The sequence below is a fragment of the Ahaetulla prasina genome, chromosome 1, assembly GCF_028640845.1.
Source record: "Ahaetulla prasina isolate Xishuangbanna chromosome 1, ASM2864084v1, whole genome shotgun sequence".
NCBI lineage: Eukaryota > Metazoa > Chordata > Lepidosauria > Squamata > Colubridae > Ahaetulla > Ahaetulla prasina.
Window position 1 is genome coordinate 79,155,066 of NC_080539.1, and position 72,089 is coordinate 79,227,154.

At 42.3% G+C, this 72,089-nt stretch overlaps 1 protein-coding gene across 6 annotated transcripts; it reads right to left on the reverse strand.

Moving 5' to 3' along the window:
- Positions 1–20,287: 20,287 nt before the first annotated feature.
- Positions 20,288–28,498, reverse strand: ZBTB18 (zinc finger and BTB domain containing 18). Of its 6 annotated transcripts, none has more exons than XM_058165535.1 (3): positions 27,993–28,497; positions 25,626–25,682; positions 20,289–23,940 (listed from the first exon to the last, which is right to left on the reverse strand). In XM_058165535.1, exons 2-3 carry the CDS (start codon positions 25,636–25,638, stop codon positions 22,358–22,360), a joined length of 1,596 nt encoding a protein of 531 aa, XP_058021518.1. In that variant the 5' UTR covers positions 25,639–25,682; positions 27,993–28,497; the 3' UTR covers positions 20,289–22,357. The 6 variants fall into 6 exon arrangements, with proteins under 6 accessions (XP_058021523.1, XP_058021518.1, XP_058021513.1 ...); XM_058165530.1 differs by having other exon boundaries at positions 25,626–25,708; XM_058165537.1 differs by lacking the exon at positions 27,993–28,497 and adding an exon at positions 26,921–27,654.
- Between the last annotated feature and the right edge of the window lie 43,591 nt (positions 28,499–72,089).

Here is a 72,089-nt window from a genome sequence, read left to right on the forward strand (position 1 = left end):
TGGGGAACTACAACTTTCAACAACCGCAGCCAGTAATGAGAGGTGCTGGGAGTTATGGCTCTCCAGATGTTGCTGAACTTCAAATATTCAGTCCTTGCCTTGATTCATTCCATATTTGTTCAAATGAATATTATGCCACTTGAGGAATAGTCTCTTAAATAAATGACAAAGAACCTATTATGTCTAAGAACGTGGAACATTCTCTGTGAGGTCAATGATCTGTCACAGTGGTACAAAAACACTATTGAGAACATATTGGAATCCCCTGATCTGTCTTCTAAACAGCAAGCATAAGTCGTGGCAAGTCTGTACTACTCATTACTTCAAGCTGAGAAACCATAGCAGCCTGTTCTCCTGTTAACACAGATTTATTTCCAACAGCACATGTACTAACATACTTTAGGACTTTAGGGGAAAAAAATACCCCAATCAGTTATCTTTGTTAGATGTGGCCAGTATTTTCATTTTAGATAAATGAGGGCAAGATATTGGCCATCTGAGAAGTCCAAGACTAAACTGGACTTTGAATCTAAGCATCTCTGACCCCGGTTTAGAAAACAAATACATGTGCTTCTGAGTAAAGAGATTATTGTGTAAACAAGTTAAACTTTTTACGCAGAATTCCCAGTACTTCTAGTTAATTCTCACCACACTATTCCACATCCCATCTCCATCTGGCTGATTAACACCCTTTAGGAATCTGCAGATTTATTCCCCAGCTCCTATCTTATATTAAATAAGATATTTATAGATCTGAAATTATGCCTGCAAGATATTTTCATCCTTACACATACCCTTAAATGTTTCTCAAAAAGTAACAGAACTCTATGCCACATAGCTTTTAAATATTCAGATCCTTTAGCACAAATATAATCAAAGTATTTCAAATGTAAAATACTTGAATTACCAGTCAGACAGAAAGTACCATGATCTAGTTAAAATTGCTAAACCTATTCAAATAGCCATGCAGAAGTTCACTTTGGAATATGCTGGAGAGTCTGAGTTTGTCAAAATTAATTTGCTATTTTGGGCAGAATGGGGAGCAATCCTCATTTGTGTCAATTGGGTTTAATGAAGTACATATGTATTTTTCTTATTAAAATTAGTGGTATTTATAACAGATTAACATTGGCTGAATTGTGCCCTCCCATCCTTTTATCTAATTCACCAGCTACCTAATCTAATCACCACAACGACCCATTCCAAAGTTTTTGGACTACTCATGAATATGAGATTCATACATTGAGTCTATCATGTATGGAAATATTTGCTTGCAAAAAATTTTTTTTTCAAATATTGCTTAAGAGCCAGAAATTGTATACTGCTACATTGTAAAAATCGCTTAAAATGAATCTTCTATCTCCTTGTTGACTCTTTGGGAGTTTTTCATGGATGAAAAACTTGAACAAAAATTTGCTTCTGATTGTTGTGGACAAAGGTCAAAGCATATTTAGTTACAGTCTTTACTAAACAACAATTCTACCTTCCCATGCACATGAGCTTCAAGTACAAAGGTGGTTTCCACCATTTATTATGTGCAGGATGTTGTGGACCATTATTACAATGTAAAATACAAAACCTATAGTCTAATATGGTCTAAATAGAAGCACTCATTTTAATATTTTGTTAAAAATTAATAGCTGTAATCATTGTAATCTACATTCTAATGGAGAAGAACAGAAGATATTTAAAACAAGGAACGCCCGCTTTAAAAGTCATCAGTGTTTTCCTTAGAACATTGCAGCAAATCTTACTGTGAAAAGTGTTCAAGTAATCAGATAGGTCCTTATACTTTAGCATCTGGTTCAAACTATACAGTCAGTTTTAATCTTACAAATATTTATTGGAATAAGTGATAATTTAAGTATCAGAACTGATGTTACATAAATAGATGATAAATACAATTGAAATATGCTTACCCTTTTGTGATGGGAGCATTCTGATTAAGGCACACAGTAAAGAAGCTGTATTTGATATCCTCAAGAAACCTTTGCCACATCCAGCCATTTCTAATAAAAAATTATTAAACTGTCAAAAAACATTACAATTACAGCAATAGAGATAAGGTTAGAAACTATATAGGAAGAGCAGGGATGTCAAACTGGCGGCCCGTGGGCCAGATGCGTCACACGCAGGCCACACCCACCCCTGCAAAAAAAAAATCACAATATGTCACATGACATGATCGAGTTTGACACCTGTGGGATAGAGGAACACATACAGTTTCTTGAAACCATGTAGCTCAAAACGTACAACCTTCCACTAAGTTATACTATATAATGCAACAGATTTTTTTTAAAAAAATTATATTGGTAGTCTTCGACTTCCAACCATTCATTTAATGGTCATTCAAAGTTATAAGGGCACTTATAACCAGTTCTCATACTTAGGACTATTGCAGCATAGTCATGTGATCAAACTTTGGGTGCTTGGCAACTGTCATGTATTTACAAAGTTGGCAGCATCCAGGGGTCCTGGGATTGTCATTTGAGCCCTTCTTAGGGAGTGTTTGACAAGTGGTAGTAAGCAAAGTCAATGGAGGAAGCCAGATTTGCTTAGCGATCCACATGATTTACTTAACAACTGTAGTGATTCACTTAACCGTGGCAAAAGTCATAAAATGAAGCGTGACTCAAGTAACAACAGCCTTGCTTAGCAATGGACATGTTGGGCTCAATTGTGGTCACAAGTCAAGGACTCCCTGTACATGGGACATAAACCAAATTAATATAATTAATTGTAACTGCATTTAACTATAAACAGGCTTAGTTTTTGTCTTGGTCCATTTGCATTCTGGAGGTAGCAAGAGCATGAACACCCCATAGCATTCCAGTTAGGGGAAGAAAAGCAGCTATCCCCTAAACCAAAGCAAAAATGCCTGTTTTCTTGCTTCACATTTCAGTCTTCCCTTTTGCTTCATCAAGACATATCATGGTAGAGCTGAACAATGCTGCACCTGTATAAAATAAGAAATCCAAGGACATGTTTAAATTCTAGGGAAGTTGTGCTACTCAGACAGCAGAGCACTTCATTGACGATATTAGTGATTTTATTTCCTGGTTAACTATAGATATCTTGGCTACATTTTGAAATTTTAACTACAAGCAATGGAATACCGAAAATAAATAGAAATAGTTCATTTTGTACTGCCCCCCCCTCTCCCCCATCATCAGGACCCCATTGTATGGCACTAATCCAAGTGTCCTCCTCTTTGAACGGTCAGCACTTCTTGCAGCTGGTCAGTTGGGTGGGGGGCACTAACATTAGCAGCTTGCCAGCGTTCTGTCATCTTCCTTGTTCTTCTCTTGCCACATTTTTTTTCTAGTAAGTTGGGACAAGTATAGCCCTAATAGACTCTGTGCAGGAGGAAAGCAAAGCCACTGGTTATGCAATGGTAAAGGATGGTGAAATTGTACCAATGTATCATATTATCTAGCTATCTGATGGGAGGGGGGAAATCCAGGAGGCAGGATGAGGCGAGAGTTTCTACCAATAAGAAGCATTTTGCAGGATAGGAAACATTTTTGCAACATTTTCTCTGGAGTAGGAACCAAGCAGAAACCTAATCATCTTGACTTTTCATAGAGATACAGGGGTAGTACATCTGTGGACAGTTTTTGGAATGCAGCAAACATCAAAACAAAATAAGGTTTCCCAACAAAATTATAATTAAACATACAAATCATTTCTACTATATCCCATTCTTTTTTTTAAAAAAATCCTGGTTCAAATCAAATTGGGTCTGTAGTCGTTACAAAATGAAGTTCAGTCTAATGAACTCTCAGAAAAAATGGAACTTCACAATTCTGGAACAGCCTATAAGAAAATTCAGCATGTATTCTCAGGGCAGGTGTTCCAATGAACCCCAAGTGGTACTGAAGATTTTAATAAGGCAAGCAGTTCCTTAAACTAGATGAATCCACACAATTCAGTGCTTGAATTGAGCCAAGAAACAAAGACGAGCCCCACAAAAAATCCGAAACGCTGCTTGCTCTTGTTAAAATATTGCAACAATTTTTGACAGCCATAGTCTTTTGCTTGTCATAGGTATATGCCATAAAGGAGCCCCATGTGAGAGCATTGCAGTAGTCCAGGCGAGAGGTAACAAGGGCATGAGTGACTGTGCATAAGGCATCCCGGTCCAGGAAGGGCGCAACTGGCGGATCAGGCGAACCTGATAAAATGCTCTCCTGGAGACGGTCGCCAAATGGTCTTCAAAGGACAACCGCCATCCAGGAGCACGCCCAAGTTGCGTACCTTCTCCATCGGGCCAATGATTCACCCCGACAGACAGCCGCATCTGCAGCTGACTGTACCGAGTGCCGGCATCCACAGCCACTCCGTCTTGGAGGATTAAGTTTGAGCCTGTTCCTCCCCATCCAGACCCGTCGGCTTCCAGACACCGGGACAACACTTGACAGCTTCACTGGGGTGGCCGGGGTGGAAAAGTACAGCTGGGTGTCATCAGCGTACAGTTGGTATCTCACCCCAAAGCCACTGATGATCTCACCCAGCGGCTTCATATAGATGTTGAACAGGAGGGTGAGAGAATCGACCCTGTGGCACCCCACACATGAGGCACCTTGGGTCGATCTCTGCCCCCTGTCAACACCGTCTGCGTCCGATCAGAGAGGTAGGAGGAGAACCACCGATAAGCGGTGCCTCCACTCCCAACCCCTCCAACCGGCGCAGCAGGATACCATGGTCGATGGTATCAAAAGCCGCTGAGAGGTCTAATAGGACCAGGGCAGAGGTAACCCCTATCCCTGGCCCTCCAGAGATCATCCACCAGCGCGACCAAAGCTGTCTCCGTACTGTATCCGGGCCGGAAGCCGGACTGGAGCAGGTCTAGATAGACAGCTTCATCCAGGTACTGGGGTAGCTGACATGCCACCACACTCTCTACAACCTTCGCCGTGGCGAAGATTGAGACTGGCCGGTAGTTCCCTAAAACAGCTGGGTCCAGGAAGGCTTCTTGAGGAGGGTCTCACCACAGCCTCTTTCAAGGCCGCGGAAAGACCCCTCCCGCAGAGAAGCATTTGTAATCCCTGGAGCCAGCCTCGTGTCACCTCCTGAGTAGCCAGTACTAACCAGGAGGCACGGATCCAATAAACATGTGGTGGCGTTCAGCCTGCCCAGCAACCTGTCCATGTCCTCGGAGTCACAGGATCAAAGTCATCCCAAACCACCTCAACAAGACGGGCCTCGGAACCCTCGCCTGGATCTACCCAATTTTGATCCAATCCGTCCCGAAGCTGAGCGATTTTGTCGTATAGATAACCGTTAAACTCCTCGGCACGCCCTTGTAGGGGGTCCTCCCGCCCCTCCTGTTGGAGGAGCGAGCGGGTCACCCGAAACAGGGCGGCCGGGCGGTTATCTGCCGACGCAATGAGGGAGGAAACGTAGGAACGCTTCGCAACCCTCATTGCCACTAGGTAGGTCCTACTATAGGACCTAACTAGTGTCGGTCAACCTCAGGCGGCTGGATCTCCAGGCACTCTCTAGGCGTCTTCTCCGGCGCTTCATCTCCCTCAGCTCCTCGGAGAACCAAGGAGCTGGTTGAGACTGGCGCCGGGTCAGAGGCCGCAAAGGCACGACACGGTCCAAAGCTCCAGCCGCGGCCCGTTCCCAGGCCGCAACTAGCTCTTCAGTCGAGTCGTGGGACAAGTGTTCGGAAACGCCCAAGCCCCGTCAGGAACCTCTCCGGGTCCATCAGGCGCCTGGGACGGAACCAACGCATTGGTTCCGTCTCCCTGCGATGGTGGGTAGCGGTCAGAAAGTCTAGACGAAGGAGAAAATGATCTGACCATGACAAAGGTTCCACAACTAAATCATTTAAAACCAGATCATTAAACCACTGGCCAGAGATAAAAATCAGGTCTAGGGTACCTCCCCGACGTGGGTAGGGCCGTCAATTAACTGAATCAGGTCCATGGCCGTCATGGAAGCCATGAACTCCTGAGCTGTCGAGGATGCTACGCCGGCTGATGGCAAATTGAAATCCCCCATGACCAGCAGTCTGGGGGTCTCAACTGCCAACCCGGCCAGCAACTCTAACAACTCAGGCAGGGCTGTAGTCACGCAGCAAGGAGCCAGGTGCGTGATCAACAAGCCCACCTGAGTTCTCGACCCCACTTCACGAAGAGGGATTCACACCCAGCTATCTGAGGCACAGTGGTCTCCCTCGGCTCCAGACTCTCCTTGATGATAACCGCCACCCCTCCACCCCTACCCTGGGCCCTCGGCTGATGGAATGCTCGGAAGCCTGGTGGGCACATCTCCACTAGGGGAACCCCCCCTTCAGTGCCCAACCAGGTCTCCGTGCGCCCATAACGTCCGCGGTCCCTTCCTGAATAAGATCTGAAATCAGGGGGGCTTTATTAACCGCGGACCTGGCATTACATAACATCAGCCGGAGGCCCAGGTCCCGATTATCCTGGCCACTCGGGTCACGGGAAATTCCTGGGGGGCCGGAGCACGCAATCGCTCGTAAACAGCGAGGGCGAGCCCCCAAAACCTGATGTGGCCCCCCCCTTCCGTCATATCTGCCTCTCCCACTTACCGTAATAATAGCTCGACCCTGACAAACTGGAACGACACCCCTCGCCATAACCCCAGGACCTATTAAGTTACCGCCGCGAACACATGGTGGACCTAGCCCCTTCCCTGATGGGCCCATCCACCCCCCAGAACCAAACCCGTCAGTTTCCCTCCCCCCCTTAAAATTCCCCTTAAAACTCCCTGGTAAAAAACGATTAAAACAGTTCATTAAAAATCCCCTAAGCCTCCTAGATTTCGTGATGCCAACTCTCGGGGTTCCAAAACCCGTCCTCGAGATGTGCCCTCGATAGTGTGGAGGGCCAGACCTGCGAGAGAGGGGAATCTCGCAGGGCAAGAAGGTCCGCAGTTGAAAATCTTCGCATCAATAAAAATACAGCACAGTCAGCAGTCCATCCAAGCCGGTCAAGATGGCAAAATGTCATTGCAGCAAGACTAGAGTCCCTGGCTGGCGAGATGGACAATGGACTTCCAGGATTCCGTGGGGCCGTTATTCTACCCCCAAACCCAAACGGCCCCACTTTCCCAGGTCCAGATGATAAGCCATTCTCCTCCAAGTCAGTCCGTACGGCCTTGGTGTTACAGTCACTCTGGGCCTTGATGTCAGAAAAAGGGGGGTCTAAAAGAGGGCCAGCCTCGCCTCCAACTCCTCCCTCGGCGGGCCGAACCCTCCAGATGACACATCCGACCCCCTGCGCTACCACTCAGCGACCGATCTTCTCCTGTCTCCTCGTCTCTGGCAAATGATGGAGAAAAGTACTCAAAAGTTCTCAAACGTTGATAGAAAGTCCTCGGCCCCTGGGAGTAGGGGAGGCCGTCCGCCGCCGCTGCCACCGCCGGCGGAGCCCGAGGGCCAGGCGCAACCACCGCGGCCATCACCCCAGCCATGGCCCACCAGAGGACAGAGGAAACGCCGAGAAAAACGCCAAGAGCCGAGGGGAGGAAGTCCGGCCAGGCCCTCTCCGGCATCGATGAAAAAAGTCTTAGCCCCTGGGGGAAGGCCGCCGCCGCCGCCGCCGCCAGACCCGAAAGTCATACAGCGACCGCCACGGCCGCGGCCGCCACCCCCAGCAGGCCAAGGGAGACACCGAGGGAGCCGCCGAGCCGCCGAGGGAGCCACAGAGCCCCCGCCGCGCCGCCTCCGAGCCACCACAGGGCCGCCGAGCCCACCGCCAAACGACCGCAGGCCCAGGCCGGCCGTGGGAGGCATCGAGGACGCCGCTGAAGCCGCCGAAGCCTCCGAGCCCACCAGCTGTTCCGAGGCTCCGGAGGGAGCCGCTGAGGGAGCCGCCAAGCAGCTGAGCCCCCCACCGAGCGGCCGCTGAGGGAGCCGCCAAGCAGCTGAGCCCCCCACCGAGCGGCCACCGCCCCAAGCCGGCCGTGGAGACGCCGCCCCAAACAGGCCTAGGAAGCCGCCGGAGGAAGCCGCGGGCGAGCGAAGCCGCCGAGACCGCCGAGCCTATCAGCTGTTCCGAGGCTCCGGTCCCGGCCAGCCCCAGCCCAAACGCCGCTTCAGATGTTCTCCCGGCAGGGTCCGGGACCGAGAGGGCCCAAAAACAGCCCCTCTCGGTCCCAGACCCCCGGAAAGGCCACCAACCGCACCGCCGAAGATCCTCAACGCGCCATCTTGGCGCATGCGCAAAAGGTAATTCTATGTATATATCTTGGCTACATTTTGAAATTTTAACTACAAGCAATGGAATATCGAAAATAAATAGAAATAATTCATTTTGTACTGCCCCCCCCCTCTCCCCCATCATCAGGACCCCATTGTATGGCACTAATCCAAGTGTCCTCCTCTTTGAACGGTCAGCACTTCTTGCAGCTGGTCAGGTGGGTGGGGGGCACTAACATTAGCAGCTTGCCAGCGTTCTGTCATCTTCCTTGTTCTTCTCTTGCCACATTTTTTTTCTAGTAAGTTGGGACAAGTATAGCCCTAATAGACTCTGTGCAGGAGGAAAGCAAAGCCACTGGTTATGCAATGGTAAAGGATGGTGAAATTGTACCAATGTATCATATTATCTAGCTATCTGATAGGAGGGGGGAAATCCAGGAGGCAGGATGAGGCGAGAGTTTCTACCAATAAGAAGCATTTTGCAGGATAGGAAACATTTTTGCAACATTTTCTCTGGAGTAGGAACCAAGCAGAAACCTAATCATCTTGACTTTTCATAGAGATACAGGGGTAGTACATCTGTGGACAGTTTTTGGAATGCAGCAAACATCAAAACAAAATAAGGTTTCCCAACAAAATTATAATTAAACATACAAATCATTTCTACTATATCCCATTCTTTTTTTAAAAAAAATCCTGGTTCAAATCAAATTGGGTCTGTAGTCGTTACAAAATGAAGTTCAGTCTAATGAACTCTCAGAAAAAATGGAACTTCACAATTCTGGAACAGCCTATAAGAAAATTCAGCATGTATTCTCAGGGCAGGTGTTCCAATGAACCCCAAGTGGTACTGAAGATTTTAATAAGGCAAGCAGTTCCTTAAACTAGATGAATCCACACAATTCAGTGCTTGAATTGAGCCAAGAAACAAAGACGAGCCCCACAAAAAATCCGAAACGCTGCTTGCTCTTGTTAAAATATTGCAACAATTTTTGACAGCCATAGTCTTTTGCTTGTCATAGGTATATGCCATAAACCTAACTGTGTTTAGCTGAATTTGAAAATATGTGTGAATATTTTCATACAGAGCCCCCACTGTAACACTTTTCCTTTCTTTAGGAAAAGAGTAATAACAAACTAATCCTGGTCTGAGACAGTACATTCATGCAAAGTTGTCTAGTTGAAGCAGAATGTGATAGGGATGCTAATTTGAATGCACACACAAATGCATATCCCACTGAAATGTCACCATCTGCACTACATTATTTTCGATAGGAATTGGATTAAAGCATGAATGACTACCCATGTTCTGTTCAACTACATGCAACTGAAGTCCGACTGGGGGAATTGTTCAGCCTGGTACTGGCAAGGGATAAAACCACCAGTATCGCAGAATGCAACATCAAGTAATGTCCTAATCTCTTGAGTAGTGATTATGCTAACTCTCTTATTTCCCAAGTTTAGAAAGGGGTGTAAATAGGAGAGCATCACCAGTCAATGTAATGTCATCAAAAATCCACACTGATAAAAATAGGACACAACTGACAACAAATTGTTAAGTATGCTATCCCTCATTGGCTCGATTTGGGCATGAAGTAGATTACTCAATTAAAAAGTAGTTCAGAGGTGATGGCACACTGTGGACATAATAATCATAGACAGCTATAAAAATGCATTAAAAGCGTAGAAAGTTATTGGTAGACTCTTTTAACCCATCACCTGAAACAATCTTCCCAGGGAAACATAATAAAATACACCAATATTTAACCAGATATGATCCTCCTGTATATAAGATATGGAAAACCATTTATTGAATGGAAATTATCATGATGTGCATATTTGATTTAGATGAATTTTATGGTGAGATGTATAGAAGCTCATGAGAGCTCCCTGAATCACTAACTTTTTGTCCAGTTCTGAATTGAGAGGAGCCAATCTTAAGAAATAATTTTAATCCCATTATGTACTTTGTTTCTGGCAAGAGAGAAAACTGTCTCATGCAGCCAAGAAGAATAAACGCCTGTCAGTTCATTTAACCCTCAAGTGTCATCTCATGTAACCTCAGCTTTACGGCAGCATGGACAGTCTGAAAGCAATTGTGAATGATAGATAGATAGATCAGAAAAGAGAAAAATTAAAATAAATGTACCACCACATTCTTAACATGATTTTACTCTCTGCTTATAATCTCCTTCAATGCATATGTTTACAATATCTGGAGTAATAATTATTAAATATAGTAAAATACCTCTAAACTTGGCTCTGAGTATAATTGTACTTCTAGCGAGAAGAAAAAAAAATACTGAAGTTTTGACAGCATGCCACTTCCTCCTCCCCCAGCTTTTAACAGAAACGGCCTCCAGTGAAATAATCCAAGCTGTGTTCAAGAAGTTGGCAAGTGGGTCCAATTAAATGCGGTTTTAGTGTATTCTGGCATTTGCATAGCTACTGTGCCAAAAAAAATTTTTTTTTCAAAAAATGTGCTTTTGTCCAGGCACTGTCAAATAAATAATGCTGTATTTTCAAAAAAGATGAAGGGTGGACTTACTAAGGTGGAAGCCCCAATTGGATATGGTAAAGTTTACTTCTAAGTAAGAATACATAAAATTGAGCTGTATCTTCCATTAACTTATTTGTGGTCTGCAATGTGCTAAAGTATAAGAATATTATTCTCCCATATATATAAATAAGAGATAATAAACCAAAGCATATATTCCATTTCTCCAACTGATTTGAAACAAAATAATAGATTGCATTTTAGGGTGTTTCTTTTCTTTTTTCTTTACAACATCTCTTTAAAATTATTCTGGGCTCCAAATTAATTAGTTCCATAATCTTTTAGCAAATAAATCCATGCCATTTTAAATCTCCTTTGTTTAGGATGATTATTGAAGAGTTTCACAGTTATTTATATAAAAAAAGAGCTATTTCTCCACTCATATCCACTTATATGATTTCAAATGTTCAACATTGGAAAACAAATGTACAGGGCTCAACAATCTCAATTCTCCACTTAAATGAAAGCCTTAGTATACTCTGCTTACCTTGTTTCCTTGTATTAAGAAGAAGAAAAGATTGAGCATTTTATCGTTTTAAATTTTAAAAGAAATTACAAAGAATGGATCTTTCTCCAAATTAGACTTCAATTTTCATGTGTGGGTTAACTTAAAACAAATGCAGTTTTTCATCAGACAGATGTAACTTTTAGTAAATTAATGGTAGATTAGAGGATGTCTCTCTCTCTCTCTTTCTCTCATTTTAAAAACCTCCCTAACTCCAGTCTGTGCAATGGAGCAGTTAATTTCTTTTGGACTCCGGCTATGGCATCAAGCTGCTTTTTCTCCCCATTTAGGAATGAGATCTTCACCCAAACAAACAATTAAATAATCAACAAATAAGAATATTTAACCAAAAATAAACACAGGGAATTACCCAAATCCTAAAAGCTATAAATTAAATTCATCCAGACACAAAAGAATGTTGAGTCACCCACTAAGCTGAGAGGAAGTGAAATGCATTCTGGTTCTGATGCTTTGTAAAAAGGTGACTACCTCAGAGATATTGAAAATGATTAAAACACTCCTAATGCCAAGACCCTGAATAGTCAAGGACAAGTATTAAGGGTTAAACAGTAGATTCCTAATATGTAACAAAACAAAACAAAACAAGCAATAGTTTATTACTGTTGGGAAAACTCATCTGTAAGAAAAAGAAGGCGTGACTTTTGCTCATGTCCTTCTTTCCTTCCATTCTTTCTCAAAATCTGCTTCCGAGAATTAGAGAGACCAGTCAGTGCACAATATAAAGTTTGTTAAGAGGGAGCCCGTTTGGTGATGGCAGTAATAGTCTTGATGGTGGCAAGAACTTTATGCTACTGAATGTCATCTCTACATTTTTTATAAATGATGTTTAGAGTTCCTTTTATTCAGAAACATATTACTTGCGAATGAAACAAATGACTTGAGAATAAAAAATAACTATTTCATGTTATTTTTATCATGAAATCATATTTCATGAATTCATAAAAATCATCTTAAATTGTAAAGATTTTTTTTATTAAAACATGTAAAACTTAAAAAAATCATAACTATTTCAAAATCAAATACTTTTAAGTCAACCTGGTTTTCGTTGTAGCTGCTTTTATTTTTAAGAATATAAAGAAATATCACTTACAGAAAACTCTAAACTTCTCATCTTGGAAAACCAGTCAAATTAATGCCTTTGTCACAGTGTCTTTGTGAGAATTCACCATATGAGCCAGTGGTGGAATTCAATTTTTTTTTACTACCGGTTCTGTGGGCGTGGCTTGATGGGCATGGCAGAGGAAGGATACTGCAAAATCTCCATTCCCACCCCACTCCAGGGGAAGGACACTGCAAAATCCCCATTCCTTCACCACTCCTGGGGGAAGGATATTGCAAAATCTCTATCCCCACCCCACTCTGGGGCCAGCCAGAGATGGTATTTGCCGGTTCTCTGAACCACTCAAGATTTCCACTACTGGTTCCCCAGAACCTGTCAGAACCTGCAGAATAGCACCCCTGATGTGAGCCTTTAAAAAAAAAAAGCCCACTATGTTTTCATTAAGAACATTAAAAAATGGCCAAAAAAACCACCACCATGATGCTTCATGTCTGGTACTTAGCTAGAATAACAGGTCACAGTAAACAAGTCATCATGGTTTACAAACTAGAGTGGATGGATTTATGAAACATGCTTAGGTTAAAATTAAACTCTGTGCAAAAGAAATGGGAAAGGTTTTTTTTTTCTTTACAGAAAGTATGCCTTATTTTTTTCCTCCATTATAACTGTTCTCCTCTGAACCAAGAGAGACACATTTTCAGATTTCAGTAAATTATGATATACTTTGTGCAACCTTGTATAAAACCCAGTAGGTTTGCGAATAAATTGCTACTATGCAACATTACCAATGCATGTTAAAAATATCTCTTTTATTAAAAGGATGTGTGCTTTTATTTCATTCATAGATCAACCTAATTTAATATTGTAGGTCTCCCAGAGTTACCCCTGGTAAGATGGGCGGCCCATAAATTGAATAAATAATAATAATAATAATAATAATAATAATAATAATAATAATAATAATAATAATAATAATAATAATAATAATGTCTCAATAATACAGAGCCAGGTAGTTGGCAGAAATGGGAGTAGTCCAAATGTAGTACATCCTGCTCCTTCCTGCACCTGCTAAAATTGCCCTTCTGCAAACTATCTGCATTTAAATGTTTTTTAAAAGAATTTTTCAACAGAATAACACAAATTTTTGAATTGAAGGTAAGAATAGGAAAAGGAAATATGTGAAAAAATAAAATAGAAAAAAGACAAGAAGATTGAATCCACTTTTTTATTCCTGTAACAGCAGTTATATTTATATTTTACCCTCTTTCTTTAAGCTGCATTAAATGCTACAAATGAAATCATCATGAAACCACAATATGGCTGCTATTTTCTTCTCTGCTGTTTATAGTGGAAAGATCTCTACCCATGCGATGCTGATGGTTTGCAAAAGTTTACAGGCACTAACCCCAAGATGCTGAATCAATCTGTTCAATAGTTACACTGACTGGGAAATTTGGAGAGTTCCTACTCATCTGTAGGGCAATAGGTGGAGAAAGACTGCTGTCTCTATATAATATTTAGAGGTACTGCAACCTGACTGATCCATCCACAGTTACTCTCTCTGCTCTGGGGTAGCAGTAATCAGAGTTCACAGGCCACATTTAAAATTCTCAATTTTCTAGCATTTGGCTTTGACATTATTTGAGTGAATGTTTACTCTCAGGTTTGAGAGTACACGTATAGGCAACTGACAAGTCCACTAGAAGTTAGAAGCACTTCAGAAGGAATTTTGTTTCAGTTACTGTCAGCTTAAGCAAATCTCTACAAGGCAGAGATATATTTCATGGTGAACAGAATACTTTTTTAGAAACTTCTCATGGTGGTAGAGGCAACACACACCTCTCTCCGATGCTTGTAAATCACAGAACATATTGTACAGGAATCTCTACTTTTTGAGACTTTCTTTTTTGGAACTACGGGAGAAAGAAGTGGAAAGAAGCAAGATGTGTTGCAAAGAAATGGCAAGAAGGGAAAAAAGCACTTTCCTACTCACAGTTGCCCTTCTCAGCATGTTATTTAAAAACCCTTCAGGCTGTATGGATGTGTGTATGCATTTATAATGAAATTTTTGAATCTTTATTTCCTGATGGTTCAACTTATAAAGTATGCTTTCCTATTTTTACATGTACTTGTTTTATATTCTCTTATTCATAGTTAACCATGTTTTCCTTTACATTCATGTAATATATCTAATTTAAATATATTATTGTCATAATTAAATTCAAATCATTGCAGTTGCCCAATATGTCTAAACTGCTAAACTGTAGCTGGCTAGTTTGTGATTCAAACATAGGACATTTCTATAGCATGATGTTTCCACTTCTAATTCACTCAAAACAATTTGCAATCATCACTTTTGCAGACCTTGAAACTTTCAAAATGCATAGGTGACACCATGAACCAGTTCTCATGCGTCAGCCAATCAGTGAAACAGTGAAAAAGAGATCATCTGATCAATAGTTCTATTTAGCCATGGTTGTATGGCAATCACTGGCTGCCGATAAGCACTTGGGCCAAGGAATAGGGGTATAAATGCAGGAGACAGGGTGAAGCAAGAGTTTCTGCCAAGGGAAAAATGGTCTGCCCACAAAGGTCCAACCCTGCAGAATGAAAAAAAAAACCCAGCTTTGCACTGCTCTTAGACTGGAACTGGAGTAGAAATATGTTGAGTTAGCTCCCTAAACCAGCCAATGTTAGATAAGATAACCTTTACTGACATTTTTACTGTGGGCACCTTGGCACACATTAAAAATGAAATTCTATTGCCTACTCTCAAAAGTGTACACATATAGACATGCTATATACATACACATGTAAATACCTACTCAGACATATAAATACATATGTTAATTATTGTCCATGTTAAATACATGGCAGAAAGAGGAAGCTTGGATGTTCTGCTTCGAATACCACGAAGCCGCCTCCCAGAAGGAAACAAGGAAAACAGATCATGAAAAGGATGTGTAGCATCCCAGACAATCCTACGGTCCCTGCTCAAGCAACTCTTACATGCCATGTCCTGGTTAGAAAGGAGTGAATTGCCAATAATCTTTTCTGGTCTCCTCACCACACTCTGCACCACCTTCCTATCTGAAGCAGTAATGCTTCCAAACCAGACTGTAAAGCAATATGACAGGATGCTCTCGATCGTCCCTCTATTGAAAGTGGTAAGGACAGGAAGATGTACTTTTCTCATGTGACGCAGAAAATGCATTCGCTGCTGTGCCTGCTTCTCCAGTGAAGTTGTTGTAAGATCACTCAGGTTAGCAGCTGCTCCTGAACTGATGAAAAATCCTGGTGGCATGATATCCATGGACTGTCAAATTTTAGAAAATAAACATGCTAGGACTGTTCTCTAAAGGGTTTTTTTTTGTTATTTAAAAAAAGATTTGGGGGAAGCTGTGAGAACTGCAGAGGTAAATTGAAGAGCCTCCTCCTTCAGATCTCTCTCTCTCTTATGTAGGTGCAAAGAATACACATTGATTATGTTGAACAAAGAAATAAAGTGGTTGGTGGGATAATCTTGGGGCTAAAGTAGAAATAAGCCCAGCCAATTAAAGAATATGTAGAGTTTAATGGAATGAGTTGATTGATCGATTTTATTTTGCTTTTTCTGATTATTGGGAACCATTTAGGATTATATTGTATAAGATAGGTAGCCATCTAAATTTCTAAATAAATAAATCTACAAACTTTTTTTCAGACTTCTCAAAATGATTTTTCTTAAGAGTTTTACTGAGTAGTTTTATTCATCCCCTCACTTGGATTTCTCCCATTAGAGATACTGACTCCTGTCATACAAATAATTCTCATAAATTAAATCTAAATCATCCATATATTAAAAATATTTGATAAAACTATAGAAAATATATAAAATCTGAACAATGGTAGACTTTACAGCAGTATATTAAATCTTGCACATGAATTCAGTTATGTAATCATTCTTAAAATTTGTTAAACAACAAATAATTGAAGTCACAGTTTTAGTTGTAACTCTGATCATTTACTGCATTGTTACTCTGCCATTACTGATCTAGGTGCATTTTGAAGTCATACTAAAGCAAGAGCCTACTTACTCCGTTTGAAAATTTTAATTTCTTAAGGGGAATATCTACCAACCTTTAAGAGAGGTATATAGGTTAAGTATAATGCAGTTAATGGTAATCACTTGAATATTCATTTCTTTTTTATCATTAACAAAGTGCATTAGCTCAACATTTTACATACTGTACAGCAATAAAAAATAGAATTGTACATATATTTAATAAATTATCTCACACACAAAGGTTACATTTCATGTCCCACAGTCAATTTCTTTGTCAAAGTATTATGTATTGCAGTACAATGGGCTGTTTTAGCATCACCCTGGAATTAAAACCAACAGGAATCCTTATATCAAATCATTTTATTAATTAAAAATAAAAATGCATCCCCTCACTAAATCATTATAGAATTCCAGTGCTATTAATGGGAGAAAAATCCTTTCAGTTCAGCAAAATACGTTAACTGAGGGTGCCCAATGCTACATATAATATTCTACATATAATATTCTCAGGAAGCTGCAGGAGGAGGGCTTTCAATGAAAGGAGCCCAACCATTGCCGTTAAAATTGTCTTTTTCTTCTTATGGAACAGCCTACAAAATTTTAAAAAACAATCAAACCCTTGATGGGGAAAAACACATACGCACACACCAAAATCAATTATGAATGGAAGACATCTTGCCCTCATAAAATCTCAAATAAAAGTTAACTCTATTTTTTCTCACAATTCTTTTCAATAATCTCGGGAAGCAATATATTTCTAAATGTAGTCGCCTTAATTAATGCCATTTCTTTGGATCAGTACAGCAGGGTTTGCCATTGCCTTCCTTCCAGGATGTCTTCAAGGCTCCCCAGTTTAGCCTGTAATCCTGGGGTTTTGTGGGAGACCTCCATCCAAGTATTTAGTCAGTCCAATCCCGTTTAGTGTTCCAGTATCAGTGAAGGATTTGCATGAAGGGAATTTCAAGATATGGAATCCAGGCTTATGTCATACTTATCAAAGCTGAAAATTCTAATATTTACAATGTGTTGGCTGATGAATAAAAATGGGGACACGTGTTAAGGATAAACTTACATGTATACTTTTTTAAAATATAATTTTTCAATTGCTTGGTTATAATTATTCAGTATTTGTCTAATTTATGAGTTTTATTCACTAGAGTGGAAAGAAAATTTGATCAATATCCATTCTGACATACATCATAAACACATACAATTTAGTTAACTGTATCATCATATGTAATTCTTCTATAGAATTGTGTTAAATATCAGTACAGAATTTATAGCTTAATTTCCTTTCTCAATAGCAAAATGCTACATTAAGATATTAAGTACTCTAAAAATACTATGCATTTCTTTTAATAACTATACATTTATCCATAGTTACAGGTTCAAAAACTATGACAGAATAAAAAAGAATCCAAATCAGAAAATAAAAAGCAGTGTTCTGTTAGATACGTCTTGTATTCACTATTTAGAATATAGTTAACGAATGAACTCGTAACATTATTGAGCAGAATACTGATAGTACTTAAAATCCTCAAGAAAACATTGCTTTTTATAACCTAATTCTGTATCAAAATCTGCCGTCAGCAAAACTTTTAGGAGGGTATTACCTTAGAACAACTTTGTAACACTGGACATTGTTTTTATTTGGATATTGTAATGTTGTAAAAGGAAATAATGTGATCTTACTAAGGATTTGTAAAAAGAAACATGACTAAAACCATGTTTCTATAATGTTGTATATTATAACCTGATTCTAGATTATAGAACATTATTCTATAACAAAAAATTGTTACAGAACAATTGTTCTATAACAAAAAATTATTTGAATATCTTACATTTTCCTAATTGTATTAAATGTAAGATTTCAGTAGGCTACAGGGATAAACTATAAAAGGTTAATAATTTTTTTTACCTATCCTTCATTTTTTAAATCTTATTTGATATAGAATAATTTGGGAGAGCAACATTTTATGATTATTCTTAAAAAAACGATGATTTCCAGGGAAAAAAAATAACATGCATGTGTGCTAACCCAAATACGCCATTCATGCTTCAGGAATAAAAATACAAGCATGCATACATTTAAATTTCCATTCAAAACAGCTGTTCCCCCCCCCCTCAATTTTACCTTGATCTGGCAGAGCATTTGATTTGTGTTATCATATACTTTTTAAGAGGTTCATAGGTAGAACTAAAATAGCAAAAAAGAAACAAAGTACTCAAGAACATAATTAAAAGGACGTAACTTAAGTTATGATGCTAAAAGCAATTACTTTAGAAGGAAAAATGAGCACAAGCAGACTTCTTGAAGAAATGCATCTGCTTGTAAAAAAAGCTAACAATAAAGCAAATACAATGGTTAATACTTTTCAAATGTATCAACTTTTATCACATCAGTTTAGCTGTGAATTTCTTTCTGATAATACTTACCCTGTATACCATATTATTGGCACATGTGCACAAGAACAGGCATGTACCATATTACTCATGTGTGCAGCAAAATCTCTTTATTTCACATTTAAGAAATATAAACAATAAATAACCAAAGCAATGGGCTATTTTTTTTCCTGTGATATGATGTATCCCAAAACAAAATTACAGGGTTTACTCAAAATGTTGTCATTTAACTAAATGTTGCAACATTATACAAATTCCCCATGCGATTTTCATGATTACAACAATGTACAATTCAGAGTAATTGAATTTAATCTGATTTACAGTATTGGGATCTAATCTATTGGAATTCAAAAAGCTGTTGGGACTTACTAACGAATCTACTAAGCATTCTTTGTTGCATTTTATACCAAGGTGTTGTTAACTGTTACTGTCGTACCCCAGAATTCTGTCACACAGATTACAAGCTAAGACAAAAAGCATGTCTTATGAAAGGAGAGGTTCATTTTATTATCTTACACATTCATACGTAGATGATCACGAGAATTTACATTTCAACTGCAGTAAATGTAGTATGGCTGAATTTATTGAATTCATATATTTCCTTTATTTTTACAGCCCTGTGGAGAAAGATGCTAATATGCATAAGTTAAGCAGACCTCTTATTGTCAGTAGTGAATTCTAAAATTATATCCCAAAGTAAGCTTTAAGCACCTGAACTCTCTCAACGGAAAATTTGAAATGATATAAATTCCTTCAGAGTTTTCATGTCTTAATGTGAAAGTGACAATCTGAATTCTATTTTCTGACCATTACCTTAAAACTCACAAAAATGAAGCCCAAAGCCCAAAAATGAAGTTTTGAGATGTATCCAACCTTATGATATGAAGTGTTTTTATGTCTGTCATGTATTTTAAAAATCTCCATCAACAGTGAGACCAATCTATCACGAAGTGAGCTATTAAACTGTATGGATGTTGCATTAAATGAATGAGATCATTTGAAAGTTTATAATAATTTGTCAATATTGTTATGAACCATATTGTAAATAATAGAGATTAGGCTCACTGGTTGATGTGCGCATTTCTTTTGATCCAAACTGAAAATTCTATTGCAGAGCTTTCATTGGGAACATCCTAAGAAACTAGTCTGTCAAATTAAGGGCTACTTATAAGTTGCTCTGGCAGGAATAAGCTCATCTGTTAAAGAAAAACGGGCCAACCATCTACTGATATAATTTGCATACATGTGATTTGGAATAGCCATTATTTTAGTTTTGTAGATGCCTCAGTCATTTCTTCAAACTCTCACTTTTTCCCTTTGCCCCATTCTTATTTTCACATAAATATTAATTAGATTTAGATGCAGAATTTACATTTGGACTTAGAAGTTTGTGCTTCCATAAAACTCAGAATATTACTTACCATAGCTTTTTATTTAGGATCCTGTAGGAAAAAATAGTTGCTATGATCAGGGTTGTTTTTTTTTTTTTTTAAATACAGCATTAGTAGCATTTGCTTAATGGAAACCATTTTTGCTTGAGATCCATTTCAAACTGCAAGCTTATTCCATACAGCAAGAGGAAACTGCACAAAAAGATTAAGTACGTACAACATTTTACATTTTTTTTCTTTTAAAAAGGGGAGAAGACGACTAAATGATTTCTCAGTATGTATAATTTATTGCAGTTAGCACACAATTTAAAAATTCACCAACACACCAATAGTACAAAACTAAACAGCATTATAAGTTATTCCCCTCCCCCTCATGAAAATAAAACATACTATGATTGTCAAGGCTAGATGTCAGTCTAATTTTTAAAACCAAAAAATAAAATAAAAATGTGAAACTAAAGGGCAACCTAACCCCCCCCAACAATCACTCATGTCCACAAAAAAATAAAATAAAAAAGCATTAGTAGTCCATTTTTTTTCAGACACTGATTGTCTTTTCTAAATAAAAACAATGAATTTTTAAAACCTAGAAACTGTTCAAGTAACTAAAAATAATGCTCCAAGGCCATTTTCACAGCTTTTTTTGTTTTAAATGCCATTACAGCCAAATTAATATACATTTGACCAAAATATTTCCAAAACAGTCCAGCAATACACAATGGAGTTTTCCATTCAGTTTCTTAAGCACAAAAATAGGCTATGTTTACAGTAGTTAAGGCGATCAAATTCTAAACAAAAGCAGAAAAAAAAACATTTTCCATGCTACTCTCATAGACCTTATTTGTAAGTGCAAGACAGGAAAACAAACACTGTGCAAAATGCTTTTTGCCCTATGTGTTGATCATTAAAACCACACGTCAGGCTGCAGTCTTTGCTGTTTGGATACACAGTTCACAAACCCTCCCTCAACTTTTCTCCCACCACCTCCCCACCCTGTCCCATGTCAATCAAGGTTTTCAGTTCTTTTAGCCTGGGGCTTTTTCACTCCATAGAATCTTTTGAAGGGGAGAATAAAATGAACACCTATTGTTTATTTGTGCAGCAGGAATTCTAAAAATGCTCACATGGGTAAGTATATGCATCTAAGGTTGGAGCTGGCATGGGTTTGTGCAATCATTTTTTTAAATAAATGTTCACTGCACATGCAAATCTCTAAGTCTGTAAACATTACTATCTTCCTTTACATAGCTAAAATCAACATATAGCGTTTGTTCAACTTAAAGACAATGGGCAATTAATTTAAATTATATAAAATAAAAGCAGTGCATTTATGTTCTTCATAACACCAGGTGTTTTTTTCTGGTGCTTTTTTTTACTAAAAATTAAATAAGTTTTTAAAATCACTCATTAAAGTTATACAATGCAAACAAAGACAAAAATATACCGAAATGCATGCATTTCTGTAGCATTAATATTTACTTTCCAAGACTCAACTTAGAGCATTAACACAACTTGTCAATTTCTTTGACACCCCCCAACCCTTTTAATCAATTACAGTATATAACAGTAATTCACATTTTAAATGCAGTTTGCAACTGCTGAAAATGCAACATCCTCTTTCATCCCAAGCACGCCTTCAGAGTCCCCGTGATTCCAGTGTATTTTCAAAAAAAAATATCTTTTTTTAATTGTGGGAACTATTGTAGTTTACAAATTACAACATAATAACAATCACTTTTGAAAAATTGATACTCCAGTCTTTTAGAAATCATATCGCTTGGGTCTAAAAGCATTCAGGTTTCCCTGAGCTAGAAAAGATGCATGCAGTATAAAAAATTTAACTGAAGTGATAAAAAAAAACCCTGGAGATTACTGATTTAAGTGGAGATTGAAATGATGCAATGTTGTAAATAATGTTAAATAGACTCTAACAATCACTCTGGTTCAATTGCAGTTATTTTTAAAAGAAGTACTTACTTGGTGGGGAGACAGGGAAAGGTTTTATGAAGTTTATTTGTCTTATTTCTACAGTTCGTTATCAGAACACTAAGTAGTGAAATGTTCATGCTGCTTTAAAGTGCATAAAACAAGCTAATGGCCAAACTTTGTTAGTTTAAGGAAACAAGACTGCTTTTAGACTGTACCACAACTATATAGATTTATTTATATATATATTTATATATTAATTATATATATAAAATTCTATTTCCAAAGTTCTTGAGAGCTATCTTCTAATGTCCAGTCTCTGACAGTAGGTAAGCTCAGTGCTTCACTTTTGACAGACAACGAGTTCACTAGTTCACAGTGAAACTTCCGAATATGCCTGTAAAGGTCTCCAGACTGGGTGAACCTCCGCTCACACCACTTACATGCGTGTGGCTTCTCCCGTGTGTGAACTACGGCATGGCGGCTCAGATTGTGGGAATACTGGAAGCTCTTTCCACACTGAGTACAAGTGTATGGTTTTTCGCCTGAATGAGTCCTCTCGTGACGTTTCAAAGTGTACATGCAAGAAAAAGTCTTACCACACAAGGAACAGGTTGGGACATTGACATCAGCGGCAGGCTTACTGCGGATCCCGTCCTGCTCTCGAAAGTGCGTACTTAAGTGAATCTGCAGGATGTGGGGACTAGGAAAGACTTTGTTGCAGAGGGGGCACATAAAAATTTGGCCTGCAGGGTTAAGTATGTTGGAGACATAAGGGAGCAGACTGCTGTCCATGCTCCCTTCCACCTGAACTCTCTCATTCTCTGGAGTTATGATTTCATCATCACTGGCTTTGTCCTCTCTATCTAGCTCCCTCAAAACAGAATCGTCTCTCATAGGAGCCAGATGGGCTGGCTCATATGGTACCCTGTTATTAGTGCTCACACTTTCTTTCACAGTGCTATGCTCCATGTCATAGTCATTAGTGCCAACATCACTCTCATCACAGGATGCCTCTTTTTCCACCTTCACCTGCACCAAGTTGTTTCGCATCATATCCTGTGAAGAGAAATACGAATTGTTCAAATTCTCAACTCCAGAAAGGCTTGACTTCACAGACAAGTCCAGGACACAGTCAACATCTGTTGAATCCCTCATGGAGGTGACAGACCTCTGGGACAAAGACTCTGTTGAGCTGCAGGGGCTGGCTACTGTTTTCCCAGCTGCTGTTGCATGTGTGTCTGGTTCCCCACCGCTCTGGGGAATCACTCCGGAGTCCGAGGGCAATCTCATCCACATGTTCCCAGGCTCAGCTGTTAGGTCCCTTTTGCTGGGCAGGATGCTCAATTTTTCATCTTCCCCTTCATCTTCATCACTGGGTATGTCTCCTGCAATGTGGCTACTGCCGTCAGAAAGACTCTCCACTTTGTCCGAACAACTTGAGGCATCTTCTTCCTTTTTAGTACTGTCTGCCTCGGTGGTGGCTTTTTCTTTTAGTTTCTTTTTGCAAACTTTAACAATGTCGTACATGTGAAGGTAACTGGCAGCTGCGAGCACGTCTTCAATGGGCAAATCTTTGAATTGGAGTTTCCCTTCATACATGAATTCAAGTAGGAGAGCGAAAGCTGGGGCTGTAACAATGTCGCTGTTCAGATGAACAATGTCTCTTTTGTCCAGCTGGTCCTTGTAAAATAGGTGGAAGTACATGCTGCATGAAGCCAGTACAGCTCTGTGTGCGCGGAATTGGGCATCTCCTACCAGAACAGTGCAGTCACAAAGGAAACCTTGATGCCTCTGTTCCCTCAGACACTGTAGTAAATGCCGGCTGTGGTCAGGGAACTCCATGCTGTCTTCATAACCTAGAAGCAAAAAAGATTTAATTAAACACTGGAAATATTCATTGGCTACATTTGATAATTCAACAATGGGTACAGAGACCTGAAGTAATGCTCTGTAGAGAAACGGAAATAAAGATTTCATGACTTTTTGCAACTTTCAGAGTTCTCTATTAACCGTTTTGTTAACCGTAAAGAAATAGACTGGGAGGTGCAGATGAAAATGAATATTCAGAACTTGAAAGTTACAGCAGCCTTTTCCTATTTGAATTCAGAAGCAGATATCTCTGATTTAACGTTTAGTTTTTAACCCACCCACCCATCTAAGATTAATCTTAACTGATTAAGATGACAATGGCTTCTAAACTGTCTTGGCACAGATCTTCGCTGGCCTCAACTGTGAATGCCAGTTTTTCCATTTTCTTTTTCTAACAAAATAACCGATTACCAGACATCCCCTTTTAAAAATACACAAAATGCAAACTCTTTATATAAAAGGCTTTTTTAAAAAAAAATTAAGACTCTTCTATTAAGACTGTCCTATGTTATTGCTGCATATCAGTTGAAACAATTTCAGCATAATTCACTAATCTTTTCTGCCCTTGGGGTCATTGTGTAACCATTCAAAATGAGCATTAGAGTTTTCTCCAAAAACATCTTAAGTATCTTCTTTATTTTCTACTACTTACAACTGAAGTTGTGCTAAACTAGTTACATACAGCTGCTGCATCTTTGGGTATTATATGTTCTTAAAGTTACACTCTGGTCCAAAGTATATTCTACTGCTAGAATAAAGCAAGAAGATTTACAATACAATCACTTTAAGTGCCCCACAGCCAACATCAATCCTAATCCTTAAGAGGGCTAAAAATAAAGATTGGAGGGCAGCTCACAAGGTAGCTGTGATCAAATTAGGAGGCTGAAAGGACAGAGAGGGACGAAGAAGGAAGCTTATAAACATCTGATCCAGCTGACTGTAGCCATATGGCAGCTGCTGCCCAGATAAAGAGATTAAGAATAGAGGAGTGCGATTACAGCTGTCTGGCCAATTCAGGCAGCTCAAATCTACAAGTTCTAAATTAGTCGTGAAAACAAAACCCTTCTTTCAGTTATTGTTGTACTGAAATAAACTTTAATATATTTCCAGGGGGAAAAAATAGGGTGAAACTGACTAAGTTAGTTTCAATGTAGGTGGGATCCTAAAGTTGCATAGACATTCAAGTCCTTCCTCCCCCCCAAAGGGGAGGGGGGGCTATAGATTTCAAGATCCCTCAATGGCTTGGACAAAGCATAAATGTGAATAGTATAAACCGTCATGCATATTCATATATATTTTTCATTTCAATCAATGTATCATTTCAAATCTTATTTTCATATTTTTACTTTTAGAAACAGTACTCTTAGAACAGCCATCATAATTGCAATACCAAAATGATTCCCTAAACTATAAATTATTTTTTCAAGTGCTTGTAATAAAATCAGGGGAACTACACCATTTAAATAGCTATTTTAATATTACTACACAGGAACAAATGCATCAACATGTATTTAAAGTCTTAATTACAATAGAAACTGTTATTCCCTTTTCAATGAACCCTACTAATTTTTTCCTAAACATCATTATACAAGTAATGGGATTTTTGTTTGGAAATTAAATAAACAAACATCAAGAGAGAAGCACACTGTAGCTAGCCTCCTGCTGTTCCTACCTTTAGCACACATAAACCTGATTAAGTCCTTTTGTCCGAGTCTTGCTGGCTCCAGGTCTGTTAGATCGGTGGAAAAAAGCAGACTAAGAAAGAGACAGATGCAAAGTGGAGATGATGTTAGAGAGGAATGAGATACCTTCCCTACACACAGATCTGCAAACACACTCACTCCCTGTCTGTGTGTTAGAATAAAAGGCTGAGGGATGGCAGGCTGTCAGCTGCTCTGACATCATGTTCAGATGGAAATGTTACCTCCAGCTGTGCTCCTTTTAATGCCATATGCTACTCCTCTACACTCCTTCCACCAGCTTTTTCTTAGGAGAACTTTTCTTGTCTGTTAGTATAAACAAAATACTTCAAAGTCTCTTTTTTCAAAACTTTCTAACAGAGAAAAGTAAAGGGAAAAAAAACCTTAGACATATGGGGCTTCATTGCATGTACAGTATAGAAAACCTTCTGTCATAACTTTGGAGGGGTTTTTTTATACTGAGAACTTACCCATCCATTTTACTGAACCCAGAGGTTCATTTTAAGCAATTATTTTTACCTAACGTATTTTTCTTCATACTCTGTTCTTTCTAAATTGATAGAAAAGATGAACTGACTTAGAAAAACTTTATATAAATATCAATGCAATTGTACGTTAATTCATTTTATTCACTAATGATGTAATAATTGCTTATATTTTTATGTACCAAAAGAAGCACTTTTCTGGGCACTTATTAGTACAGATCATACTACTGCAAATACAAGAACAGGAATAATAGTAATATTCCCCTCGTAATAAATTTGTAAAAAGTGCAGTTATTTCAAGGAGTGTTATCATATAAAGCCTGTTTTATCTGTGGCATGAAACTGAATATGAAGTTTGCTATTCATTAGTAAGGCAAAAATACTATCATGTACTTCAAAATTATTACCATTTTTATTCCGTATGCATATATTAAAAGCTATTTTGAGAATGGAAAAAATGTAATGACCTCCCTTAACTTCACAGGAAAATGCTGTGAGTAATCGGGAAATAAACTAAAATGAAACAAGCTGTTCAGCCCAGCAGAATAGACAAGTACCCAGCTTCCCAGTCTTAGGCCACAGACAATGTTTAATTAACAAAGTTTTCTGCACCATTTAATCATAACTCTCCCATCTCATTTTACTATGGTAGCTGGTTAATTCAAGCAATTTCTCTTTTGACACTGTTCTTAATAGAATTTTACAAAGAAAGCAAAAGTTCTGGGTGAATATGAGACAAACACAGCATGGCAGATGACCCAATTGTGATTTTCCCCTTTCACCTTTCAGAGAGAGTGACACCAACTTGAAGATTAAGTCAGCTATAACTTCATTTAACTCCTGATATATTGCAAAGTGTGTTAAGATTAAGCAAGTAAATGCACAGACACGGAAAGCAGCACAGACAGGAAAGAAGGAAGCAGGCAAATACAGGAATAGTAGTCAATGGAACAACAAAAGGAAAGTAAGGAGGAAGAGCTGAATACAAGTGTTCTGGGAGGGAGCAAATCTCTCTCCCCGCATCCACCCTGCCTTGCCTCCACAGCTGCACTGCTCTCCACATCACCTACCCCTTCTGACCTTTTGAGCTGTGAGACAAAACACACACTGCACAGCCTCTGCCACACACAAAGGACTCCCTCTCTGCTCCCCCATCTGCTCCCAAGCTCAGCCCAATCCCCCTGCAAATCTCTCCCCCCCTCCATCTCCCATCCTGCAAGTGAGGCTGTAAACTCTGAACCTTGCAAACTTACTCGGAACTGCTTTTATTCTCTCCCCTGCAGTTACCAAACCTACTCTGAAGCTTACTCTCTTCCTCTCCTCTTATGGAAGCCCCGTCCAGGATACACACCTAAGTCCACTTGAGACTTTTGCCATCCAAAACAAGCTGTTCCGCTCTCTAGCCCATTAAACCCGGACCCTCCTCTCTAACTGTCCCCGTCGGTCTTTACGGGGCTCGTTCCAAAACAAAAAACAAAAAAAACCACGAGGCTATGTGTCTCCCTCCCCCAACTTCGCATCCCACCGATCCCCTCCTTTTCTCCACCTGTTAAACCCTCCCCTCCCCCTCCCCCCAGATCAGCTCACTTTAAGCGGCTCTTCAGGGTGACTCAAGGCATCCTTCTCCCTTCCTGACATCTGCACGCCCTGTCCTCGATGCCACTTGCCCCAAAGCTGCCAGTTGTCCCATAACAACCTCACACTCCCCCGCCCCCCCCACCAACGCACCCGCGGCAACCCCAGCACAACAAGCAACCTGCGGCTCTTACTCCTTCCTTAGCAACACGGGACGGCTTCCGCGCACCCGGCCGCCCCTCTCCGCCCAGTCCCCGCAGGGTCAGCCCCGGGACTCACACTCTGGAGCGGCCCCAGGTCCCAGCCGCGATCCTCCCTGCACCGCTTCCTCCTCCTTCGGCCGCCACCGCCCCCTCCGCCGCTGCGGGCGCCCCGTCTCCCCGCCTGGCGTCCCGCTCGTTCCTCCTCCTCCCCCCGCTCCAAGTCCGCGAGTGAGTGAGGGGCCACCAAAGCGGGGCAACGCGAGCGGAGCAATGGGGAGAGGAAGGCAGGGGAGGGAGCGAGGGGGGCTCCCCGCGCTGTCTCAGCGGCGCCCCATGGCAGCGCCCCGGAGGATCCCGGGCCGGCGGAGCGGGAGGGAGGGAGGGAGGGAGAGGGGGCGGGGAGTCAGGCGCACACAGCGCAGGAGCACGCGCGGCGGCGGCGGCGGCGGCGGCGGCACAGACGGGGCCCGGGCTGCGGCAGCCAGATGTTTCCTTCCCTCCCCTCCCTCTTCCCTTCCTTCCCCGAGCAGTTTTCCTGACTGACAGCGCAGCTGGCTCACGGCGCTTCCTCGTCCAATCGGCAAGAAAGAAAGTCGCTGATCGACAATGGAAGCCCGCCCAATGGCAAGAGAAGGAAGCGAAGCGAGCTCACCGTGGTGGCTAATCAGCGTTTTCGGGGAGGGCTTATTGGCTCCACAGGCGTGTGGCTGATGATTGAGAAAGGGGCGGGGTTTTGTAGTCCCGGGTCAGTCCGCGCGTCCTTCGCGCTTCTTCACTGCAGTCTCCTCGGCCTCGGGAGGAGCGGGCCTCGGGCGGGCTGCCTCTTTTCTCCCCGGGCGCGGTGCATGGTGGGGAATAATGGCTATGGGTCTCTGGTGGGATAGGCTGAGGGTTACACGAGTGAAAGGCGAGGCCTGCCCGGAGGCTGCCTGAGCTTGGAGATTTGGTGGCGGTTCCGTAGCGCTTGCTGTTGCTGGGCTACTCGTCACCAGGGCTTCTCCGCCAGATGTGCCCGCTCATTTGTTTTTTATTTTATTTTTTTTGCAAAACAGCGGAGTCAAAAAAAAAACAACGCCCCGTAACTTGACGAGCTTTTTTCTTCTGCCCAACGGCTGTTTTTAGTTGCTTTCCTGCCATTTAACTTCTCGTCACTTTTTAATGGTTCAAAGGACTTCTTGCTGTACCGCCTTTGTGCTGCACGGAACTCGCGGTTTCCTCCCAGCCTTTTTATGACTCTTGTTTAACAAATTTGAGAAGAATTTCTCGTAAGCTTTGCAGATGCACTTCTCTCGGGAAGGCAGAAATGCGGCCGTTGAGCTTTTCCTCTTTAAAAAAAACCAAAAACAAACAAACGAGGGAGTGCCTGGTAATTGTCTTGCGGAGTCCTTCAAGGAGTAGAAGTAATTTTTATTTTACAGTAAAATGAGTACGATTGTACTCTATGTTTTGTATCCCTTCATCGCTACTCATTAAATAAATCTTAGGGAATATCTCCTGTCCTTCCGCCATCTGCCCACCTCTCAACCCGTAACTTTCCAGAATTAAAAACGGAATTGCAGCTGCTTCAAAAGTGTAATTTTTATGAAAGGTCCAGACGATATTGCCACTTTATAACCTCTTACGTTTTCCTATAGTGTTACATTTTTTTCCTTTGCCATTCACACCCAAAATATGTTGAATGTGAGATCGAATAGCAGTAGATTGTATATTTTGATTGTTGGTACTTAGGAGCTGTCCATCTGAAAGAACCACTAACTGAAGTCAAAGCTGTGGGGTGGTCATTTATTACTTTGACAGGATAATGGAAGATGTTAGTCTACATATAATCAGCATGTTAGTTTATATGTAGAAATGGAAATGGACTGTTTGAATTCGGATAAATCGTAATACAACTTAATGTAATGCTAAAGGCTTTGTCTTTGCTGCTGCCAGATGCTAATTGTCAGTGGACAGTAGTATCTTAAAATACTCAGCTAGATGGCAGCACTTGGCTGATTGGGAAAAGCTGAGCAGGGACAATCCTATTTAATGCTTGGATGGGAAACCACTAGGAAGTGGCAGGAAAGTGGGCTATATTGAGAAGTCAAAAAAAAAGGGGGGGGGGGAGTTGGCAAACTGCTTTAATCAAGAAATTTACTTGTATGTTTCCATGAAGTCATTTGGAGCTAGACTTGATGAAAATTTTATTATCTTAAGAATCTTGTTCTTGCTAGTGCTAGTTAACTTCATTTTAAGTTCTGACAGCAGCCTTCAAAATAGCTGTCTTTGGATCATGCACAATACATGAACAGAATTGGCTTTGTCATGTAAAACTGGCCTGTTGTTGAATATCTGAGAATTCACCTTCAGAGAACTGCTTATTAGCATCAAGTTCACTAGGGAACATCTTTTGTGCTGCCGACGATAAGGGCTTTCATATGAGGAAGAAACCTCAAAATATAGGAGTTCTGCTTATATGGGAGTCTGTCCATGAACAGCTATGTAGCTACACCAAATGGGCAGCAAACAAATGTAAAATAAATGCAAATATGATCTTTCCAGATCTCTTCTATGTGCTTGGATGTCAAGGGTGATTTGACTTAGCTCAGTCAACTCTTTGCTCAGTTGTGATCATAACATATTTATAATGTCTGAAGAGTACCTGTGATTGCTTTATTATTACTTTTATCAGCCCATAAAGTAGCAAGTGGCTGTTAACCGCCCTGAGTCCTTCGGGAGATAGGGCAGTATAAAAATTTGATTAAAATAAATTAATTAAATAAATAAATATTTGGGACACCTTTATGAAGAGAATTGCCAGAGCTAGCTTGCCTGAAAAATAAGAAACTTTTTCTTAATAGTGAGAGAGCATTGTTTGCAGGTCTCAGGTTTTGGAATACAAACACATTTTCAGAAAAGATTTTTTTTTGGCTTTAGATGTGAACTTTACAGTTGGAAAAAACAGGAGGATGGGTATGGATGAAAGTTTGTACCCAAGGATTTTGAATGTGAGGTGATGTATTTTCAACTTGGTTTTGCAGATAGATAGGTAACAGTGTGCCCTCCGGAGCATGTATTTCTTCACCCTATAAACATTTGCTTATTTATGTTGATGCAGACTGTTTTAATTATTTTAATAAAAAATCAGGTCTGCTGCAAAGCAGGGCAACAATTATATAGACTCACAGATACTTGCAATAATGACATTTGGATCCCCAAAAAGTCCCACTGTAATGATGCAACATTGTGAGGGTGAACCTGCTTCCCTTCTGATAAACAGGTATTTGCATTCAGTAATGGCCATAATGGCAGAAGTTAAAGAAATTCTCTCATGGAGCAACTTTATAAATGTAGTTACCATATGCTTTCCAAGATAGCCAGCAATATAAATTTAAATGCTGCCAAATGCATCCATGACCCAAACGTTGTTTATTCCAACTTAAAATGCTGTGTGAACACACTCTAACATATACACAGATACAATGCCTGTGAAATAAAATAAGATTATTACACTGTTGTATTGGTTTACATTTGTAGCCATAGCACAGCTTAATATTAAACCATCCATATGGGAGATCAGGCCCTATGTTCAGTCCTCCCCTCACCCAACCCACCCACCCACTTTGCTTGCTGAATCAATAAAAAAATACTTGTTTTGAAAAAAATGGTCCCTGTTGTATATTTATACAACATGGAAAAGTATTAGTATGTTGTATGAGCCAAGAAACTTGAAAAGAGCTACCGTATTTTTAGGAGTATAAGACACACTGGAGTATAAGACACACCTTAGTTTTAGGGGAGGAAAATAAGAAAAAAGCTGATTGGTGGGTAGATCAGCCTCCTGGAGTACCCCCAATCAGCTGTTTCCAGAGGTGAATTTTAGCAACAGATCCCTTGGTTGTGAGCTCTGTGCCTTGTTGTTTTTTTTCCTGCTTCTGAAACTCCATTTTATTTTTTTATTTTATTTATTTATTTATTATTTAGATTTTTATACCGCCCTTCTCCCGAAGGACTCAGGGCGGTGTGCAGCCAGATTTAAAACAATACAATATACAGATTAAAACAACAGTTAAAATAACATATTCTATTAGTGGCCAAAAATTTAAAACCGTCAAATTTGACCCATAAATAAAATACCCCAATTAAAATATTAAAATTCAAAAAATTTAAAAAATTAAGCCAGTCCCGCTTGGATAAACAAGTGCGTTTTTAATTCACGGCGAAAGGTCCGAAGGTCAGGTAATTGACGCAAACCAGGGGGAAGTTCGTTCCAGAGGGTAGGTGTTCCAACAGAGAAGGCCCTTCCCCTGGGGGCCGCCAGCCGACATTGCTTGGCGGACGGCACCCTGAGAAGACCCTCTCTGTGTGAGCGTACGGGTCGGTGGGAGGCATAAGGTAACAGCAGGCGGTCCCGTAAGTACCCGGGCCCTAAGCCATGGAGCGCTTTAAAGGTGGTAACCAACACCTTGAAGCACACCCGAAAGACCACAGGTAGCCAGTGCAGACTGCGCAGGAGCGGTGTTACACGGGAACAACGTGTAGCTCTCTCAATCACCCGCGCAGCTGCATTCTGGACTAACTGAAGCCTCCGAGTGCACTTCAGGGGTAGCCCCATGTAGAGAGCATTGCAATAATCCAGACGGGAAGTGACAAGAGCGTGAGTGACCATGCATAAGGCATCCCGGTCAAGAAAGGGGCGCAACTGGCGAACCAGGCGGACCTGGTAAAAAGCTCTCCTGGAGATGGCTGCTAAATGGTCTTCAAACGACAGCCGTCCATCCAGGAGAATGCCCGAGTTGCGCACCCTTTCTGTTGGGGCCAATGACTCGCCCCCAACAGTCAGCTGCGGTTGCAGCTGACTGTACCGGGGTGCCGGCATCCACAGCCACTCCGTCTTGGATGGATTGAGCTTGAGTCTGTTTCTCCCCATCCAGACCCGTACGGCTTCCAGGCACCGGGACAGCACTTCGACAGCTTCGTTGGGGTGGCCCGGGGTGGAAAAGTACAGCTGAGTATCATCAGCGTACAGCTGGTAACTCACCCCAAAGCCACTGATGACCTCACCCAACAGCTTCATATAGATGTTGAACAGGACAGGCGAGAGAATCGACCCCTGAGGCACCCCACAAGTAAGGCGCCTCGCGGTCGATCTCTGCCCCCCTGTCAACATGTCTGCGACCAGTTGGAGAGATAGGAGGAGAACCACTGATAAACGGTGCCTCCGACTCCCAAACTCTCCAACCGGTGCAGCAGGATACCATGATTGATGGTATCAAAAGCCGCTGAGAGATCTAACAGGACCAGGGCAGAGGAACAACCCCTATCCCTGGCCCTCCAGAGGTCATCCACCAATGCGACCAAAGCTGTCTCCGTGCTATATCCGGACCGGAAGCCAGACTGGAACGGTCTAGATAGAAGGCTTCATCCAGGTACCGGGGAAGCTGCCATGCCACCACACTCTCTACAACCTTCGCCACAAAGTGAAGGTTGGAGACTGGACGATAATTACCCAAAATAGCTGGGTCCAGGGAAGGCTTCTTGAGGAGGGGTCTCACCACTGCCTCTTTCAAGGCGGCGGGGAAAACCCCTTCCAACAATGAAGCATTTATAATTTCCCGGAGCCAGCCTCGTGTCACCTCCTGAGTCGCCAGCACCAGCCAGGAGGGACATGGGTCCAGTAAACATGTAGTGGCATGTAACCTCCCCAGTAACCTGTCCATGTCCTCGAGAGCCACAGAATCAAACTCATCCCAAACAACATCGACAAGACGCGTCTCCGTCACCTCACCTGGATCATCGCAATTTTGGTCCAAAGTATCCCGGAGCTGAGCGATTTTATCGTATAGATAACCACTAAACTCCTCGGCACGTCCCTGCAAGGGGTCATCCCGTCCCTCCTGATGTAGGAGAGAGCGGGTCACCCGAAACAGGGCGGCCGGGCGGTTATCTGCCGACGCAATGAGGGTGGAAACGTAAGAACATTTCGCCTCCCTCAGTGCCACTAGGTAGGTCTTCGAGAAAGACCTAACTAGTGTCCGATCAGCCTCGGAATGGCTGGACCTCCAAGTACTCTCTAGGCGTCTTCTCCGGCGTTTCAGCTCTCTCAGCTCCTCAGAGAACCAAGGAGCCAATTGAGATCTGCGCCGGGTCAGAGGCCGCAAAGGCACGACACGTCCAAAGCCCCAGCCGCGGCCTGTTCCCAGGCCGCAACTAGTTCTTCGGTCGTGCCGTGGGCAAGATCCTCAGGGAACGGCCCAAGCTCCATCAGGAACCTCTCGGGGTCCATCAGGCGCCTGGGACGGAACCAACGCATTGGTTCCGTCTCCCTGCAGTGGTGAGCGGCAGTCTGAAAGTCTAGGCGGAGGAGAAAATGATCTGACCATGACACAGGTACCGTCACTAAATCTCCTAATACCAGATCATTAAACCACTGTCCAGAGATATAAATCAAGTCCAGTGTGGACCCCCCAATGTGTGTAGGGCCATCAGTTATTTGAATCAGGTCCAAGGCCATCATGGAAGCCTGGAACTCCTGGACCACCATTGATGACAAGCCGGCCGATAGCAAGTTGAAATCTCCCATGACCAAAAGTCTGGGAATCTCAACCGCCACTCCGGCAAGCACCTCCAGTAGCTCAGGCAGGGCTGTAGTCACGCAGCAAGGAGCCAGGTACGCGATCAACAGACACATCTGATTCCTATGGCCCCACTTCACAAGGAGGGATTCACAACCGGCTATGTGAGGCACAGTGGACTCTCTCGGCTCCAGACCTTCCCTAATCACAACTGCCACCCCTCCATCCCTACCCTGGGCCCTCGGTTGATGGAATGCTTGGAATCCCGGAGGGCACAGTTCGACCAGGGGTACACCCCCTTCTGTGCCCAACCAGGTCTCCGTAATGCCCATAAGGTCCGCAGACTCCCCCTGAATAAGATCGCAAATCAGGGGGGCCTTATTAACCACGGACCGGGCATTGCACAACATCAACCGGAGGCCCAAGCTCTGAGGATCTTGACCTTCCAGGGAACGGGTAAGGACTAAGGGGCCGGAGCACGTGATCGCTTTTAAACAGCGAGCATGTGCTCCCAAAAACTGATATGGCCCCTTGCTTCCGCCATATCTGCCCCTCCCACTTACCGTACAGATGGAACGGCCCTCAACACCTGGAACACAACCCTCCCCCCCGCCCTCGGACCAGATGAAAAAATGCCGTGAGCCAATCCCGGGACTGGACATTCCCTCCCCAACGGGTTTTTCCCCCCACCCGTCTCTTCTCTCCCCCCCTTTAAAAAACCCTTTTTAAAAAATCTATTTACAAATCCTCAGAGGTTCTTCTTCATCGCATGCCACCTCTCTGGGTCCCAAGACCCCTCGTTAAGGCAGGCCCTCGATAACCCGGAGGGCCATTCCTGCGAGGCGGGGGAATCTCGCAATCAAAGAAGTTCAGCAGGCGAATATTTCATGCAAAGATTATAAATAACAGCGGGGAAAAAAGGGCTTCCCTGGTCGGTAGATGATATCGCGGCCTACGGACAGAGCCAGGACAGTCACGAACCAAGGCCAAAAATGGCCAGTGAGGGGCATAGTAAAGATGGAAATTCAGCTGATGGATACCACCCGTTCAGCTGATGGATACCGCCCGTTGGGGCTGCCAAGGATAAATGCAGCAAAAGTTTCTCCCACCAATGCCAACCATGACTAAGTCTGAAGCCATCCATAATTAATGCCGCCAGTGCCGAAAGCAGAAAAAGGATTTCTAGCCGCCGATGTCACACGATGTCATACGTGGCCAGAAGTCAGCTGAAATCAAATTCCGCCTGCCAGAGCCACCTGTGTCCAACACCGCTGGTATCAATGCCCCTGATGATTGAGATGGCAAACAGTCCAGCCGCCGATATCAAACGCGGCTAGCAAGCTGCTGGTATCAGTGCCGCTGATAACAAATGCGGCAAACAGCAGCCGCCGATATCAAGCGCGATATCAAGCGCGGCTAGTGGGCCGCTGGTATCCAAGCCTCTAATAGTGGCTGGTAGGCCACTGGTATCAAAACCGCTGGTATCAAAGCCGCTGGTATCAAAGCCTCTGGTATCAGAGCCGCTGATGACAAATGCGGCGAACAAACCAGCCGCCAATATCAACGCGGCTAGTAGGCCGCTGGTATCAAAGCCGCTGGTATCAAAGCCGCTGATGATGAGTGCGGCCATAACGCGGTCAGACGGTCACAGATAATGCTGATGGTATCGCTGGTATCAATGCCGCTGAGACAATGCCGCTGATGAATGAAGCGGCAAACACCCAGCTGCCGATGTCATGCACAGCTGACAAGCAGCAAACCGCGATCCGGCCCAGCCATTTCCAGCGAGTGCCGCTCCGCGCCCCTCCGCGCCCCTCCAAAATGGCTGCCGCCATCCGCCGTCCGCTACCCGTCCGCAACTCCAGCCCCGTTCCCGCCAACCAAAGGTCTAACGAGGCCCAAAGGTCTCCCTTCGGTTGCCGGAAAGATGACATACGGGGCGGAGGGCTCAGGTAGCTCGGCGCTCAACCTCCACGGCATCGCGGCCCAGGAAAACCCGACCCACCGTCAGCATGAATTTCAAAATGCCGCCATTCTTGCGCATGCGTAGAAGAAGATCCATATAATTTCAGAAAAAACTTTTTTTCCTGACTCTGAAACAGCTTCAGAAAAAAACCTCTGAAGCTCTGTTTCTCAGGCTTTTTTTCTGAAGCTCTGTTTGGGGGCTTTTTTTCTGAAGCTTCGTTTCTGATGCTTTTTTCAGCCTCTGAAACCTCAGTTTGAGAAGGTGGGCAGGGCTACATTTGGAGTATAAGACCCATCCAGATTTTCACCCTCTTTTTTGGGGGGAAAGGGTGCGTCTCATACTCTGAAAAATACCGTATTTTTGTTCATACAAAAAACTGAAGGAGAGCACTTTAACCACACTTTGTATTCAAATCTGGTAGCCAGTTTATTCATCTTTTTTTTTTGGTACTGCTATACAGAAAGCTCTGGTTAATAAAGACCTGGCATTATTCCACAATTAAAACACTGATTGCTTTATTGCCTTGTCTTTTCTCAACTTAGAGGGTTAATAATGTGCTATCACCACATATACTGCAACCTCACATGATTTAAACAAAATGACAACTGATGAAAATAATATTCATATGTTATACTAAGCTGTGGTTTATTTAATTATGGTTAGCGTGGTTGGCTGCATTTACACAAAACCCTAAACCCAAAGTAATTTTATAAGCCATTAAATACATACAACACACTAATCCCAAATCAAAACTTTATAGAACACACATTGTATGAGTCCAACCAATTATGTAAAAAGATAAAACTCTAAATCTACAAATCTACAAATCATAGTTACAAGCTAGCCATAGGTATTGTAACTTAATCATGGGAGTTATACCAAACAGCAGAGCAAGCCAAAATTGCCTCCCAAGTCAGATGGCATTCCACCCACCTTTGCAATAGCTAGCCAGACACCAATTTTTGTTATTCTTTTGTTATATAGGAAGAAAAAATTTCAAGATAGGTCAAAGTTTAAATCACCTTGCATAGGGTTAAAAAGGTTTTACGTCCCTCCGTTGTATTGTATACACCGTGGCTAGGCTGGCCCTGTTTTAGCTCTATGGCATATTGAACCATAGAAGTGTCACTGATTAAGGAATGACACTGGATGGAGTAAGTTGTCTGCATTCTGCTGGAGCATTTTAATGTGATATGCACACACTTTAATAATGCAAGGCTGATAACGTAATTGTAGGGAATTTTTACATTCTTTTAAAAAAAAGCCTGCATGCTGTTAAGTAAAATGGTAGCAGGACTCAGTCTCTACTAGATCGTTCTAAAAAATTGCAGGGATAATTTAAAGTATAATGTAGATTGTGGCATTGGGATGGGGGTGCAGAGCAAGGAAGTACCCTTCAATCTGTGTTTCCTTTTCTATTTTTAAAAATGTCTTGCTAGGGTGATTATTTGCTATTATAGATCATCACCAGGTTAAACAGACGAAAAATAATTTTGGAAAAACAAATCTTAAGTTTTATCATTTCCCCATTCATACTTACTTGAACTTCAAGTTGCACATGTAACTCTCATTTCAATCAGGATTTGGTGGCCAATCAGATTTTGCCTGACACTGCCGTTGTACCACCTTTAGCCCTAAGCCTTTCCGAAAGAAAGAAAAAAAAATAGAAACAGAAGCAGTTTAGTAGGAATAAATTTTTTCTATACAACATCTGGCAAGACATCTGGCCTCTACATACATTTTTAAAATATCTTTCATGTCATGCATCCCTAGGTAATACACAAAACAAGCACACATTTGAGGGATGAATTGGAGTTTGTAAACTGGAGAGAAATGTTTTTCATTGAGCGTAAGACAAGTTAATCTCTTTCGCCTGCCCTCCCCCACAAAAAGAGCCATTTGGGAGAATACACAGTAGATCTAAGAAAACCTTTCCCATCTTGAAATATGCCAACTTCAGTTTATAACACCCAAGTAATACAGAGCCCGGAGGCTTGCTAGCTCAATTTGTGTGTTACAATGTGGAATTGTAGTGAGGTGAAGGTATTAATGAACAGTAAGCATTGTTTAATGATGCATATACAATACAAATCTTTAAAACTGGAATTAGATTTTCCCCTAAATTATTATTTTTTTCATTATAATTCTAGGAATCTATAATGTAGGAGTTAAAATTTTGAATTCCAGAGCCTATTGAAAGTAAAAGCAACATTGTCCAAAGTAGTAACAATCTTTCTTTGGATCAGGATTGTGCTGTTATAAGATTATCTGTGTGGCTGAAAATAACATCTGGTTTTCAATAACACTAGGCTTGCACACACATTTAGCTAAAATATGACTAGCTAGTTTGATCTTCAGTGCATTGTGTAAAATCTAAGCTGTTATGTCTGTTGTTGTTGTTAGTTGCGAAGTTGTGTCTGACCCATGGACAACTTTCCTCCAGGCCTTCCTGTCCTCTACCATCCCCCGGAGACCATTTAAGCTCATGCCAACTGCTTCAGTGACTCCATCCAGTCACCTTATTCTCTGCCATCCCATTCTTCTTTTGCCCTCAGTCTTTCCCAGCATTAGGCTCTTCTCCAGTGAGACCTTCCTTCTCATTAGGTGGCAAAGTATTTGAGTTTTGAAATGGAGATCTTCAGAATCTGGCCTTCTAAAGAGCAATCAGGATTGATCTCTTCTAGGGCTGACTGGTTTGATCACCTTGCAATCCAAGGGACTTGCAGGAGTCTTCTAGAGCACCATAGTTCAAAGGCCTCAATTCTTTGGTGCTCAGCCTTTCTTATGGTCCAACTTTCACAGCCATACATTGTAACTGGAAACACCATAGCCTTGACTATACACACTTTTGTTTGCAGGGTGATGTCTCTGCTTTTTACTGTGCTGTCTAGATTTGCCATTGCTTTCATCCCCAGGAGCAAGCGTCTTTTAATTTCTTGGCTCCAGTCCCCATCTGCAGTGATCTTGGAGCCCAGGAAAATAAAATCTGTCACTACCTCCATTTCTTCCCCATCTATTTGCCAGTAATTGAGAGGGCTATGAGCCATGATCTTAGTTTTCTTATTGTTGAGTTTCAGGCCAACTTTTGCACTCTCCTCCTTCACCCATATCAGAAGGCTCTTTAGTTCCTTTTCACTTTCTGCCATTAGAGTGGTATCATCTGCATATCTGAGATTGTTGATATTTCTCCCAGCAATCTTAATTCCAATTTGTGATTAATCTAGCCCCATCTTTCTCATGATGTGCTCTGCATATAAGTTAAATAGGCAGGGCGATAGTATACAGCCTTGCCAAACTCCTTTCTCAATTTTGAACCAATCAGTGGTTCTGTGTTCAGTTCTCACGGTTGCTTCTTGACCCGCATATAGGTTTCTCAAGAGACAAATAAGATGGTCTGGTACTTCCATCTCTTTGAGAAGTTGCCACAATTTGTTGTGATCCACACAATCAAAGGCTTTAGCATAGTCAATGAAGCAGAAGTAGAAGTTTTTCTGGAACTCCTTAGCTTTCTCCATGATACAACATATTTTGGCAATTTGATCTCTAGTGCCTCTGCCTCTTCGAAATCCTGCCTGGACTTCTGGAAGTTCTTAGTCTTGTAAGATTTTGACCATAACTTTACTAGCATGTATATGAGTGCAATGGTGCAGTAGTTTGAGCATTCTTTGGCATTGCCCTTCTTTGGAATTGGAATGTAAACTGACCTTTTCCAATCCTGTGGCCACTGTTGAGTTTTCCAAATTTGTTGGCATATTGAGTGTAGCACTTTTACTGCATCATCTTTTAAAATTTTGAATATCTCAGTTGGAATACTGTCACCTCCACTAGCTTTGTTTTTTCCTCAGACTTCCTAAGGCCCATTTGACTTTGCATTCCAGGATGTCTGGCTCGAGATCACCCCATTGTGGTTATCAAGGACGTTAAGCTCTTTCTTGTATAGTTCTTCTGTGTAATTTTTTCACCTCTTCTTAATCTCTTCTGTTAGGACCCTGCCATTTTGGTCCTTTATCATGCCATCTTTACATGAAATGTTCCCTTCATATCTCCAATTTTCTTGAAGAGATCTCTGGTCCTCCCTATTCTATTATTTTCTTCTATTTCTTTGCACTGTTCATTTAAGATGGCATTCTTTTCTAGCTATTCTCTGGAATTCTGCAGAGTGAGTGTATTAATTGGGTGTATCTTTCTCTTTCTCCTTTGCCTTTCACTTCCCTTCTTTCCTCATCTATTTGTAAGGTTTCTTTAGACAGCCATTTTGCTTTCTTGCATTTCTTTTTCTTTGGGATGGTTTTAGTTGCTACCTCTTGTACAATGTTGCAAACCTCCTTCCATAGTTCTTCAAGCACTCTGTCTATCTGATCTAATTCCATATATCTATTTGTCAACTCTACTGCATATTCATCAGGGATATGATTTAGTTCATACCTGAATGGCCTAGTGCTTTTCCCTACTTTCTTCAACTTAAACCTAAATTTTGCCACAAGAAGCTCATGATCTGAGTCACAGTCAGCTCCTGGTCTTGTTTTTAATGACTGTATAGAGCTTCTCCATCTTTGGCTGAGAGCATATAGTCAATCTGATTTCTGTGTTGACTGGTGATGTCCATGTGTAGAGATGTCTCTTAGGTTGTTGAAAAAGAGTGTTTGCTATGACCATTATATTCTCTTGACAAAATTCTACCAGTCTGTGCCTTGCCTCATTTTGTATTCTAAAATGAAACTTGCCTGTTATTCCAGTTATCTTTTGACTTCCTACTTTAGCATTCCAATCCCCCATGATGATAAGGACATCATTTTTTGGTGTTAATTCTAGAAGATGTTGTAGGTCTTCATAGAACTGGTCAACTTCAGCCTCTTCAGCACCAATGGTTGGGGCATAGACTTGGACTACTGTGATGTTGAATAGTTTGCCTCGGATTCAAACTGAGACCATTCTGTTATTTTGGGGATTGTATCCCAGTACTGCTTTCCTTTCCTTTTATTCTTTTATTGACTATGATGGCTACTCCATTTCTTCTGAGGGATTCTTGCCGGCAGTAGTATACCTGATGTTCATCTGAATTAAATTCACCCATTCCTGTCCATTTTAGTTCGCTGAGTCGTAAGATGTCGATGTTTAGTCTTGTCATCTCTTGTTTGTCATCTCTTGTTTGACCACGTCCAGCTTGCCTTGATTCATGGATCTTACATTCCAGGTTCCTAGGGAGTATAGATCTTTACAGCATCGAACTTTCCTTTCACCACCAGATACATCCACAGCTGAGCATCCTTTTGGCTTTGGCCCAGTTGCTTCACTCTTTCTGGTGCTACTAGTACTAGCCCTCTGCTCTTCCCCAGTAGCATATTGGACACCTTCCAACCTGAGGCACTCATCTTCCGGTGTCATATCTTTTTTCCTTTTGGTACTGTCCATGGGGTTTTCATGGCAAAGATACTGGAGTGGGTTGCCATTTTCTTCTCCAGTGGATCACGTTTTGTCAGAGCTCTCTGCTATGTCCTGACCATCTTGGATAGCCCTGCACAGCATAGCTCATAGCTTCATTGCACTGTGCAAGCCTTTTTGCCATGACAAGGCAGTGATCCATGAAAGGGGCTGTTATGTCTAGATTATGTAAACCACAGATAATGTGCAAACACAGCCTAGAATTATCTTCAAGTTCAGATTCTAGAATTCATGCATTTGGGCTTGAGTTGTTAAAACAGAAGAAAACATTGTTTTTTACATTAAGAGCCACATTTAATCTGTGAATGCATCCTTTGACACACTTCCATAAAGTATATGTGACTAGGATAACATTTAATATTATAATATTATAATTTTCATTTAGATAACATTAAATACATTTAAATGATTCTTGTAATTAATAATTTTCTCCTCTCCTGTTATAAATTAGAACTTAATTTCAGTTTCTAGAAAGGACTCGAAAGTGGCAATTGAGAGATTCAGGAACCTCTGTTTCCATACCCCTACTGTAAAAGGACATTCTGATTTTCTGAATCCTGTTTGAACATTGGCTCTATGAGTTATGTTGTGTCTCTTTTTGCAGTAGCCTAGAAATATTTAATTATTTTCAGTCTTCTAAAGAATTAGTGCATCTTATGCTCATTCAAGTAGATTCCATATTTCCAGATTTTTTGGTCCAACAATTACTTGTTTGTTTCTTCTTTATAGCAAGCTTGGGAAACTGATGCTCTAATGCAACTGAAAACAACTTCAGTACTGATAAGACCCAACATGCATGTTTGGCAATCCTTTGTTTTATTTAAGACATAGCTCAAATATCAGCAAAATGTTATTTTCACACTTTCTCCCTGGATATTTAACTACTTTGCCTCAAGAAGAATTCTTGAAAATTAAAAAATTTCCAAGTATTCTGTAAATATTCCTTTGGCACAATAAAGTCATTACTATTATGAATTTAAGTTTCCTCCCTGCAGCCTCTTTGGCCAAGTCAGATATTAGTATTATTTTTTATTAAATTAATATTTTAAAATTGGGTGTATCATATCTGCAGAAATTCTGTTTTCCAATAAATAATCCAATAAATTGGAAATAATATTTAAGTACAGTGGATAAAACTATTTTAAATCTACTTCAGTATCTGAATTAAAAGGATGAATATTTTTTGTAATGTAACTGCTACATTGATTGTATGTTGAACTGCTGTTTAAATCCTGTCTTTTCATAATGTCATTCTCACGTTCTGGTTTCCTGCATAAGAAAAGCCAGAAACACAGGTCGATGTGATAACATTTATCTGGAAACGCAGACACGGCACGAAGCAACCATCCAGAAAGGAATTAAAGTTTGTGCTACCGTGGTTACTTCACCACCCCCTTATATCATGCTCCACCCCACCACCCATGTTACACCCCTCCTGCTGACTGATTGCTGCCAATGCGGTTACCACAGTCCAGCCACGCCCTAGCTGCCCATCCTGTCTTAGCATGCCCAAGTCATTGTATTATGGCTTCCTTAATAAGGCATCCCGTATAGCCATCTTGTGAAGGATCAGATGAATGTCGGTAGAAGTTCACAAAGCCCAAGAAGCTTTGCAATTGTTTCTGGTTTTTCAGGGCTTGCCAATCCAGCACTGCCTGTACCTTGGCTGGGGGTCCATTTCCACCCCATCCTGCGATACTCTGTATCCAAGATAGTCTAACTTGGTCTTATGAAATTCACTTTTTGATAGTTTGACAAATAAATTCACTACCAATATTTCCTCAGAACTTGATGCACTTGTTGAATGTGTTCATCCATGGACTTAGAGTAAATTAAGAGGTCGTCTAAATAAACAGCACCCCCTTGTACAAGTGGTCATGCAGGTCCTCATTAATCAACTGCATGAACACGGCTGGTTCCCCTGCAGCTCAAATGGCATCACTCTGTATTGGTAGTTCCTCAATGGGCAATTAAAAGCAGTTTTCCACTCATCCCCTTCCCTTATCCGAACCTGGTAATAGGCTTCCCTGAGAGCTAATTTGGTGAATATCTGTCCTTCAGCCAAGCAAGCTAGCATGTTGTTCATAAGGGGTAGGAGGTACATGTGCTCCACACACATTCCATTGATCCCGCAGAAGTCCACACATAACCATAACTCCCATCTTTCTTTTTCCTGAACAGGACTGGGACTGTGATACAGGACCTCATGGGTTATAGAAAACCCCTGGCCAAGTTCTTTTCTATATAACTCCTCATCTCCTCCATCTCCTTAGGGATCATAGAATACATTTTCAATTTTGGCAGCTTAGCTCCTGGTTGTATCTCCACAGCACAGTCTGTTGGATGGTGGGGAGGAAATTTTCCTTGCTGAAAACTTCAGTGAGGTCACAATATACTCAGTGGTGGGTTGCAAATATTTTTACTACTGGTTCTTTGGATGTGGCTTGATGGTCATGTGACTGAGCTGGCATGGCTTTGGGTCATGTTACTGGGTGGGTGTAGCTCACTGGTTATGTGGCTGGGTGGGTGTGGCCAAGTCATGTGAGTCAAGTATGGCTTTGTGGTCATGTGGCTGGATGGACATAGCTTCATAGTCATGTGACTGAGCTGGCGTGGCTTTGTGGTCATGTGACTGGGTGGGTATAGCTCACTGGTCATGTGACTTGGGTGTGGCCAAGTCAATGTCACTGACTTTTTTGCCCTAATGAATGACCTACTAAAAGAAGATATACAAAAAGGTTACTTATTTACATAAGAATAAAATAAGTACACAAAACAATAAAAGAGGAACACAAGTACTTAAAGAAGAACAATGACAGTGTTGTCTGTCTTCAATGTCACAGGCTTCCTTGCTCTAATGAATGACCTGCACAAAGAAGAGATACAGAAAGGAAGTTTTTAATTGCATGCACTTACACCTTAATAAGAATAACTCACTGAAAGAGCTACACACAAGTACATACTTGTGTTACTTGTCCTTAGCTTTAAGATGTTTCCACGTCGTTCTTTCATTGGCAGCCTCCTCAGTTGCAATTTTTTTTGCTCTTGATTGTTGGATCATTAGCTATGCGATGTTGTGCTCTTAACCATTTTCTGACAGAAGGAATAGGGTCCCATTTCGTTACAGGTAGAACAATTACACTAATTGTCATCAGATTGCTTATATTGGGAATAGTTAGGCGAGTTCTTTGCTCTGAACATATGAGGTTCATTTTTGAAAAACCCCTTTCTGCCTCTGCTGAACTCACAGCAATTGTTCTGACAATATCTTTAGCTTTTTTAATACTGTCAGGAATTGCATAGTTCTTTGAATCTTTTAATACATTTTCTACAAAATCTCTGTAATCATTTATAATAATTTTATAATTTAAAATTTCACCAAATTCAAGCAATTGTTCTTCAGCTACTGGCCATGGAATGATTACATCTTCAATATTCCAGTAATCTGGCTCCAAAAAATTGAGAAATTGTAATTTATTCAAGTCTTGCAATTGGCTACCTTTTTTAGATGTTCACAATCCATCAGTCTTTTCTTCAAATTCGTGATGATGCTTTCCAAAAGTTTTTCCTGAGGAAGTCAAACAAATAAATGATTTTGAACAAATTTTATTGTCAGGTTCCAGGCTAAGTATGAATGAAGGACACAAACAAACCAAGTTTGCTGCTACCTTTCTTTATTTCTGGTACTTACTGACAATCCTAGAAGGAATTATTGTCAGGGCTAATAGCCCGTGCTTCCCACCACCTTTTATGCCTATCTATTACCTCCCACCCAATCACGCGCATTGTATCCAGCCATGCGACCCGGGAGTGTCAAACCATTCCATAGCCAGCATCCACCTGGCGTCCCCATGTCCCCCACCCCCCTGACTGCTTTGCCATGTCTACCACTAAATGGAACTTTGCTGGTCCTTCCCCCAATCCAATGCAGAGTCAAACAAGGTGTCAAGGAAGACTGCCCAAAAATCAGGGAGGATGGCAGTGGCTGCTCCCGGCGGTGCTGATCCTCCCGATGACATCATCAGCATGTGGCTGCCTCTCAGCTGTTCAGTAGCTGCACTGCAACCTCGTGGATTGGCAGGATGGTTCAGAGCGGTTCCATCGTTCAGAGAGGCAATTGGTAGGGGAGAGTTGGGCCGTTCAGTCCCCTTGGTGTGTCTGCAAGCTGAGTGGTTACCCCCCCTTCTGAATAGCAGCTCTGGGCTGGCTAGCAGGCCGGAGCTGACATTTATATTTTTGAAGGCTTCTGAAGTAATCATTCCATCAACCTTTTTTTTGTATGGACTCTTTCCCTGTCTAAGCATTTAAAATGCTTTAATTGATCTCAACACAAATTTTTCGGTCTTTATGATGTCTATATTTCTTCCTTGCAGTGCACTTGACAGAAGAGAAATCTTGGTCAGACTATCAATCATCAAGGCCAAATCAGTCAAAAAATTTATATTTTCAAGATGGGCAGCCATACCCGGGTATTTTTCATTTCACTTCCTCAGCCACTGTGTATTTTTCATAGAATTCCTGGGCTTTCTCTAAGGTGTCAACTCTTTATTTTCTTGTCTTGCCAGGATATTAACACGCCTTCAGGAATCAGCCAATGATACATTATTTTGTACTTTATTAATTGTGAATGAGGAAGTGATAATTCCTTCTTTGCTCTCTGATCCTTCTAGGTATCTGTTTGAGGCAGGGGTGAAATTTAAAAATTTCTCCTACTGGTTCTGTGGGTGTGGCTTAATTAGTGGGTGGGGCTTGGTGGTCAGATCACTGGGTGGGCATGGCCAATAACAATAAATAATAAAAATAATTAACAAAGTATAAAAAACAATAAGTGGTACCAAAAACCAACTTTCACACTTTACACACACACAACACAACACAACTGACTCACACACAATGTAAAAGCAGCTGCACTTCACACTTCACACAGCCACAAAAAGCTCAAAAACCAACTTTCACACTTTACACACACACAACACACACACACACACACACACACACACACACACACACAATGCCACATACAGCTTTCTGAGATTTTGTGTGTTTGTGTAGTTAGAGTGAAACACTACAGAAACACACCAAATCTCAGAAAGCTGCACAAATATTTTATTTTATTATTTTATTTTATTTTATTTTATTGTGGACTTCAAATCCCAGAGTTCCTCAGCCAGCAAAGCCAGCCAGTTGTCACCGAGGAAATAGATTAGCTAAGCGATTGATTCTGTCTGGCTGAAACTGAAACTGCTTTCGGGCTGTGGCCATGCACTCATCAGTAATCAGGTAAGTGCCTTAGAATCTCTATTCTTACTTGTAGAAAGCATGTTTTCTACAAGTAAGAGTACAAGTAAGATTCTGCTGATGAGGAACTCAGATGAGATCACCAGAGGAGACTTTAATTTTTTTTTTAAAGTTTAAAGTCTCTACCGATCTCAGCTGAGGGGCGGGATCCTCAAAGGCTTTTTTTTACTTTTAAAGGCCTGTTTCGGCTGAAGCGAAACCGGCTTTTAAAAGTAAAAAAAACAAACCTCTGCAGATGGTGCGGCTCAGCAGAGGTGGGGGTGGGGGCGGGGCCAGGGATTTTTGCTACTGGTCCTCCGAACCAGCAGCCGCCATCGCTACCGGATTGCATGAGCCGGTCCGATCCGGGAGCATTTCACCCCTGGTTTGAGGGTTATAACTTCTTTTCCTTTGTATATTAATTGGTCATCTCTTGTTTTCTTGTAAATTTCATCTCTGATGGTCTTCTTTGCAAATCTTAATGTATATTTCCCTGGGCAATCTATGCCATCGTGCATATTGTGTGCACTCTATATATTTCATCAATATTGTTCTACAAATCACATTTATCCATCTGTAGAGGGTCGGCCAACAATTCTATCACAAGTTTAGGTAGATCTTCTTTGGTCTCTGTTATATTTTGAAAGCTCAAGTAAAATCTTATCTTTCCAGTTCAAGATAAGTTATCGCCTCCTCCAGTTCCCTATTTGCTGCTATCAACCTTTCTTCCATCGCTTCCAGTTTCTTTTCAGTCTGTTCTGCTCTTACTTCTACCATTTTTATTTTCTGTTCATTTTTGGCTGTTGTTTCCTGAATTTTCTCCATTCTATCATCCAATTTCCTTATATCTCCTTTTATTTCACCCAAATCGCCTTTCATTTCCTCATGGTTGTTGGTTATTGATTCTTGTGTCATCATCATAACTTCTTGTATCATATTTAGTGTGTTTTGCAAGCTTGATGTAGATCCTAATTTCTCATTGCCCAACATATCAACTATTGTTTTTTTGCCCTGATGGGGAGGCTATCATTGGTGTGGGTTTTTTTACAGGTTTGGTAATCGTAGACATACTTGTCATCTTTAAATTTTTAAGAAAATTTTTCCATAATACCATAAATTCCTTATTCATTCAGAGATCTTCCTCTCTAACAGACCTACCTCTAATCAACTGTTTTTGTTATATCTCTATTGTAATTGTTAGTAGGCAACAGTACATTTAAATTTTCTTTTCTTTTATCTATGGTTTTTTTTCTGAGATTTCTTGATGTGTTTAGTATTCTAAAGTCAATGATAATATATTCTAATTTACTAATATAATCCAACAATTAATAACAAGTCTCTATACATTATTTTATATTATTATGTCTATAGATTACAAATGACAACTGTCAATTCATACACGTTATTCTAAAGTTTAAATTATGTTAATAAAAATATATGATACTATAAATGGTATAAATCATGCTTTTTAAGAATATTTTAAAACTTTACAGATTTATAAATTGATGTAGGTAGGTGTCAGCAATATAATTTTCTAGAGTTCAATATAGAATTTCACATTAAAATTTCTAGTAGCATTTGAATTAGTTTTTAACTTCTAATATTTACTATATAATTATAAATATGTATGTACAAATAAATAAAACTTATGATTTTGTATCTAATTAGATTATAAATTAATTGTAGAAGTGGGTATAAACATAGTCCAATAGTTCCTCAAATCACAGTGTTTTCTGAATCTCTCAAGTAGTCATTACTTCTTAATTTCCCTGTTTCCGTTTTCCAAGTCCAAGATGTCTGCTCTCCCTTTTAGTGCTCAGTCATTGTCTACTGTCCAGCTTTTAATACTTCCTTCATTCTTTCTTTGACTGGGATCTTTTATTTTTCAAGGTCTTTCCCTCTCAATTCACCACAGTCTAGAACTTTCCCCTTGGATTCAGTGCCTTTCGCTGCTACTCAGCAACCAGTTCAGATCGTCAATCAGTTTCTCTTTTTACCCTTTGCCACCACCATTAGTTCTGTCTCCTTGTACTCCTCTCACTCCAACCGCTGAGGCGCCGCTTCTTTCATTTTGGAGACTCACTTATCAGCTTGTTTATAGGATCCTCCAATTCAGAGAAGCAACTGGTGTCACATTCAGCCTCATCAAAAGTCTACTGACACTTTCCGCTGTTTCTCTCTCTTCGCTTCCACTTTAATTCAATCAGGCTGTCACGCCTCCGGACCCAACCATGACAGTTGGTCTCTTTCATGCTCGTTTTAAGGGTTATCTCCTGCTGTGGTAGGGGTTCGCCCCTCTTCCCATTATCTCCAGTGTCCCTTGTCTCAAGCAGACCCCTCCAGGGTCCGGCTTCGCCTTTCTCAGGCTTCCAGACATGAAAAATCTAGCAAAGAAGAACAAGTGCCATTCTTCCATGTTGCACCACTGTGACGTCACTCCGGAAGTCCCGATCTTGTTCTCTTGCTAACAAATGGTGGTGCTTGTAGTGGTGCTTGTGGTGCTTGTGACAGTTTTGGATCATTCAAGGCCAATTCTCTTGTCTCTGGTTGTTCCAATCTTGGTTTCTTGCTGAAGAAAGTGGTCAAACTCTGTTGCCTTTTCATCCTGTTAAAGGCTACTACTGCAAAAGAAATATTTAATATCCTTTGATCTGAAGTGTATAGGTAGCAATAACATCAATTATAATGTTTTGGGAGGATAGATTCACAGCCTTTTTCAGCCCCCAGCAGATTTTGTTAATGTACCCAAACCATTTATATATTTTGATCTTATGTATTAAAGTTTGATATAATTTTTATTAACTATTTTAGTTTTTACTGAAACAAGAGTACTACTGTATTGTTGCCCTTATTGTAGCTCTTTTTATGTATTCTTATTTTGTCAAACATGTACAAGATAACAAGTAGAGGTATGAACATAAACATAAACAAAGGAAGTGAATACAAATAAATGGGGACAGTAAGACAGGGATGGTAGGCACGTTGGTGCGTTTATGCATGCTCTCTTTACAGACCTCTTAAGAATGGAGTGAGGTCCATGTTAAACAGTTTGAAGTTGAAACTGTGAGGGTTTGAGGCTGTAACAATGGAATTGGATAGAGCATTCCAGGTGTTGACCACTCTGTTGCGGAAATCGTACTTCCTGCAATCGAGTTTGAAGTGATTTACCTTGAGTTTCTATCGATTGTTTGCCCATGTACTATTGTGGTTGAAACTGAAGAAGTCATTGCCAGGCAAGATGTTGTAGCAGACAATTTTGTGTATTATGCTTAAATTGGACCACAGGCAGTGCAATTCCAGATTGTCCAAGCCCAAAATTTTAAGCCTGGTGACCTAGGGAATTCTATTGTGAGTAGAGGAAAGGAGTACTCTTCTCGTGAAATACCTCTGAACCCGCTCAATCATTTTAATGTCCGGAATACAGTGTGGGTTCCAGGTGAATGAACTATATTCAAGAATTGGTCTGGCAAAGGTTTTATATGCCTTAGTTAGCAATACAATATTACCAGAGAAGAGTGTTGCTATTTGTGTAATTTGGTATTTTTACTGCAATTAACTTTGTAATTTTGATGCTTAATGCCTAGAAAACTATAACAGATGATAATAAACTGCATAAGTAAATAAATTCTGAAAAATTCTGAAGGGGTGTTGATAGCAGCATTCTTTTTCTGTTTTTTTCTATCAGAGTCTAATTCATATCTCTGTTCTGCTGCTAGATTAGTGACTATCACAGTTGACAGTATTATATAGACAGTCCTTGCAACCATTCATTTAGAGTTTAAAGCAGCATTGGAAAAAGTGAATTATGACCAGTTTTCACATTTATGGCCATTGTAGCATCCCCATAGTCATCTGATAAAAAAAATGGATGCTTGGTAACTGGCATGTATTTCTGACAGCTGTCCTGTCCTGAAGTCATGTGATCACTGTTTGTAATCTTCCAAGCTAGCTTCTGACAAGCAAAGACAATGGGGGAAGCCAGTTTCATTTAACAACCACATGGTTCACTTTGTAACTGCTCTGTTTTGCTTAATCATGGCCAAAAAAGTCATAAAATGAGGTACACTTTTAACAATTGCCTTGCTTAATAAAAATAATAATAATTTAAGCTCAATTGTGGTTGTACTATAAGTCAAAGATTATCTGTATTTCCTATTTGCTTCTTTGCATGTTTCCTGGTTCTTATGCCAGGAAGCATAACTCCAAAAATTATAATTTCAAATAGTCTAATAGAAGACACAATGTTCACAACCAAGCTATATGTCTTATAACCCTTTCCTAATAGCGTAATTATAGATGAATATATATGATCACCAGATCTTTATGCAAATATGCACTATTGTGTAATTATGCATCTCAATTATCTGTTTAGCAAATGAAAAAGGGTGAATGATAGTTTCCCCAACTGAAAGGAGATAATGACACAGTCATGGAACATGATTCTTTGAATGTTGTACCTAGCCATCTCTCCTAGGTACGTAAGAAGAGCACTGCTTATGAGTTGAGCTCCCGTTTCTGATTAGGTTTTGATCAGACATCAATAGCATGGCAGATTGGTTGTAGAGCAATGGAATCCTATCCATTCATGTGGTTGGTAAGGAAGATAAGGGATAGCTATCTAATCCATTCCATTGATTACTGGGTAGATATTTACTAGGACTGTTATTTTATTATGTAATGCTTTACTAGGTGAAATAATTAAACTTTTCCTGGGTAAAAATAGGAACAAGCAAAATTGATCAGTCCTTTGATCTTTGCAATATCAGGTCCCTAAATCATATAATCTCCTTTAATATATTTACATTAATATGTAATAAGGATCTTAATATTTAAGGTTTAGACTGATTAAGATTATAAGAACATAACAAGGTCAGTAAGAAGAAAAAGCCCAGCAGTCACATAGAAGTGGGAAATGTAAATTTAGTTCACCTGGTTATCTCTTACCTACTGTTATATTGTTGTTATTTATTCCTTAGTAAAAAATAGTTTTGAATTCCAAGTCCTCAGCAATTGCCCAATTCTTATTCTGCATTTCTGTTCCAATACTGCTAATTGTCTTCTCATAGTCATGGTTGTACTGCCCGGTTCTTCCACTAGCTCAACTAATTGCAAAATAGCCATATATATAGCTATCATATTGCATGCAAGTTATAAGTGTTGAAAGTAAAATCTGGTCTAGTTCCAAGCCAAGAGAAAGATGCAGGAAAAATGAATTTGGAGACAAGCTGCAGTTGGAAAGGAGGTTTCCACTTATTTGGTAGCCAGAAACAACAGTGACAGCAGCATGTTTCTGGGGTGATTGACAAAGTAGTCTGAAAAGTAGATGGGTTTTTATATGATTTGGGGGCTTTGTGATTCAAAAGTCCAGGTTCACTGTGAAGTGCACTTAAATTTTACGTAGAAGAGTGTTGTTGTTTTTTTGATATCCTAATTGTTGCCTGACTCCTGTTGTGGCTGAGGAATCATCCCCTATCCTTGAGGTTGGGTGGGGGAGTGTAAACGTAAGTGTCATTGTTTTTGTATCTTTAATCTGCTCAGTTTCAACTTCTTGCGAAAGCTGTAGCTGGCAGTGCTTCGTTTATGAATGGAGCTGTCTGGATACTGAGTATCTATTCACAAGGAGTGCTTTGCCTTTAGGAATGGATACATAGTACTTCACTCACAGGCATTCATCTCCATTGCGAAAGCTGCTCCAGACGGTTTCCCTGCTAGCGAGAGGATGTGAATTGGTTTTTATTTCAGGGAAGCCTTTTTCCTAATTTGGGGAGACCACTCCCCGCTGACCTTCCCTTTTGGGGGATTGCGCCCTACAATTCCCCATTTTGTGCTAATATATGCAAATATATTTTGCACAATTTAAATTTTGTTTGGGTAGAGTTGATATTTCTCATCTATCTGACACATCATTCATGAAATTTGTTTGGCATCCCTTTTTGGGAGGCTGGGGGTTGGGAAAATAGTTTCTTCGGCTATTTCTGCCTGGGGGCTGCATTGACAGAGACAACAGAGAAGGATCCCTATGATGGTTATAATAGCAGCTCGCAGGAGGATGGCTTTCAATCAGTGGAGGTCTTGAAGCCAAGAAAAAAATCCTGACAGATCAAAAGGGGATTTATGGTTGTTAATTCCGGGCAATGAGGAGGCAGGAGACAGTCATTGGTGACAACAGCTCTTAAGTTTATTGTGAGAACCCAGCAAAAGCAACTGGCAAACAGCTCTCTTTATATAGTATTTTGGCTGAGGCACCAGCCAATCAGAAACGTGCTTTTTCCCACCCAAATTTCCCTCCAAAAATTCAAATACATAACACTCCTCCCCTCCCAGAAAACACTTAGTCAACTATTTACATATTATTTACAAACGTAATCACGCAGGTAGCCGGGGCGTCTCCTAATCCTGGCTGACCTGCGCAATTCATTCCCTGGTGGGGAGTCAAGCTGGTCAGAGGGTCAGAGGGACTCTCTGTTCCTCCCAGCTCCTCCAATTGGCCCTCCGGCCCTGGATTACTAGCAGAATCATCCCTGCTGGCTTCTGGAGGGATCGTGGGGTGTCGCTGGAGTTCGTCATTTTCAGATAAGTCCTCCGATTGCCTCGGGCTTGGGCTAGCTGTTGGCGTAAACATTTGGTAGTCAGGGCCTGGTTGTTCGGTATCTGTTTTGGCTTCTAGTCTTTTTCGTAGCTGATCTATGTGCCTTTTCCAGACCCTGCCATCTCCCGTATCCACTAAATACGATTTGGGACCAGTTATCCCTAGAATTGTCCCTCCCAACCAAAGGAAACCTTCACTATAATTATGGGCAAATACAGGGTCCCCTGTGGCAAATGCCCTTGTTTTATCTCTCGTTGTTGGATACCCATCAGGGGAATAAATCGGGTTTAATCTATCTAATGGGCATCGGAGTCTCCTTCCCATTAGTAGCTCTGCAGGGCTGCAGCCAGTGGCCACGCAAGGTGTCCCATGCTATACGGCCAGGAAAGTGTCAATTTTGGTTTGCCAGTCCCCCGGGCTAATTCTTGATAGGGCCTCCTTGGCATTTCTTACAAAATGTTCTGCAAGGCCATTACTAGCCGGATGGAAAGGCGCCGAGAGGGCATGGCGGATGCTCATTTCGGCCAAGTACCCTTCGAATTGAGTGGCTGTGAATTGTGGCCCATTGTCCGACACCAGTGTTACAAATAGTCACCGCAAAACCCTTATAACTGCTTCAGCTCTCGTGGTTTTCATCAATATTATTTCCAACCACTTGGAATAAGCATCTACCACAATTAAGAATGTTTGCCCATGAAAAGGGCCCGCAAAGTCTATGTGAATTCTAGACCAAGGTCCCTGGGGTTTCTCCCATTCCCTCACCAGGGCCGTCGGGGGTAAGGGCCTAGAATCCTGGCAAGCCTGGCATTTGCCTACCTGGTTACTGATGTCTTTGTCCATCTGGGGCCACCACACATAACTCCGTGCTAGACTTTTCATATGTACAATCCCTGGATTTATTTATTTATTTTATTTATTTTATTAAATTTTTATACCGCCCTTCTCCCGAAGGACTCAGGGCGGTGTACAGCCAGAAATAAAATACAAGATATATACAATTAAAACGAATTAAAATATAGCAATTACTAAACGGCTGATAGTTAAAATGAATTTAAAATTTAAAATATTAATAAAACCCCAATATAAAATCAAACTATTATGCCAGTTCCGCTTGGATAAATAAATATGTTTTTAGCTCACGACGGAAGGTCCGAAGATCAGGCACTTGACGTAGGCCGGGGGGGGGTTTCATTCCAGAGCGTCGATGCTCCCACAGAGAAGGCCCTACTCCTGGGGGCCGCCAGCCGACATTGTTTGGTGGACGGCACCCTGAGGAGACCCTCTCTGTGAGAGCATACGGGTTGGTGGGAGGCATAGGGTAACAGCAGGCGGTCTCGTAAGTACCCGGGTCCTAAGCCATGGAGCGCTTTAAAGGTGGTAACCAGAATATTGAAGCGCACCCGAAAGACCACAGGAAGCCAGTGCAGACTACGGAGCAGTGGTGTTACGTGGGAGCCACGAGCGGCTCCCATTACTACTCGTGCAGCTGCATTCTGGACTAACTGCAGCCTCCGGGTGCACCTCAAGGGCAGCCCCATGTAGAGAGCATTGCAGTAATCCATTGCACTCCAAGTTGCATGTGGATGCCCCACATGCAACAAATCCAATACATTATCCCTTAACCGTAAAGGAATAACCACTCTATCACCCCATAAACATCCCCCTTGTACAGACAATTCAGAACGTTTGGTTGCAAACTGTTTAAATTCCTCGCCCGGTGCAACAGGCCATCCCCTCTGCACCCAGCCAATTACAGTGCAGATAATAATGTCTTTAGATGACGCCTTAGCCACTTCGGCAGAAGTGACAGGACCAGTGTCCAAAGAGTCAATTAGTAAACTTGGCGTTCCTGGGGTCGGGTCTTGAATTGTGTCCGGCAAGGGACACCTGCTCAAAGTGTCAGCTCACACTTCCTTGCCCGGTCCGTGGGTCAGGTTATAAGAGTATGCTGCCAGGAATATAGTCCAACAGGTCAGTCTGGGAGACAGTGCAATTGGCGTAGGGCGGTCTCCCGCCAACAAACCCAACAATGGCCGATGGTCCGTGACAATTTCAAATTTATTTTATTTATTTTATTTATTTATTTTATTTATTAGATTTTTATATCGCCCTTCTCCCGAAGGACTCAGGGCGGTGTACAGCCAAAGATAAAAAACCCAATATATATATACAATTAAAACAAAGAATTTAAAACAAAACATATTACAAAAGTGGCCGACATTAAAAATTTGAAAATTTGAAATTTAAAACCCTAAAATAATAAAACCCCAATTAAAATTTAATGAAACTATTAAAACCATTAAAACTGTCAAGCCAGTCCCGCTTGAATAAATAAGTGTGTTTTCAACTCACAGTGAAAGGTCCGAAGGTCGGGCACTTGGTGAAGGCCAGGGGGAAGTTCGTTGCAGAACGTAGGAGCTCCAACAGAGAAGGCCCTGCCCCTGGGGGCCGCCATCCGACATTGTTTGGCGGACGGCACCCTGAGAAGACCCTCTCTGTGTGAGCGTACGGGTCGGTGGGAGGCATGAGGTAACAGCAGGCGATCTCGTAATTTTTTTTTTATTTTTTATTTTTATTTATTTATTCAATTTTTATACCGCCCTTCTCCCGAAGGACTCAGGGCGGTGTACAGCCAAACATTGCCACCCAAACAAGTATTTGTGAAACTTTTTAACACCCGAGACTATTGCTAACGCTTCTCTGTCTAATTGACTATAGTTCCTCTCTGCTCCCGATAAAGTGCGGGAAAAATAAGCAACTGGGGCTTCTGCCCCGTTGGCAACTTGTGGCTGAGAACAGCCCCTACTCCATAGGGTGAAGCATCACAAACCAAGACTAGAGGCAAGGTTCCATTATATTGGATCAACAGACTGTCACTATACAGCAGTTTTTTGACAGCTTCAAAAGCTGCTGCTTCAGTCCTGCCCCAAATCCATGGGGAGTTTTTTGCTAGCAGTCTGTGTAGCGGTTCAGCCACGGTTGCCTTGTCTTTTAAAAAAACTGCATAAAAGTTCAACAGTCCTAAGAATGCCTGTAACTCTGCTTTGGTTTTTGGTGGTAGAGCCTTCCGAATTGCTCGCACCTTGCTCTCTGTTGGATGAATGCCTTCCTTATCTATCTGATATCCCAAAAATTCAACTGAGGCCACTCCAATATGACACTTATTGAGCTTAACTTTAAGTCCAGCAGCTCTAAAAATGGACAATACCCTTCGTAATTTGTCCCTTAATTTTTTCATGTCACCCGCTGACACCAATACGTCGTCAAAGTAGGGAACTACCTCAGGTAGACCCTGCAATAAGCGTTCCATGAGGTTTTGGAACAGTCCGGGGGCAACACTAACCCCAAACTGGAGTCTGGTGCACTTAAACGCACCCCTGTGCGTAACTATCGTTTGTGCCTCAGCTGTTTCGTTATCAACAGGCAACTGCTGATATGCCTGAGCCAAATCAAGTTTGGCAAAGATTTGTCCCGGTCCTAACGAGTGTAGCAGATGTTGTATGATGGGGACAGGGTATGCACTTTTCTGCAAAGTCTTATTTAGTATTGCCTTGTAATCGGCACAAATACGGACAGATCCATCTGGCTTGACGGGTGTCACTATTGGTGTCTCCCACTTAGCGTGGTTGACTGGGATTAATATGCCCTGTTTGTCTAGTTCTTTACCAATTTTGGGTTTCAGGGCAAAAGGAACCCTCCTAGCCTTAAGCCTAATCGGGGCTATTTGTGGATCTAAATTAAATGAAATGGGAGTCCCCACATACTTGCCCAGGCTATCCTGGAACACGTCCTCAAATTCCTGCAGCAGCTCCTCCCTCAGGTCGTGTCCGATGCTGTAGACTCCGGTGATGCCCATTCCTAGGGCCTGGAACCAATCGAGACCTAACAAACTTGGCAGGCTTCCATCTACTATGGTGATCGGTAGAGATTTGATGTATTGTCCATACTTGACTCGAACTGTAGTGATGCCTCAGACAGGGATCCGGTTTCCCTGGTAGTCTTGGACTCTCAGTCTCTGAGGCTGCCGTTGATGCTTCGCGATGCTTGGGAGGTTCTTGGTGATCATATCCCAGGACATGATTGTGATCGATGACCTGGTATCGACTTCCATCTTACACGACACCCCTTCTATGCAGGCCCTTGTGAATATCTTTTTCTCCAGTCGCGTTCAGGCTTGGCCCACTCGTACTGTTATGTGGTTGGACTTCGCGCCTTTTTTGAATGGACCAATAGATGGCCGTCTCGCAGAGCTGGGGGTTTGTTGATAGGCTGGTTTAAGTTTGGTTCGGAATTTTTGGCGGCACGGCTGAGGAGCTCGACAAACTCGCGCCAGGTGGCCTTTTTTGTCACACCTTCGACAGATGGCTTCTTTAAAACGGCAGTTTTGTCGCTGGTGCTGGCCTCCGCAACTCACACACTCATCGCGGTCATTTCTCTCCGGCTTCCCCATTTGGAAAATCTCTTCTTCACTCTCGCCTTCACATTCAGACTGGATTTCCTCACTGTGGACTGGTGTTACTTTAGCTGAGGAATTTAGCGAGGTTGGCTTTTGCAACGTTTCAGCCGCCTTGGTGGACAGTTCATGTGCCCTAGCTTCATCTAGGGCTATTGTGAGAGTCAGATTATTTTTAGCGAGTAGTCGCCTCTGCAGTCGGATGTCCCTAACTCCGCAGATGAGTTGCTCTAATAGGGAATCCTCTAAATCCCTATATTCGCAGTGAGTTGCGGCTTTTCTCAATGCAGCCATATAGAAGCTGATTGATTCGTCCTCGCGTTGGACTCTCTGTCGGAGTTCGTACCTCTGCACGAACTTTGATGGCACCAGGGCGTAGTGCGCTCTGAGCGTCGTCTATAGTACTGGCCAGGGCACTGACTGGACGGGCGTCGGTTCCGATAACGATTCGGCGGTATCAAATACTTCTGGTCCGCAATGGCTCAGGAAGTATGCACGCTTCCGATTGTCCAGTACCCCTTGCAATTTGTTAGCTTCAAGGAAGCACTTGAAACAAGCCATGTATGACCCCCACTTCTCTTTGGCTGGGTCAAATGGCGCTGGCGGCGTGTAGTTAGACATTTCCGTCTTGCTTCTACGTGGCTGCCCTAAAACTGTCTGGGTTCTAAGCTATTTCTTCGCTTCAGCTCTTTCTTGGTCTCACTGCCATCCAGATCCCACCCTCGTTGCCAATGTTAAGTTCGGGCAATGAGGAGGCAGGAGACAGTCATTGGTGACAACAGCTCTTAAGTTTATTGTGAGAACCCAGCAAAAGCAACTGGCAAACAGCCCTCTTTATATAGTATTTTGGCTGAGGCATCAGCCAATCAGAAACGTGCTTTTTCCCGCCCAAATTTCCCTCCAAAAATTCAAATACATAACAATGGTTGTGCCTCAGCAATAGATAATCAATGGCTGCCGTGTTTTCAAGCGTGGCTTCCCTGATCTGTATCAGTTCTCTATTCAGAGCGTCTAGGGCTTGGGAGGTGAAATTTAGGCTTTTGACAAAAGCGCATGTCAGACTGATGATGATCCTAAAATTTCTCCAGCCAATGCTGGAGCCCCAATTAATGACATTGCTAATGTCACATATTCTGTTTTTGTGAGTAGGACTGTCTGGGAATCAGGTACCAGGGATTGGAGGTCACTTTTCTGTTGTCTCTGTAGGGAGGGCATAAAAACCGTTCAGGGTCCCCCGATGGAATTGGCGGGGAGAGAGGAATAGGCTTTTGTACCATGAGTACCTTAAGTATGAACTAGCCCAGAGGAAGTTTAAAATGGCTGTATGCAAAGGGGATGGTTTCAGTATGATTGCAGGACAGAGCTGTATTGTTCAGGTCTTGGTAATCAAGTGTTCCATAAGCCATAGAGCTATTCATCCTGAAGCACATGGTGGCACCAGTTACAGTAGCTGTATGGAACACAAATATAGTTTCATCTTTGAAATCAGTGATGGGCTCCCAATCGAAAATGGTGGAATATGAGGCTGCTAAAAAGTAGTTCCTGAGCTTGGTGGAGTTCTGGATAGCCTACAGATGTGCAGACAGCCCTAAGAGGCAGGTTGACAGGCTGTCCTTAACTGACTTACCTCCCTTTAGACAAAAATCAATAGTTTGATTTTTATCAATAGCTAAGTATTCCCAAATATTTCCCTTATCAGGAAACAAATTTGTTTCAATAAATCTATTAGGTGAATTATAAGGCAGATACAGTGTCATGGCAATCCCCCCTACTCTTCCTCATCCTGGTTATTAAAAGAATGTTTAGTGTCTATTTCTGAGTCCTTCCTCAGTGTCATGGGTGGGACTTTTGGGATTCGGGTGGGCTAAGTGCTGTGATCGAGGATGGCTGGCTTGACATAGATCCAATGGATCCAGGAGTCCTTCTCAGCTACCTTGACAGCTGTCTGGGTTGTCAGGAGGATATAAAGGGGTCCTTTCCACTTGGTTTGTAATGGTGACTTTCAGGTGAATGATTTAATCCAGACCTAGTCCCCTGGCTCGAATGGGTGAAGGTTTTCCTTAAGCGGCAGTGTCTGTGTCAATGCACTGTTGCTGGTGCAAAGCTGTAAAATAAGATTGTCAGAATTTGTTGCAAAAAACAAATCCAGAAGTGCACACAGATTGATGCAGCAGGATTCATTAACTTTCTTATATTCACAATAATACATGAAGTAAATTTACAATACCAACAGCAGACTCACCGTTTCATTTCAGCAGAGCAGACAGCATGCACAGACACTGGTTTCAGTTTTGTTTCTCTGCACAGAATCAGTTCTGCAGACTAAGGCACGCCCTGGCTCCAGTCTGTCTCAGCTCCCAATTAGCTGACTTAGTTCCTATGCCTATTCATTGGCTGACCTTGTTACCATGTCTTTCCGGTCATGAATATTTTGACACTCCTCTCTTCATGACTGGAATAGACATAAAATTAAATAACTTAATATTCTTCAGATACCTGTATTTAAAGACTCAAATTCACAGTTCCCCTCAAATACCTGAGAACCGTTTTACTGTGATACATCCTTTGCAATGAAACAAAGATCACCCACAAATGCTAATAATTGACAATCTCCACCTTGTAACTTTCCAGTGTATACGCAACCGTCAGCCTTGCAACTCTTGAACCCCAGACCCTTCAGTGCCTTATTTAGACAGATATTCCAATTCCTGGCTGACTGCTTCAGCCCATAAATGGCCTTGTTCAATTTATACATGGTGTTAGGCTTTTTACGTTCATACCCTGGTGCTTGAACCATGTAAATTTCTTCTTCCAATTCTGCATTGAGGAATGCAGTGGTTATGTCAAAATGCCAAATTTTATGGCCAGGTACCGCTGCCAATGCTAGTGCCAGTCTTCTGCTTTCACTCTTTACTGTTGGCATAAATACCTCATCATAGTGCACATTTTTTCATCTGTGAAAAAAACTTGTGCCACTAACTTTGCTTTATATTGTACCTCATTATTAGGCAGTACTTTCTTCTTGTATACCCATTTGCACCCTACAGCTTTGCTACCCTGTGGCAAAGTCATAGATGTGAACACATTAAGTTCATCCATGGATTTCATTTCCTTGTCCATGGCTTCTTTTCATTCTACTTGTTCAATTTTAGGTAATGCCAATACTTCTTTATAGTTCCTTGGCTCATACCACACATTACACACTTTTACTTTACTAGCAGAATACCTGTCAGGTGGAATCCCTTTGTTCCATCACTCTGACCTGCATGGCCTTGATTGCTTCTGTGTTTCAACCCTCTCTTGCTTCATATCTTTTTCAGCTTCTCCTCCCTGAATGCTGACACTGGCACTAAGTGAGTTACCATCACTAAGTGAATCCCCATCACTAAGTGAATCTTTCCCAAAATTTGCATCAATTCTGTTCCAATTTTGGTCTGCAAAGCTTGCAGACTTTGAAATCACTATTCTTTTGCTCCCATCGCTAAAATGATAGCTTTTTGAACTTGGCTCATAACCCATAAACCTGAGCTTTCTAGCCTTTGGTTGTCCCTTTCTTCTAATTGCTTTTGGAATATGCACTCACACATTACTTCCAAAAACTCTTAAATGTGCCAGAGATTGCTTTCTCCCATATAGCATATGGAGTATCATTAATGGATGAACTCCACAGTCTATTAATTAGATAGTTAGCAATCAACATGGCTTCACCCCATTATGACCTGCTCAGACCAGAATCCTCCAGCAGTGAGTCCTTCATGGCTTGTAAGACACCATTTTGCCTCTCAACAACACCATTCTCAGCTGCTGGTATAGATTTGTGTATCTGTGTTTTATTCCCAACTGTCCCAACCATTGTTGAAAACTTGCTGACATGAATTCTGAACCGCTGTCAGTCTGCAGCTGACATACCAAGTTGTTTATATCTTCTTTCTATGAAGCTTACCCATTGTTTAAATTTCTGTAGCACCTGTTTTACTCTTTAGTAAATCGCAGAACCCAAATCTGCTGTAGTCATCTACAATGACCAGACCATACTTTGCTCCTCCCAAACTGGCTTGCATTGGCCCAACCAAATCTGCATGTACCGCTCTAGAGTTCTTGTTATCTGCTTTGTGCTACATTTGCTTACTGGGAATGCCTAGGATTTTGATGATTTGCATACTGCACAGTCCAAGTATGCCTTACATCCATTTGAAGGAAATGAATAAGTTACTCTTTATAAAAGTGTTAAATGTATTAAAAAACTATGATGTTCTTACTGTTGCAAACTGACTGTTCTGTCCCCCACCCCCAACCTCAGTCCAGGAGACATATGAACTGATTCTATTAGCCAGCAATTTAGTCCACAGCAGCTATTCAGCTCTGGCAGCAAACCAGCGATCATCTGCCAAGGTTTTCTTTATCTTCCCTGATGCCGGCGTCACAGAAGCTCATTACCGGAGCAACCAGGAAGTCAGGAACAAACAGCAATCCAGGCCGAATGCTCAGTCAAATAGTTCAGCTCAAGTTTTCTCCAGTCAGTTTGTTTTGTCAGTCACAAAGTAGTAGAGCAGCCCCTCCTGCTTTTATACCCTGTGGGGTGTGGCTCCGTGACTCAGCACTCTCTAGGCCTGGCCCACCCCTTCTTTTGTTGTTCCCGCCTCTCTTGTCTACGAAACCTGGGATCTAACCAGGACTGATTGTCCACAGCTGGGTCTGGAAGTGTTGCCTGGGCGGGGGGAGATACAAGAGACAGAGGCCTTGTCAACTCCTCCACCTGGCCTGCTTCTGGCTCCTGGAGCTGAGCCAGAGAGGCTGGCCCTGCAGAGGGGAGCCCTGATGGCCCTTCCCCCTCACTCTCTGAGTCACTTTCCGGCAGGGGCCAGGCCCAGGGGGTGGGGGCGCTGGAGCCACAACACTGACCACAAATTGTAATCAGTAGAGACAATGTGTAATGACTTGCTAAGAGCTCCCTTCGCCTTAGGCAAGACCACTATCAGTAAGAAAGGAGCATCCGCTCAAGGTGAAAATTAAAAGTAAACATGATAAGATAGTTGGTTAGACAGGAAATGTCAAGATAACCCTTTAAAGTGTAAAACAACTTGGAGAATGACTTAAGAGAATAAAGGGGAGTTGGAAGGGCTTCTTATGTGTGGCGTACATTGTGTAGGAGTATAAAATGTGTAGTGTGAAAAGAGGTTCTTGTGCTCTTTAAACTCAATCCAATTGGGAAGGGTCTAAGAGGCCACACTTGCAACTGCTTTTTATTTTTCTTCATATCTCCATGATATCTCTTATTTTTCTTCATGATATTTTGATTTTGTATACTCACAAACTTTGGTGAATTTTGTGAGTATACAACTGGGGTTTTTAGATCTCACACCTTTAAGTTTAATCCTTCTGCAAACTGGTCCATCCTTTGCAAAACTTTGAAGCTGGCGTGGCAAAGCTTCCTGTGCAAGAGATGAACACATGAACCGTGTTGTGACACATTTCCAAGCTGCAGTTGGAAAGGATGTCTCTGTTCTTTGGTAGCCAGAAACAGCAGTGACAGCAGCTTTTTTCTGGGGTGACTGACAAAGTGGTCTTGAGAGTAGTTGGGCTTTTATATGATTTGGGGGCTTTGTGATTCAAATGTCCGGGTTCACTGTGAAGTGCACTTAAATTTTACGTAGAAGAGTGTGTTTTTTGATATCCTAATTGTTGCCTGACTCCTATTGTGGCTGAGGAATCATCCTCTATCCTTGAGGTTGGGTGGGGGAGTGTAAACGTTAAGTGTCATTGTTTTTGTATCTTTAATCTGCTCAGTTTCAACTTCTTGCGAAAGCTGCAGCCAGTAATGCTTTGCTTATGAATGAGCTGCAGCCGACAGCACTTTGTTTATGAAAGGAGCTGTCGGGATACTGAGTATTCACAAGGAGCGCTTTGCCTTTAGGAATGGTTACATAGGATTTCATTCACAGGCACTCATCTCTGTTGCGAAAGCTGTTCCAGGCGATTTCCCTGTTAGCGAGAGGATTCGAATTGGCTTTTATTTCAGGGGAACCTTTTTCCTAATTTGGAGAGACCACTCCCCAGCTGAACTTCCCTTTTGGGGAGTGGCTCCCTACAATTCCCCATTTTGTGCTAATTTATGCAAACATAGTTTGCACAATTAAATTTTGCTGGGGTGGAGTTGATATTTCTCATCTATCTGACACATCATCCATGAGATTTGTTTGGCACCCCATTTTGGGAGGCTGGGAGTTTGGGGGGTGGGGGTGGGTGAGAAAATAGTATTTCATTCACAGGAACTCGTCTGGTTGCTGCGAAAATCCAGGTGATTTCCCTGCTAATGAGAGGCTGTAAATTGGCTTTTATTTTAGGGGAGGCTTTTTCCAATTTTGAAGAGACCACTCCGTAGTTGACCTTTCCTGTGAAGGGGCTTCCTACATAAGAAAGTATCTACAGTATACAAATAAGAGTATGCACAATTAATGGAAGAGTGTGTCTAAAAACATAGTGAAGTAGTAAATGAGTGAAGTAGAAAGAAGTAAATCAATTTACTATGTAACTATCATTTAATTTAATGGAAACTATCGGCAAGATTTGTGAAATTAGGAAGTCTCTGCTCAGAACTCTGCTAAAAAGATAAGAAACAAGTTTTAGAACAGGGGCCTCCAACCTTGGCAACTTGAAGACTTGTGGACTTCAATTCTGGGAGTTGGAGTCCACAAGTCTTCACATTGTCAAGGTTGGAGACCCCTGTTTTAGAAGAACAGTGGTGAATCTGGAAACTTACATCATGTCCACTTCTTCCTGTCAGAGAGCAACAAAGAATATATTTCACCCTTCTGTGGCTACTTAAGAGATTGTATTGTGTGTGTTGATGTGTCTCAAAAATGCTGGATCTGCAGTTCTCTATATATAGCCTTTCCTTTCAAATCAGAATTAAGCAAGATCCTAGTTTTGTGGAAGTAGTTTGTCCTTGCCTCCTTTCACCTATTGCCTATTCTTTACCAAGAAGAAGAAAAAAAACCAGATCAAATAATATTCTGGAATTTAGAGAGGATCATGTAACTGTAAAAGTAAATACCAGAAGCATTTAACTGTAAAAGTAAATATTGTACCTTGAATACACTGAAACATACAGATCCCGTGTTTCCCTACATTATAAAAATATGGAGCTAGGGAAGGGGTCTCCAGCCTTGGCAACTTTAACCCTGGTGGACTTCAACTCCCAGAATCCCCCAGCCAGCAAAGCTGGCTGGGGAATTCTGGGAGTTGAAGTCCACCAGGCTTAAAGTTGCCAAGGTTGGAGACCCCTGAGCTAGGGCACAGATTCAAATAGACCTTTTTTTAAAAATGATATGCAAGAAATCCCAGATAAATCATTTAATATAATTTGTAAAACTATGAGTAACTATGGGGCGATATTTTGGCTGGGGAGTATCTGAATCTGTGATTACTGCTGTGGATCTTACGGCTATCCGTGCAAATGCATGTTTTCTCCTAAGTAAATGGGTGAAGGAGAAAAATAAGGCTTTGTCCAACTAGTGCCCCCCAGATGTGAGACCAACAAGATGGGAGCATCAGAGTGAGAGAGGTTATTATTACTAGTAATGAGATGCTACAATTAGTTATTTTTGGTGCTAATTTGATTTAAAATAATTAACCAGTTTAAAATTACTCTTATCTTTTGGAGTAGCACTCTGTGGAAAAAGAAGTTATTAATGTTTATACTTCCCTCCTTTATTTATTTATTTATTTATTTATTTATTTATTTATTTATTTATTTATTTATTATTTATTTATTTATTTATTTATTTATTTATTTATTTATTTCGATTTTTATACCGCCCTTCTCCCGAAGGACTCAGGGCGGTGTACAGCCAAGTAAAATTCAATATATAAACATTAAGAGAAAGTTAAAAAGCATATTATAATGTGGCCCAAATTTTAAAACAAATTTAAATCTTAAAATATAAATAACCCCAGTAAAATTTCAGTCCAGTCCCGCTTGAATAAATAGGTGCGTTTTCAGCTCACGGCGAAAGGTCTGAAGATCAGGCACTTGACGTAAGCCAGGGGGAAGTTCATTCCAAAGCGTAGGAGCTCCCACAGAGAAGGCCCTTCCCCTGGGGGCCGCCAACCAACATTGCTTGGCGGACGGCACCCGGAGAAGGCCCTCTCTGTGTGAGCGTACGGGTCGGTGGGAGGCATAAGGTAACAGCAGGCGGTCCCGTAAGTACCCGGGTCCTAAGCCATGGAGTGCTTTAAAGGTGGTAACCAAAATCTTGAAGCGCACCCGAAAGACCACAGGAAGCCAGTGCAAACTGCGCAGGATTGGTGTTACATGGGAGCAACGAGTTGCTCCCACTATTACCCGCGCAGCTGCATTCTGTACTAACTGCAGCCTCCGGGTGCACTTCAAGGGCAGCCCCATGTAGAGAGCATTGCAATAGTCCAAGCGGGAAGTGACAAGGGCATGAGTGACCGTGCATAAGGCATCCCGGTCAAGGAAGGGGCGCAACTGGCGCACCAAGCGTACTTGGTGGAAGGCCCTCTTGGAGACGGCCGCCAAATGGTCATCAAACAACAGCCGCCCATCCAAGAGGACACCCAAATTGCGCACCCTCTCCATTGGGGCCAATAACTCGCCCCCCACAGCCAGCTGCGGCTGCAGCTGACTGTACCGGGGTGCCGGCATCCACAGCCACTCCGTCTTGGAGGGATTGAGCCTGAGTCTGTTTCTCCCCATCCAGACCCGTACGGCCTCCAGACACCGGGACAGCACTTCGACAGCTTCGTTGGGGTGGTCCGGGGTGGAAAAGTACAGCTGAGTGTCATCAGCGTACAGATGATAACTCACCCCGAAACCACTGATGACCTACCCAGCGGCTTCATGTAGATGTTGAACAGGAGGGGCGAGAGAATCGACCCCTGTGGCACCCCACAAGTAAGGCGCCTCGCGGTCGACCTCTGCCCCCCTGTCAACACCGTCTGCGACCGGTCGGAGAGATAGGAGGAGAACCACCGATAAACGGTGCCTCCCACTCCCAACCCCTCCAACCGGTGCAGCAAGATACCATGGTCGATGGTATCGAAAGCCGCTGAGAGATCTAATAGGACCAGGGCAGAGGAACAACCCCTATCCCTGGCCCTCCAGAGGTCATCCACCAACATGACCAAAGCTGTCTCTGTACTGTGACCGGACCGGAAGCTGGACTGGAACGGGTCTAGATAGACAGCTTCATCCAGGTACCGGGGAAGCTGCCATGCAACCACACTCTCTACAACCTTCGCCAGAAAGCGAAGGTTGGAGACTGGACGATAATTTCCCAAAATAGCTGGGTCCAGGGAAGGCTTCTTGAGGAGGGGTCTCACCACCGCCTCTTTCAAGGCGGCGGGGAAAACCCCTTCCAACAATGAAGCATTTATAATTCCCCGGAGCCAGCCTCGTGTCACTTCCTGAGTAGCCAGCACCAGCCAGGAAGGACACGGGTCCAGTAAACATGTGGTCGCATGTAGCCTCCCCAGTAACCTGTCCACGTCCTCGAGAGCCACAGTCTCAAACTCATCCCAAATAACCTCAACAAGACGTGCCTCTGCCATCCCACTTGGTCTAAACTATCCCGAAGCTGAACGATTTTATCGTATAGATAACCGTTAAACTCCTCGGCACGTCCCTGCAGGGGGTCATCCCACCCCCCCTGTTGAAGGAGGGAGCGAGTCACCCGAAACAGGGCGGCCGGGCGGTTATCTGCCGATGCAATGAGGGTGGAAACGTAGGAACGTTTCGCCTCCCTCATTGCCACTAGGTAGGTCTTAGTAAAAGAACTCACGCCCCCCACTCCAAGTCCCCCAAACCGGCACAGCAGGATACCATGGTCGATGGTATCGAAAGCCGCTGAGAGATCTAATAGGACCAGGACAGAGGAGCAACCTCTGTCCCGAGCCCTCCAGAGATCATCAACCAACGCGACCAAGGCTGTTTCTGTGCTGTAACGAGGTCGGAAACCGGACTGGAATGGGTCTAGATAGACAGTTTCATCCAGGTACTGGGGGAACTGTCGTGCAACCACACAGTCAACAATCTTCGCCACAAAGCAAAGGTTGGAGACCGGACGGTAATTTGCTAAAACAGCTGGATCCAGGGAAGGCTTCTTGAGGAGGGGCTTCACCACCGCCTCTTTCAAGGCGGTAGGGAAGACACCCTCCGCCAAGGAGGCGTTAACAATTCCCTGGAGCCAGCGTCATGTAACCTCCCGAGTGGCCAGTACCAGCCAGGAGGGACACGGGTCCAATAAACATGTGGTCGCGTTCAGTCTCCCCAGTATCCTGTCCATGTCCTCAGGAGCCACAGTATCAAATTCATCCCAGGTAGCAACCCCAAGACCTGCCTCTTCCATCCCACCCGGATCTACCCAATCTGAGTCCAAACCTTCCCGAATCTGAGCGATTTTATCGAACAGATATTGTCCAAACTCCTCAGCACGCCCCTGTAAGGGATCCTCCACTGCTCCCTGATGAAGGAGCGAGCGGGTCACCCTAAACAGGGCGGCTGGGCGGTTATCTGCCGATGCAATGAGAGTGGAAAAATATTCCCGTTTTGCCATTCTCATCGCCACTAGATAGGTCTGAATTTGAGACCTTACTAGTGTCCGGTCAGATTCGGAGTGGCTGGCTCTCCAGTTACTCTCTAGGCGTCTTCTTCGGCGCTTCATCTCTCTAATACCAAGGGGCTAATCGAGATCGGCACCGGGTCAGAGGCCGCAAAGGCATGATGCGATCTAGAGCTCCAGCTGCCGCCCTATCCCAGGCGGCGACTAGATCTCCAGCTGAGCCATGGGCTAAATCCTCAGGGAATGGCCCAAGCTCCATTTGGAACCTCTCTGGGTCCATCAGGCGCCTGGGACGGAACCAGCGAGTCGGTTCCGTCTCCCTGCAGTGGGGGTTGGCGGTTCGAAAGTTGAGCTGAAGGAGCAAATGGTCTGATAACTAACCCCCCTAACTCCAGATCATTCAACCACTGTCCAGAGACGAAAATCAAGTCCAGAGTGTTTCCCCTGATGTGGGTGGGACCATTCACCAACTGGATCAGGTCCAAGGCCATCATGGAAGCCATGAACTCCTGAGCCGACGTGGATGTCACCCCAACCAATGGCAGATTGAAATCCCCCATGACTGGGGGTCTCAACCGCCGTCCGGCAATCACATCCAATAGCTCGGGCAGGGTTTCTGTCATGCAGCAAGGAGCCAGGTACATGACTAGCAAACCCACCTGCTTCCCCAGGCCCCACTTCACAAGGAGGGACTCACATCCGGCTATCTGTGGCACAGTGATCTCCCTCGGCTCTAGACTCTTGTTAATAATAACCATCACCCCCCCACCCCTACCCTGGGCCCTCGGCCAATGGAATGCACGGAAACCCGGTGGGCACATTTTATCAGGGGAACCCCCCCTTCTGTGCCCAACCAGATCTCCAAAATGCCCATCAGGTCCGCGCCCCCCTCCTGTGTAAGATCAGAAATGAGGGGGGCTTTATTTACCACGGACCTGGCATTGCACATCAGCCGAAGGCCCAGCCTCTGGGGGTTTAAGCCACCCGGGGAACGGGAGAAGACCGGGGGACCGGAGTGCGCGATCGCTCGCAAACAGCGAGGGCGCACTCCCTGAACCTGAAATGGGCCCCCGCTTCCGCCATACCTTCCCCTCCCACTTACTGTGCAGATGGAACAGCCCTCATGGCATCGAGCTCTAGCCTCCTCTTCTACCTCCAAACCAATAATGTCCATTCCGCGAGCCTTCTAGCAATGGCCCTGATAGGTTTCCCCCAAGACCTATCTTCACCTTCCCACCCCTCCCTATACTTAAATTATTTAAAAAATTCTTATAAAACAAATTTAAAAAGCCCCTAAGCCTCTTCTTAGCCGCATGCCACCTCTCGGGATTCCAAAATCTGTCATCGAGGTAGGCCCTCGATAGAGTGGAGGGCCATATCTGCGAGAGGGGGGAATGTTACAGATCAAGGAGTTGCGATCGTGAGTACATCTCGGAGTTTGTGAGGAATGGCAGATGGTAAAAAACCTTAATCTGGTCAGTCAAGATGGTCATGGCAGAATTCCGGACGGAATACGGGGTTTAACTGCCCGGGTGAAAAACGATGACAACAGATGACAATACTGATGTAGGATGGTAGGTTATCACCGCCGTCGCCGCCATCGTAAAACAACGCCAACCACCATCGTCGCCATCGTCATCACTTGGACCCCAGGCTGAACTCATGGAGAAAAGGGTAACCATTGCCACCGCCAAAGGGACGCTGTCCACCGTCGCCACCGCCACCACAACAGGCACCACCGCCATCTCCGTCTCCGCGGTAGCGGCAGTCACACAAAAGTCTCCAAATAGTCTGTATTTATATTTATATGTATTTTAATTGCCTGTGAACCGCCCTGAGTCCCTAGGGAGATAGGGCGGTATATAAATATGAAAAATAAATAAATAAATAAATAAACTCCCAGAGGTCCATAGGGTTCCATGGGGGGGAGGGCGGCATCATCATCGTTGCTGCCGTCGTCATCACCGCCGCTGCCACAAAGGCTTCGCCGCCGTCACCGACAACATCCGAAGTGGCCGAAAAACGCCGGCCACCACACCAATCGCCCGACCGATTCCAGGGGCTCCATGTGGGGGGGGGCAACTCTGCTGCCGTCGCCGTCACCGCCGTCCCAAAAGGTACCGCTGCCGCGGTATTCTAAGTTTGTCTTAGAATAAATGTTTCTTCTTCTTGCATTGTAAATGGAATTTAGACTCTATTTGAATTACTGGACATAGGGTCAAATTATAGGTAACTGGATCTCGTATGGATAGAATTATATATATGGAAAAAATATGGGATTGCTTGAAAAAAATTGAGAAATATTTTCATTTGGATAGGATCACACATTTTTGCAGTACACTCAGTAAAAACCAACTGGACTAAACTCATAAAATGAAGTAAACTCAGCAGTTTCTCTCTTTTTTTATATGACAGAATGGATTTGTTATGGCTGATGGCCTTTCATAATTCAAATTAAATGTGAATGCCGGTATTTATTATTGCTTCACTGAAAATAAAATTGTGAGGTCAATAAGGAGGCTGCTGTTTTGTTCTGACATATTTGACTCAGTTCTTTTTTGTAGCATGATTGAGAAGTTTAAGTTTAATGAATATTATTATGAAGATTATTAATGAAGGGTGTAAAATATAATGTATGCTGATCATTCATGACTTAGACAGGGTATTTAACCTTTTTGGCCCAGGGGCAAACGGCTGCCATAAAAGACATGGCTAGTCACAAAACATCCATTTCAAGGAAAGGCAGACTAGCGAGGTCTGAAGATTATGAATTGCAACTTTTCTGTCGGCATTATGCTTTTGAATACTCTCCAATGGTAACAGGAGATTGACAGGGGAGTCAATTACTGAGTAAGGTGTTGCATTCTGTGTTTGCTAGATGTATACAAGCAGAGCCTAGACAACTACCTGTCAAAGATACTTTAATTTGGATTCTTGCATTGAGCATGGGTTTAGGCACAATGACATAAAAGGCCCTTCAGACTTTAGAATTATGTAATAGACTGACCTGCCTATTGGCCCAGCCATAATTACATTAAAATCTTGGGAATAAACATGAACTGACATTCCTTCTTTAGTTAGTTATTATGTCAATCACTGCTATGGTCTCATTAAACAGTAAAATACACTAAAATTAGGCCACAAAATGAAGAGGCTAAAGGATGATGAAACCTTTAGCATATATTTTGACTTCTCTTCTGATCCAGCCTTTCATAGCAATGTTCTTTCAGGCGTCTCATCGTCGGTTTCCCCCCATTATTGTAGTCAAAAACATTTGTGGAAGAATCGGGTTGGAATACAGAACTGGTT